The sequence below is a fragment of the Musca vetustissima genome, unplaced genomic scaffold, assembly GCF_032173495.1.
Source record: "Musca vetustissima isolate MV318-11 ecotype Yass unplaced genomic scaffold, APGP_CSIRO_Mvet_v1 utg11553, whole genome shotgun sequence".
NCBI lineage: Eukaryota > Metazoa > Arthropoda > Insecta > Diptera > Muscidae > Musca > Musca vetustissima.
The window spans coordinates 175,646-247,734 of record NW_026879400.1 but is presented as its reverse complement, the minus strand read 5'-3'; the positions used below and the strand labels follow the sequence as shown (position 1 = coordinate 247,734).

General features: G+C 33.7%; 3 protein-coding genes across 3 annotated transcripts; 2 read left to right on the top strand and 1 right to left on the bottom strand.

Annotated features, from left to right (window-relative positions):
* The first annotated feature begins 27,298 nt into the window (after positions 1-27,298).
* On the top strand, positions 27,299-42,061 carry LOC133324287 (glycogenin-1). Its single transcript, XM_061533132.1, has 3 exons — positions 27,299-27,631; positions 27,700-28,170; positions 41,799-42,061. Exons 1-3 carry the CDS (start codon positions 27,452-27,454, stop codon positions 42,009-42,011), a joined length of 864 nt encoding a protein of 287 aa, XP_061389116.1. The 5' UTR covers positions 27,299-27,451; the 3' UTR covers positions 42,012-42,061.
* Positions 42,062-45,604: 3,543 nt separating this feature from the next.
* Positions 45,605-53,391, top strand: LOC133324291 (uncharacterized). The gene is made up of 3 exons (XM_061533137.1): positions 45,605-45,664; positions 47,058-48,396; positions 53,309-53,391. Exons 1-3 carry the CDS (start codon positions 45,605-45,607, stop codon positions 53,377-53,379), a joined length of 1,470 nt encoding a protein of 489 aa, XP_061389121.1. The 3' UTR covers positions 53,380-53,391.
* A 4,931-nt stretch (positions 53,392-58,322) lies between these two features.
* LOC133324290 (UDP-glycosyltransferase UGT5-like) lies at positions 58,323-69,276 on the bottom strand. The gene is made up of 4 exons (XM_061533136.1): positions 68,907-69,276; positions 68,379-68,840; positions 59,062-59,265; positions 58,323-58,990 (listed from the first exon to the last, which is right to left on the bottom strand). The coding sequence occupies exons 1-4, from the start codon at positions 69,274-69,276 to the stop codon at positions 58,323-58,325; spliced, it is 1,704 nt and encodes a 567-aa protein (XP_061389120.1).
* Positions 69,277-72,089: the final 2,813 nt, after the last annotated feature.

The window sequence follows — 72,089 nt, the reverse complement described above, 5'->3', positions numbered from 1 at the left end:
AGAAATTTCTCATTTTTACTTTGTTGTGTTGTTACTTTATATTGCTTCTTTATATTCGGCTGGCCCTCCGATGGTTTTCTTATGTATGTTATTGACCAATTTTTGTAATTTTATTAATCATTTTTTGATGGGCTCTGCGGTAAACATTACTTTAGTTACAGCTTTCTTCAGAAATCTTTTTTGATTTATAAGATCCAATTTTGAGAATTCGAAGAGATTTTACCCAAATTACGCTCTCTATCTCTATGCCATCTTTCTTCCAACGCGTCATTATCCATCACTTTTTTCTTGTTATTCCGACGTTTCTTATGTCTTTCTTTTTCAAGACGATTTTTTTTAATTCAGTTGGATCTTTTTTCAACTCAAATCGAAAATTTTGCATTCTATTTTTGAATTCCATTGCTTAAGTAGTGATATTGATATTTTGAAATTAATTAAAAACGACCTAAATATCCAAACTTCCTAAATACCACAAAACTACACACCGACAGTGATTCTAAACCCAAGTCTCAGGATTCCAACTTCACAATTCAAATTGTACCAAATTTTGTACACAGTAGTACCAATTCCAAAACTTCCTATATACCCAATCCCACACCTCCACAGTGATACAAAATCCATGTTAAAGGATTCCAACACTACCTATTCACCCACAATTCAAATTGTACAAAATTTAGTACACAATAGTACCAATTTCCAAAACTTCCTACATACGCCAATCCTACACTTCCACAGTGATACTAAATCAAAATTTCATGCTTTCAACTCTATCGCTTCACCCACAATTTAAATTGTACCAAATTTAGTACACATTGGTACAAAATTTCTAAAACTTCCTACATATTTCAATCTTACTTTTGAAGTCGATTTATACATGTCCGTCCGTCCGTCTGTCCATGTTAAATTGTAAACAAAGTACAAGTCGCATTTATGATCCGAATTGGATGAAATTTGGCATAGGTCACTTATTTGGCCCAAATACAAACCCTATTGAAATTGGAAAAAATCGGTCCAGATTTAGATATAGCTCCCATACATATTTTCGTCCGATTTAATGTAAATGGTGTACCAATGTCCCTATATATCGTTCGATTTGCACGAAATTTGGCATAGGGTAATGAATTATGTCTAGAATTATGTGTGTTAAGTTTCCTGGAAATCGATCCAGATTTAGATATAGCTCCCATATATATTTTCGTCCGATTTTATGTAAATGGTGCACCAAAGACCCTATATATCTTTCGATTTGCACGAAATTTGACATAGCGTACTAAATTAAGGCTAGAATGACGTGTGCATAGTTTCGTGAAAATCGGTTCAGATTTAGATATAGCTCCCATATATATTTTCATCCGATTTTAAGTAATAGGTGCACCAAAATCTCTGAAAATCATTCGATTTGCACGAAAGTTGTCATAGCGTACTGAATTAAGGCTAGAATCACGTGTGCTAAGTTTCGTGAAAATTGTTTCAGATTTAGATTAGCTCACATATATATTTTCGTCCGATTTTATGTAATTGGTGCACCAAAGTCTCTATATATCTTTCGATTTGCACGAATTTTGGCATAGGGTACTGAATTAAATCTAGAATTATGTTGCTAAGCTTCGTAAAAATATCCATAGCTAGGCCGATTGAGACAACGTACTGATTTAATGTGAATTAGTCTCTGGTAAGTTTACCTGAAATCGGTTCAGATATATTCTACATACAGTGGTGGTCACAGAATTAAAACATTTACTGTGGTAAACATTTTTTGATCAGCCCTCGATTCGTTTGAAGTATTTTTGAAATTTTTTTAATTCAGAACACTTCAATATACTTCACTTAAGAGATTTAGTGTGAAAATAGAAAATTATTGCATGCAATTTTTCCATAAGTAACGGTTTTTATGAAAATACATCGACTTTGAAGTGGCCATATAATTAAAACATTGTGTGATTTTTTTACTTTACTGAATTTTTTGAAAACATTTTTAAAAAAGCTCGTTAATTTAGTTAAATTATGTAAACTAAGCACCGAAAAAATCATTTACAGATAAAAATTTTTGAAAAAATCTGTCAAATCTATCAAAATTGCCAAAAATTTGTACAGTACACTTTACATTCAGAAAATCACCCTTATTATAGAAACTAAAGGTCCGAATGCACCAGAAATTGCTAGAATTAGTAGAACACAATAAATAATTCTCAAAATAAATAAATATTTGAAATAAAAACTCAAAAAATGGGAATTAACCTAAAGGAACGATTCAAATTCGATAGCCTTTATTAAAGAAGGCCAGCATATGTTTGCAGTATGTGAGAAAATATCTATCGATATTGGCATTTATTATATCAAATCAATTGTTCGAGTAGTACAGAATATATTTTATCAAAAAATATATCAGTCACAACAGAACGAACAGAGATCAACGCCTATGTTGACGAGTAAAAGTTTCTGGAACACAGTACCATTTTTGATGTTCAACTCTTGACCCTTAAAATCTATTGAACATGACAATATTTTTCCAAAATAATATTTTTTGCATCGAACAACTTCCACTTAAACTATTTTAGTATCAATGAAGGAAAAATTTTACAGTTTGACAAATATTTGAAGTCTAGTGTTGAACATCAAAAATGCTGCTGTGTGCCAGAAAATTTTACTCGTCAACATAGGCGTTGATCTCTATTCGTTCTGTTGTGACTGATATATTTTTCGATAAAATATATTCTCTACTACTCGAACAATCGATTTGATATAATAAATGCCAATATCGATAGATATTTTCTCACATACTGCAAACATATGCTGGCCTTCTTTAATAAAGGCTATCGAATTTGAATCGTTCCTTTAGGTTAATTCCCATTTTTTGAGTTTTTATTTCAAATATTTATTTATTTTGAGAATTATTTATTGTGTTCTACTAATTCTAGCAATTTCTGGTGCATTCGGACCTTTATTTTCTATAATAAGGGTGATTTTCTGAATGTAAAGTGTACTGTACAAATTTTTTTGGCAATTTTGAAAGATTTTACAGATTTTTTCAAAAAATTTTATCTGTAAATGATTTTTTCGGTGCTTAGTTTACATAATTTAACTAAATTAACTAGCTTTATTAAAAATATTTTCAAAAAAATGCAGTAAAGTAAAAAATCACACAATGTTTTATTTATGTGGCCACTTCAAAGTCGATGTATTTTCATAAAAACCGTTATTTATGGAAAAATTGCATGCAATAATTTTCTATTTTCACACTAAATATCTTAAGTGCAGTATATCGAAGTGTTCTGAATTAAAAAAATTTCAAAAATACTTCAAACGAATCGAGGGCTGATCAAAAAATGTTTACCACAGTAAATGTTTTAATTCTGTGACCACCACTGTATGTTATGATACATATGTAGAATATACCCAAAGTGGTGAAGGGTATCATATAGTCGGCCCAGTCCGACTTTACTACTTCTTTACATTTTTTTTGTCAAACACCACATATTTTCTATGTGTCCACTATGGGTTAAATGTTTGTTCACAATCTCATACATATCTAAAAATGCCGATAACCACAAGCACAAAAAAAAAACAAAAACAATTTAAGTGCTTGTCAATTGGCAAATGTTTTGATTCTAACAGGCAAAAACAACAACAACAAAACCACATTTGCTCTTATCAATTTCATTTACTTTTACTTTTTTGCACTCATTTTTGGGGTGCTCTCTCTCGTTGGTCTCTCTGCGTGAATGCAAATTCATTGTCGGCAAATCAGACACTCTCACTGAACTGCACCCCCACATATAATACAAAAACAACAAAAGTAAAACAAAAGAGCACCACTCGGTTGTTACAGTGATGGCTAAATAAAATGAAACTTTCTCGAAGAAAACATGGAAAATATGTAGGTGTTTGAAGGAGGAAAGAAAGATGAATAATAAAGAAATATGAAAAATGGGAAAATGAAGGAATTGAGGGGGCTAATAATGTGTATGAAAAATAAAAATATAGATACAATGCGCGAAATTCTTAACGTTGGCGTTGAATTGTGTCTGGCTGGCTGACTGGTAACATAAGCAATGGATATGAACGCACAAACTCACTCACGCCATGGTGGGGGTCCATTTGTTCGTTTCGTACATACACACAAACACCCATAAGACAGACCGGCGCATTGATGTTAGTAGTAGTGGTGTTTCTCGTTGACTTGTGTTGATAATGACGTTGGCTTCACACAGCAGCAGCAACAACAACAACAGCAGCAGAACGAACATCATCGTCATTATCATCATCGGCAAACAGATGCAGGCTTTCCATATGACTGAAAGACGTTGCGGCTATTCAGTTACTCGCCGCTGCTCGTAAACGAAACAACAGCATTTCTTGCTCTCCAACTCGACAATAACGGGTCAACGTGAACAAAAAGAAAAAAGCAAAGAGAAACAAGAACGATTTTGTAACCGCCAAGCATAAAAAAACTCATTCAGTGCAAATAAAAAGAAAAGAATCCTTTGAGGATCTTTAAGTGTTTATTTAAACAAGCAAACAAATACAAAAAATTATGAGCAGTAAGTTTTGAGGGATTTTAAAATAAAAAAAAATCCCAAATTAAGAAAAATAAACCGCTAAATTAAAAAAAAATATATTAAAAAAAGAAATGAAAATAGAAACGCAAGCAAAAAGCATGGCCAAACAAGGGAGAAAATATTAATTTTTCCTATTGCAAAAGAAACCAAAAAATAAATCTGTATATAAAAAAATTTATTAAAAATAATCTTAATTATTTTCTTACCAAATAAATTATTTTTAATAAAAAAAACACATTGTTCAAAAAGTGCAATTTCTTTTACAAGTGCTTATTTGTTTTATCTATCATCTATCGCCCAAAAAAGAAAAAAAATATCAAAAAGAATAAACTTGAAAGTAAAAAATATAAAACGAAAAACCTTTGACTTTGAAACTAACGCTGACGATGATGTGATGCCTATTGCATGCATCTTCTAAGTTTTTTTCGACATTTTATTTTATTTTGCATTTCTATTCTTTTGATTTAATAATAAAAAAATAATTAAAAACGAAACAAAAATTATTATTTATTTCATGCATTTTTGAATTCATAATACCAAAATTTCATCGACCTTAAGTGACCTTCATTTAGCTTAGAATTATTTTTCTTTATGGCAGTAGGGTTGCCAAATATTATTTTATTTACGTTTTACTGGGAATGTGTGGAAATCTCCAAATTATGATTTTATTGGATTTTGGGATTAATTGAAAATAAAATTTTGAGATACCAATGAGGAAAAAGAAGTCATTAATAAGATTAAATAAATTATTAAAAAAATATGTATAATTGAATTAAAATTGACCGTTTTGAGAAATTAATAGTATAATTATATTGTACTGCATTTCGTTATTCCAGTGGGTTTAAATTATCAATTCCATTGAATATATGTCAAATAAATCTTCATAAAGTAGATTAAACCGGTAAAAGTTATAATGCCCATGCCGTATAACCGTTAATTTGCCATTCCAGTGCAATTAGAGGCAGAATTCGTATCCGTAAAACTCAATAATTGCCGACGCCTTAGTCAAAGAAATTAGCGCTATTCTAATGATTACGGAGGCTATATAAAATTCGACCCAGTCAAACTTAATAATCGCTCGCTAAACTCAAACTTGAGTCCGGCTGGGATTTGAACCCTGGTTCCCATGGCATTTCAAATGTCAACTACTTATATATTCCGAAAGTTGTTCAAAACCGACGGTATACCAGGTGTTCATAAAAATATTAACATCGAATAGATTTTAAATATTTAAGTGCCTAACATAAATATATTTCCATAGATAAGTGCCGGATAAGCGATAAGGCTTGTGTGATAATATACCCTAAAATTGCTATGACAGTCTAGCACTTAAGTGATCTAATTTTCTCAATAAAATCAGAAGCTGTTTAACATCTAAGCTATTCTACTTGTAAAACATTTTTCAGACTTGTGGTATGCTTGAGATGTTATGGTTTCTAATATTTTTCACCAAAATACTCCATACGAGCTATATAGGATTTAAATCTGGGGACTGAGGAGGTGTATGAATCACTTTTGGACAATTAATTATAAAGCATCCATTCTCGAACGATCTAAGCTATTCAAATTGTAAAGCATTTTTTCGAATGGGTACGCTTGAGATGTTATGGCTTCTATTTTTTTTTTCTCCAAAATACTGCTCTATAGGATTAAAATTCGAGGATTGAGGTGTTTGAATCACTTTTGAACAATTGTAAAGCATCCATTCTCGAACAATCTGGGATTTGTGTTTGGGGTCATCTTGATAAAATTGAAATGTTGTCTCCAATCCCAATTTTTCATCACTTTATTTCAAATTATCTTTTAGAATGTTGAAATAATAAATCTTATTAATAATTCCTTCAATAAAAACGAGATTTTCTACTCCGCCAGCGCTCATGCAGCCCCATAACATTACTGCGCCTCCTCTGTGTTTTATGGTCGGAATTGTGTGCTTAGGGGCCACGGCTTTATTCGCCCTGAACCATACTTTACTTGGTCTATCCGACCCAAAACTTGTTAAATTTGCGTTTATTAGTAAAAATGACCGATTTCCAAAATCCTTTCTTTCTTGTTCCTAAACGAACTCCGATCGAATTTTCCGGTGTTAGGGGTATATGAATGGCTTTTTCTGTGCAAAGACCCTGCTTACGAAAATCATTTTCCGAATTGTTGCTAAGCTAAATTTCTTTTGCCAGATAATTCTCTGCGATTTCAGCATGTTTATTGGCAACTTGTCGGAGCAAACACTTTTCGTCCCATATATTGAATATTTTGTTCTCGTTGGTTTTCAGCTTGTTTGCAACAACGATTCTCGGTTTTGTGCCTCAATATATTTTTTGTTTTTGACAACAGATCGAGTATAGGAATACGTAGTCGAGAGCAAAAGTCGATTTTTAGACTTTTCGAGTTTTGCCTGTGACTAAAAATCGACCTTTCGATTTTGTCAAACCTACTCAAAATCGAGTTCGACTTTTACCGACTACTGCAAAATCGACTAAAAGTTTTATTTTTTATATGAATTGTTTCCAACAGACCAAATAATGTTCTGAAATATGTAACTGGCAATAAACCAAGTATTAATGAAGAAAATCGAATGTCGATCTGGAAAATTCGACTTTGTGATTTCCTCAAAGATCAAAAATCGACGAAAAAGGTACATTAATCGATTACTTGAAAATCGATTTTCTTATCCCTGATAGAGTAAGTTAATAACTAATTGTCTCTCGGCAATACTGGATAATTTCCACTGTGAGATTGCAATTGCTATTGTTTAACAATAATTATTTTTTATATTGAATTTATATAAATATTGCGTAAAAAAAATAAAAAAATAAAATGTTAAAAAAATAAATGATATTCATTTATTAACACGCACTTATGCCATTTTTATAACGAAAAAAACCAAGTGGATACTTTTGTCTGTGACTCACTGTATGTATACTAAATTGGGTCTGCGATGAATATTTCGAGGTGTTGCAAACGGAATGACAAATGTAATATACACTCCACCTTATGGTGCAGTCTATAAAACCGCATAAACTCAAAATAATTGCCCTTGAGACCGGCTGGGATTTGAATCCTCGTTGTTCCTATGGTATCTAAAAAGTCGTCTGCCACCTTAGCATTAAGAATTTTAAATAAATTATAGGCTTTTAGCATTATTATTTAATTATATAATATATGATTAAAGTTTCATTATTATTTAATTATACACAATATATGATTAATGTTTCATTATTAATCATTACATTTAATATATATTTACGATAATTTTCCCAGAACATTTCATTTAAAACACATTGCATATTTTACAACCATTGGCAACCCTGTTTACAACTAAAATGACGACAATGCTCTTGTTTTGTTTTTAAAGCACACTAGCAAAAACAACTTGACATTTAATTTGCATTCCATTAGCCATCTCTATTTTCTTTCTATTTCTATTTACTCTCCAAATGAAGTTTGTCTCCAAAAAAAAAAAAAAAAAAAAGAGAAACAAAAATAGTTGTCGTCAACTTTGTTTATCGGCGTCAATAAACAAACATTTTGCCAAACGGAAATCAATTCTTGTTTGCTTTTCCTCATTTGTGAATTTGTTTTAGTTAGATTTTCGTATTTATTTTTGGCAAACAGTGAGTGAGAGAGATAAGCCGACAATTTAAGAACAAAATGCATTCATGTGCTGAGATATGATGCTGTTGTTGTTGTTTGTGTTTCCCTAAGTATTTTCGGCAGTGCCGTTATCTCGCCAATGTTGTTGGAGGGTCTTTTTATGTTGACAATTACTTTAAATGTCACTTGTGATGATACACTCACTACAGCATTTATTGACAACATGACATTTGATAAACTAAATGTCATGTTAGCAACAACAATGTCTCCTACATGGTAATTTAGCGGCAATTTAAGGAAGTGATGATTAACTCTCTGTCTTGTCAATTGGTGGTTTTCTTTCCCTCTCTCTCTTTTTATGTGTATATTAAGGGTGCGCGCATTTACTTTTTTTCGAGAGAACTCTCTACTATATGGTTTTTTGTATTACCATAACAACTGTAACAAAAACACTTGGCGGAGAGGTTTTTATTCATTCTAACCCCCATTACGAGTGTTGTATTACAAACTTGACCTAGAAATGCGTGTAAATGCATCTTATCATGGATTTCAATCTTTTTTTTGTTTGTGAGAGATTTACTAGCAACAAAATTCCGCCACATTGTGGAGTATTTTGCTACCGGCATTTTATTTTTATTTAAGAAAAACAGTGGTTTAAATAAACAATGTGCCCTTATGATGGACCACTTCCTTTTCTTCCTCTAATTATATGGCATTAGAAAGCGAATGCTGGCTTAAGGTCACTTTAGACAATTGGATTTAATTAATTTAGGGCGGACTGAATAGAAACATGAAATTTACCAGAGGCAATATAAAGGGGGCTTTGATTAAACCCATAAACCTATAAAGCAAATTTTCAATAATATTGCAATTGCAAGAATAGTAATTTAGAGCATGCATCTTATTATTAAGGCCAATCAAAGGCCTTAATAATAAGATTTGGATTTTTGTTAAATATATTTTTATATATTATTGTTATATATATATATATTTTAAATTTTATTCGTTTGTATGGCAAAATTAGTCAACTGAATTTTTTTTCTTGCCGAAAAAAAAAACATTTGGTTAATTCGTGGAAAACCACCCACATGCATTTTTTTGTTCTTTCGAATATTTGGAATCCAAAATGAAAAGTGACAAATTCACCTTAAACCATTTTACATGCATGAATCAGAGCATTAGATCAGATTTATTTGACAACATTTTCAAATATGGATGCTGAAGTCATAAAGATTTAAATGCATTTATTTTTTTGGAATTTGGAGAATTAATTCGTCAATTAGACTCATCGACTTTTTTAGGGGTCAATAATATTTTAATGAATCATCTTTAAAAATTAAAAAAAACAAATATTTTTTATTTAAATTAAATTTAATAGATTGTCAGAAGAGAAATGAAGATCTCTTTACAGACCCTCAGACTCGAGAGGAAATTCAATTATCAAGAGTTTTGGAGGCCTTCCGGACTTTACACAATTTTAAGAGGGATTTTTCGGAAACAAAAAAGATCTAAAATGAGTCTCTGTAGGTAGAGAAACATAATCGGGCGGACTGTAGATAAAAAAATGTCTTTCAATTGAAAATGTACCTTGAAAAAAGGGGTTTTAAACCCCAATACCTTTTCAGGATTTAAAAATCATAATAATCAATGCCTCTAATAGTCCTCGAAAAATATTTTAAAAAATCCACACCTCCATAGATGTCAAGAAAAATATTTAAAACAATCCACGCCTCTATAGACGTCAAGAAAAAATATTTAAAAAAATCCACGTCTGTTTAGACTTAAAAAAAAATCTATTTTTTGGAAATCCACTCCTCTAAAATAGACTTAAAAATATTAAATCAAATCTACTTGCCTTATTGGCCTCTCCCAACATTTGTCTTAAGCCTCCAAGTCTCTAAAAGATGTGAACATTGAAGATGGCGAATCATTAATATCATTTGACGTAGTGTCGTTGTTCCTCCAACGTTCCCATACTCAAAATACCTAAAATTGATCGGAACTTTTTATGTGGGTTATGCCATTGAATATTGCGGCCAGGAGAAAGGAAAATATATAAATCTACATATACTCAATTTGGACAATTGGGCTAGATCCTTGAACACATCGAAAATGTCGCTTGACTTTTGTATGGGGCTATTTAGAAATATGGACTTATATGTTCTATGAAGACTTAGCACACAAGACGATCGCCGAAATATTGAATATATTGAAAGATTATACAAGAATGCAAAAAGATTTATTTATAGAAATACTGACTCTTTGTATAAAAGACTCCGGATATTTCATATTTCAAGACAAGGTGTACGAACAACGGAAGGGACTTCCAGTGGGTTCATCAGCGTCACCGATTATAGCTGACGTAATAATGGAGGCTTCTATAGAACAGATGACTATGAAACCAAGGATATTAACTAAATACGTGGACGTTATTTTTTGTATAGTAAAAAAAAACGGAAGTCGAAAATACACTATGGGTATGGATTTCATTCGACAAAAACATACAATATACACATGAAATAGAGAAAAAATAACAAGCTGTCATATCTAGATGCAATGATAATCAGACAAGACAAGGAACTTAAATTAGATTGGTACCAGAAACCAACAGCATTTGGAAGACTTATAAACAGTTTATTCTAATCATCCACGAAGAGTGAAGATAAATACGGCAAAAAATTTTATACATAGAGTTTTCAATATAAGTGGTCAACAATTCCACCAAAACAATGAAATAAAAAAGTACGACGTCTATTAAAAAAGAATGATTTTCCACGAAAAATAATCGACGTCTATTAAAGCATGCAAAAGAGAATAAAAACTTTAGAATCGGAGAAGTGAATGAAAAAGCGTACAACTTTTGTAACTTACATCCCAGGATTTTCGGAGAGGTTTCGCAGATCTAATGTGTACAATAAGGACAAATTCCAGATAGCTTTAAAGACCATCAACACTGTCAATAATATGTTCAGTAAACAAAGACAAAGGCAAAAAAAGAGGATAAGTGCAATGTAGTTTATAGGATAGCATGTAATGGTGACGTATCCGATGTATGCCAAAAGGTATACGTTGGCACGACAAAATTAAGAAGTAGACTTTCCGGACATAAATCCGATCAAAAATCTGACAAACAGCGCTAGTAGCACATTGCACGTTGACTGGTCACAAACGAAATTTCAAAAATATCGCCATTGTAGCACAAGAAAATAATTACAGGAGACGTTTCACATTAGAAATATTACACATCATAAATGAACCGACGAAAAAAAGAATTGACAATAAAACTGACACAGACCACTGTGCACATATCTATAGGAATTTAGTACATAAGCACAGACGTAAGAAAACTTCGTTTGACTGTGACATTAAATTAATGTAGACGCTTTTCCTCTGCAATAATATCAATGTAAGATTCGTAGCTTAAAACAATTTTTCGTTTATCAATTTCTAACTAATTGTATTCATTGTAACAGATCCCTGAAGATGATTGTCGATGACAATCGAAATATTGGAAAAATAGAAAAACATATTTTTATAAAAATCCAAATCTTTCATTTTTCAAAGATCTTTTGTTGAAAATGCCTCCACTAATGTCTTAGTGTTGCAATAGTGGTCATCACATTATCACCGTTCCAATTTCCATAAAAAATGATTTAGAATAAGAATTTGTTAACATGTGTAACTCATCACCCACTGTTAATTATTGTTTTTTTGGGCCCATAAAAAATCTTTACAAGTGTAATAATAATTTTATAGCTTCATATCCGCACACACATACCCACATATTTTTACATATAATTATGTGCTGTATATATGTAGGTATCTACATATATAAACACATATTTATGTGCATAAAATGATATAAAAATGAAATTCCTTTGAACAACAAAAAACGATCTCCATTAGTCATCTGAGAAATAAATAAATACGATGCGCTCCTCCACCGCTAGGCCTGCACACAATCGTTTCAAGTTTTCAGGGTATTCTTCATATTCTTTTCCACACTGCAAACTAAAAGCACCAAAAACAGCAACAACACCAAAGAATTAAAAAAAAAAAATAAAGTCAAGGAGGCGTTAACGACACCAACAATCTTTGCCTCTTACCAAGAATGATTTTCCGGTTCTAAATATAGATTTCGAAAAAAATGTTGCTTCCACATGTTGTTGCTTGCTGGTAGCGGGATGGTTCGATGGCTGGCTAGCTGACTCGTATCACCAAGTCAAGTCCAACCAACTTGAAGTGCATTCTTTTCTTTGCAAATGTGTTGTGATATGCATGTCGGATGAGCAGAGCGACGATGCGACAGAAAAACGACAAAGGGAGCCCATGTAACAAAGGTTTTGGGAAACGCATTTTTTTTTGTATTGCCCACATGTGTGTTGAAGTGGCATCGTCATCGTTTTTTTCGGTTCAATGTTGCATGATTTCACCAAAGGAGGATGCGATCGACGACTTGTGATTGTGGACAGGAAATACAGGTTTATTTTTGTAAAAAGAATTTTTCGAAAGGGCATATTCATTAGTTTTAAAATGAAAAAAGATTTACAAGTTATATTGAATATTCGGTTCTCAAACTACAGACATTGCAGGAAATAATTCCAAGTGAAATTATGTTTAAGCTACTGGAGATTGTGGCCTTTTTTTAAAATACCCTCTTCTAATAGGCCTCTGATTTTTCAATCAAAACCTTTAATAAATCCCTGAAAATAGAAAATCTCCTGCTATAGATCCCTGAAAAAATATTCCATCATAAGAATGAATGTGACGTCAGAAGAATCCTGAAGATGAATATAAACGATGAACTATAAACGATCTCATAAAACATGTTAAATCCAACAAAATTCAAAATGTTGAACCTAAGCCAGACAAAACATACCGAAGATCGACATATGTACCTGTTTTTTCCGAACGTTTTTCCAAATCAAATTTATACAACAGAGACCAATACCAACTAGCTTTAAAGAGCACTAATACAAATAAAAATTCCTTTAGTCGGACAAAATAGCAGATTCCAATACACGACATATCCAATGTTGTGTATAAAATTAAGTGCAATGGAACCACGAAAAGTAAACTAAAAACTAGACTGAGTGGACACAAATCGGACCAAAAATCATTTTCAAAACCCCTGGAGCAAAATTAGTGTAAATTTTTTTGTATCTTTTAACGTTTTTATTAATATATTTATAAAAATGTTTGTTTTCTGTTTCTTTTTAAAGTCAACTCTCTAATGATGATCCTAGAATATGATCGAAATATTGGAGAAATAAAAATCAGTAAAATTAAAAACATTTGTTTTAATTTTCCTTTGATCTCAAGCCGAACTATTTAAATAAAAAAATTAATTAAAAATCTTAACGTTAATAGCCCTCTGAAAAATATTAAAAAAAAATTAAATTCCTAACCTTTATTTTTTGTTTGATTTTAATTATCCCTTCAATTCTCCATGGGTTCACTCCACGCAAATAATCCCTCCAAAATTTTCTCCATACCATTTAAATCTCCTTTGACCTTCAACATTATTCCCTACCACTCCAACTCAATGACCTTTCTTTGTTAGCTATCTGAAAAGTATAACCAAACAAAAAATGTCCCTGGACCGCCATATTCAAATTCTAAACAAATTCACTTATAAATATATAAAAAACAAATTACTTTTCAAATGCGTTCCAAATGTTGCTGTCATTAAATCTAGCTGTCTGAATTTTTATTCTTTTTGGTGTCATTGCCAAAATCTGTTTTTCATAAATCTCAGTTCCAAATCTATATATCCATTCTTCGTATACAATAAATATATAGGCAGTATTATTTTTGACACAATACATATGTAGCCATTGGATGGTCTGGCCGACTGACTTTATGCAACAATATGGAGGCGTTCGGCTGCTTGAACATTTATTTTATAATTGATAATGTTTATTTTGGCATACCAAAAGAACAAAAAAAATCTTAAATACAATGGATTTTAAACAGAATCATTATAGCCGCATTGTTTATTTTAACAACTCAAAATTTGTTGGCTAATTCGAAAATAGCCAGCAAAAAAATTCAAATTTGCTGTTATTTGTTAGACATAAATTTTTCCATGGCATAAAATGCTTTGACATGTGTGACGATTTATCAAACGGTAAAATGACACAGGGTGACACAGAGTCATTTGTTTTTTGTTCTAATATGACGTCGATAAAACGGGGTGCCTAATGCATTCTCCAATTAGAATTGTGGATGACAACAGTAGCGGAGAGTACGAGAGAGTTAATTGATGGTAAAACAATTTTCATATTAGAATTTAACCATGAACTTGAATTGGTTTTGAAGAACATAGCTGTGATTGATTTAAACAGGGTTGCCAATTCGAAGAAATAAAACATGAGAGTGTATAAATTATTTGATATTCACAGTAAACATTTTAATGCTGTCTGATATGAAAATATTGGGGCAAATTTTTAAATTAACAGATATAAATTCTTTAAAATTAATGGATGTTAAAACGGCATGCACATTAGAACTTTTTACCGGGTTAACCTATTTTATGAGGTTTTATTTGAAATTTTCTATTCAAAGGAATTGACAATTTAAATCCACTGGGTTAACGAACTTCAGTACAATTTAGACGTACTAAAAGAATAATAATAATAGAATAAATCCAACCCTCTATTAGGCCTTAAGAATTCCATGCCTCATGTAGTCAAGGAAAAAATAATCCAAGCAAAACCAAGTCATTGGAAAGAAATATTTTTAAAAATTGGGAAAATGTTTTATTTTTACCGGGTTAAACTCAACTGTGGATTTATTTGGCATGTATATAATGGAATTGACAATTGAAATCCACTGGGTTAACGAAATCCGGTACAATGTAAACGTACTATTAGGAAAAATATTCATTAAAAAACCACGCCTTTAGTAGATCTCGGAAATAAGGAATCCACGGCTCTAGTAGACCTCGCAAAAAATATTTTTATGAAATCCACACCGTAATTAAGAATTCCACGCCTTATTTCAGAAAAAATATCATAAAAAATCTACATACCTAGTACAATTAGGAAAAAACACTGAAAAATATTCTTAAAAAAGCAGGATATTTTCTTACGCTGCACATTGTTCTCCAGATGTAAAAGTTGGGTGTTACAACTCGTATTTATAGGTTGATAAAAGTAAATTAATGAAAAATTGGAAAAATATGACTGTATGTGTGACTGTGTGAGAGTACCTTGTATAATTATGCCATGCAGGAGACTTTTGAAAAATATTCTTAAAAATCTATATATCTTTCCATAAAAAATATGCCCCTAATAGACCTCAGATATGTTTAAGAATTTTATGTATCTGGTATTCCTCCGAAAATGAAAATTCCTTCTTGGAAAATTATTCTTCAGCATTTTAAGTCTCTTGTAGACCTTGAAAAAAATATTCTTCGAAAATATAGTAAATTCCTTAAAAAAATTTAAGGAATCTACGTCTCTAGTAGACCTCAAAAAAATATTCTTAAGCAATCAAGGCATCTGGTAGACCTCGGAGAAAAATCTTAAGGGATCTACGTCTCTAGAAGACCTCGGAAAACAATCGTCTGAAATCCAGGCATCTAGTAGGCCTCGGAAAAATTCCTACACATCTACATTTCTAGTAGACCTCGGAAAAATATTCTTAAGAAATCTATGTCTGTAAGGGACTAAGGGATCTAGTAAGAAATCCATGACTCTAATAGACTTTATAAAAAAAAATGCCATGCCTTTAGTAGATCTCAGAAAAAAATATCAACAAATGTACGTCTATAGTAGATCTTTAAAAATATGTTTAAGAAATCTGGGCCTTGAATAGGTCTAAAAAAATTTTTTCTTCCTAGTAAATCTGGAAAATTTTTCGAACTAAGGCACCGTCAAAAAAGTTTTAAAAAAATCCAGGAATAATATTCTAAAGTAATCCACGCCTCTGGCAGTCCTTAAAAAGATTCCTAAGAAATCTATGTCTCTAATAGATCCTGGAAGAAAATTCTTAAGAAATCCGTGATTCTAATTGTTCTTAGATAAAATATTCTTAGAAAAATCCATGCCTCTAGGCAAATATTCCTGGGAATTCACACTTTTTGTAGACAATGGGAAACACATTCTGAAGAAATCCATGCATTATAAATTAAAAAAATAAAAACGATGGTTCTGCTAGATTTTGGAAAAAATTGTAGACCCTGGTAAACACATCATAAGGAAATCCTGGCCATGGAAATTAGAAAAAGAGGATATAGGTAGATTTTAGAAAACATATTTTTAAAATATCCACACTTCTTATTCCTATAAAAAGAAAATGTTTGGTATATCTTGGAAAAAACTGTTCCTTAGAAGTCCAAACCACTAGCTGACTATAAATTATAAAAAATTGGGAAAACAGATTTTGCTTTTTTGATCTTTAATTACCTTAATTTTCTTGTAATACCATTTCTCTATACATATATATTTTTATATCACAGTAGTGCGATGTGGCGCCCAATATGAACATATGAATAATAAATATAATAAGAAAATAATTATTTTCTGCAATTTCTTGTGTTGAAATATTAAAATTTGTTTAAGTAATTTTAAAATTGAAACAAAAAATAATAAAGCACAATAATTAATTTACTACACGATATGTAGAAACATATATTTCATTGATCATTAGTTTTAGTGTGTAAACGTTTTCAAGATTTATGTCAATTCACGACAAGTGAAAACACGTTCTTCTGCAATGAACCTAAAAAGAAAAAAAACATTGAGAAAGAAAAAACACATTTACAAAAACAAATCAATTTCAAAATTGATTATTTTTAGTTTAACAAAAATAAATTTAAAAGCAAAAAAAAAAAAAAACAACAACAAAAGTACTAATGAAAAATTGCCGACAAAAATCATGGTGTCACCCGCTGTGATTAAGTGTTAATATCGTTTAAATACGTATTTGTTTTTTTATATATATATATATATATATATAATTTTCCCCCACATAAAACTCACTGGGTGGACATCTGTTGTTTTGCGTATTAGAAAGAATTTTAGATGCCACTCGTTGAAAAGAGCATTTATTATATGCATCATTAAAAAAGAACAAAAAATAAAACAAAATAGAAATAATTTTCAAAAAAAAAGCCATTGTGAAATTTTCAAGATTCCACCGCATGATCTTTGACGACTATACATTTTTTTATTTTGTTTTTGTGTTTTTCATTTGAGTGATTTTTTTTGTTGTTTATGCATTCATTCTGGTAAGTTCGAAAAAAAATCTCATCATTCACAATGTTTTAGTAAATGAATAATTTTTTGTTTTAGGTTAAATAAGCACATAAAATTAAAAGAAAAAAACAACAACAAAATACATTCGTCACACAAAAGACCCAACCGAATTATTGTCATGACATCTGAAATGCTAAGACGCCCACCCACACATAAAATTATAGAGCAAATTAAAAAAAAACATTTCACATACGAGAATGAAATTTTTAAATACTAAGCCCTGTGAATCTCCAAACGAAAAAAAATATCCCAAATGGCAGCCCTTTTCATGTGCACACTATTATCGACCACTACCGTACTGTTGCCCTAACGCCGTCAAACCAAGCCACCAACCATCAACTAAACACACACAACTGCATTATCAATTATGTGCCAATAACTGTTTTTAGTTAGAGTACTAAAAAACCGATAACTTTGCCAAGTCATCGTCGGGGGTGGCCAAACAAGAATAATAACAGTAATGCCGGCTCTCATGGATATGCTGCTGCAGCTCCTCGCCCACACACACACGCACTCAAACATCCTACCAAACGTCAACTCCCTTTTTGCCTCCTTTGAACACACATGCACACACACACAGGTAGCTATTCATTTCCTTTTGTGTTATCGATTTATTTAAATAATTGACGCCCCGCTCAAAATTTATCAAAATTTCATTTTTAAATTTTTGTTGTGTTTTTTTTGGCTATTTCTGTTCGCTTTTTTTAATTAAATTATTTATTAAAAACAAAATTAATTTAAAATTGAATTTAATCCTCACCATTTTTTGTGTTTGCTGTTTGTTAGTATTGTGATTTTTTTTTGGATAAAAACCGCTAATGAAACATCACTGAATACTGATTGTTGTGTTCTACTCCCTCCCAACTCTCTTCTAATACTACTCAACTAATCAACCATATATCAACCAACCAACCGACATATTAATAATAATAATTTAAAATAAAACAACAATTGTAAATAATATTATTGGTATTGTAAATTTTAACTTTAATAAAATATTTGACATTGTATTTACCAAAGAATTTAATTTGTATTTGATTTACTTTATTATTAATCTACAATAATGCTGCTTCTTAAAATATATATCGAGAACTTATGTAAATTAATTATAAGTTATAAACAATATTTTAAACACTATTGTGAAAATTATTAACAAATAACTAAAAATTATATTAACCAACATAAAGTGCAAAACCATTACTAGACATAATAAATATTGGAACGATGGGAATTAAATTTCGATGAATTTGAATTTTCTCACATTGATATTTTGAACTTCGCTGATGAGGTTCACGAAGGAACTAGTTCATTTCACTGTAATGAACTATGGGACTTGTTCAAAGTCAACGCAGACATGACTTTAACCCTTTATGGCCCAATGTTGCCCACAGGCAACAAAATTTTTTCGAGCTTATATTTAATACGAGGCATGTAAATGTAAATTTTTTGGATTACATATGTTAAGAGCTGATTATGGAAGACACACATCAAAAGAAAAATTTTAAAAATTAAAATTTTTAAAGAAGTTGTACGCTTTTCAATACATAGATGAGTGAAAAAATATGTACAGTACCAAATTCTGTTTACAGTCCAAAATATTTAAATCGCTTCGTATTCGCAATGTACGAATTGTACCCTCTAAATTGTTGTTGAGTCTTGTAAAAAATAACCTGGAGAATAATTAAAAGTGATTTTTTCGTCGATATTACATTTGCATTTGTTGATATTGGACTTTTATTTTTCGGAAAGAAGGTACTGTATCATTCGAATGCAAGGAGGTAGCGACGTCAAATTTGGTTCATATCTTATTTAGAATAGTTACATTAAATCTGAACACAGAAAATTGTTCTATTGTCACTGGTAAAAATTCGGGCCACAAGGGGTTAAACACCTCTGAACGATAGGGCTGTTGAATGCGGTTTTATAGTCGACGAATAACTGAAATATGTCGATGTATTTTTCGTGAGCCGTTTCCAGAATTTGGTGCAGAGTGAAAATCTGGTCAATGGTGGATTTGCCAGGCCTGAAGCCAAGGAGACTTATTCTTCCATAGTTGCCACATATAGTCTTGTCTTGTCCATTACTAGACATAATAAATATTGGAACGATGGGAATTAAATTTCGATGAATTTGAATGTTGTAAAACTCATTTCTCACGTTGATACTTTTGAACTTCGCTGATGAGGTTCATGAAGGAACTAGTTCATTTCACTGTAATGAACTATGGGATTTGTTCAAAGTCAGCACACTTATATGAAAACTACATATAAAATAAGGGTACGTCTAGACTCGATAGGAGGAGTACTAAATCCAAGCTGTTTACACTAGTAAAAAAATGGCATAAAGTTGATAGTCAGCTGTTATTTGTTTGCGTATACATTTTACTGATTTCACAATTTCAAGATTTCATAATTCTAATAGGAAATTCTTCTCCAGGAGAAGCGATACATTTTTTTTGGGCGCAAAAGCAGGGTTGTAATTGAAAATATTTTGATTTAGCATAGGATTTCGAACAAATCCACCCAATATGGATTTGAATTCCTTTGTAAGTAAAATCGATATAAATTTAGTTCGATCTAGTAATTAAATCGAGATAATCGACACTAACACCATAAAAGCTATAATCTAAAAGATCCTTACATAGCTGGCTTGTTACAGAACATTTGTTCCGAGCCAAAAAACATTTTCAGGCGCATCGGTCTTGTGCGCTCTTCCAATTTGAAAGAAAGTGTTTCGAGCTGTTGTCAGCTGCTGTTGTGTTTCGAGCTGTTTATTGAATTCAAAATTATAATAGGAAATTCTTCTCCAGGTGAAGCGATAATTTTTTTTTTTGGCGCAAAAGCCGGGTAGTATTTGAAAATATCTTGATTTCGCATAGGATTTCGAAAAATCGAGATATTGAGTGAATTTGATTTAATTTTTTAAGTTAAATCGATATACATTTAGTTCGATCTAGTAATTAAATCGATATAATCGACACTAACTCGATAAAAGCTATAATCCTTGGCATGTTACAGAACATTTGTTCCGAGCCAAAAAAAAAAAAAAAAAAAAACATTTTCAGGCGCATCGGTCATGTGCGCAGCTCTTCCTATTTGAAAGAACATGTTTCGAGATTTTGTCTTCCACTTGATCTTTCCATCGAGTTCGTGGCCTTCCTTATATATGCCTTTTGAGCTGGGACATCCTCATTCATTGTCACAGCATGACCTAGCCCATGTAGTCGCAGCAGCACGATAGTCTGACTACCAATGGCTCATTCGACGGCGATATTCCCCTTCGACGCAGATCGGCTCATAGTGCAGAGAATTTGTTCTCTCAAACACTCCAAGATTTGCCTGATCGGCTTGTGCAAGTACCCATGCTTCAGATCCATAAAACAGGACGGGTAGCAGCAACGTCTTGATGCCATTAATTTTATTTATGGCGCGACCAAGGTATATAAAGTCGTTGACTTCCTCCAAGCTGTAGTTCTCAAGTTCCACAGTTGGTCCAAATCTGGAAGTCTTACGCACTGACACCATCAGCTTCCCGTTCTCGCCATTTACTGCCAAACCCACTTTGGCAGACTCCAATGACAAGTCGTGAAAAGAGTTTTAAATTTATTCAGTGTGAATTTTTGAAGGGGTAAAACTTACATTTAAATACAGAGATACTGAAATCCAACATTTGTTTAATACATATTTTTTTCTATACGGAATAAGTCCTTCGCTCAAGAATTTTTTCTATATACAAATTTTTCATATAAAGAATTTTTTAATCGAAACATAACTTGTGTTCCAGACTTTTGTCTACACGAAAAAAGTCTTTTCCTGGGGCTCCAGAATTTTTTCTATACGTCTTTGGCTTGGGCTTAAGAATTTTTTTTCTATACGACAAAGTTCACTCGCCATGGCTCCATAATTTTTTTATACGAAAAATGTCTATCACTAATGCTCCATAATTTTTTCTATACGAACAAACTCCTGTCGATGTCATAGGCGTAGGTGTGTAACATGTGTTGTTTTGTGTACATAGTGCCATTTCTGTTCACCTTTGCATCTCGTATGACCTTTTCCAGCAGGATGTTAAGAGATCACACGACAAACTGTCACCATGTCTGAATCCCCGTTCGATATTTAAGGGCTCCGAGAGGTTCTTGACGACTTTAACTGCTAACATTATGCCAGTTAATATTATCCTGCATAGACGTAATAATTTTGCGGGAATGCCGAACGCAGACATGACTTTAAACACCTCTGAACGATAGGGCTGTTAAATGCGGTTTTATAGTCGACGAATAACTGAAATATGTCGATGTATTTTTCGTAAACCGTTTCCCGAATTTGGTGCAGAGTGAAAATCTGGTCAATGGTGGATGTGCCAGGCCTGAAGCCAAGGAGATTTATTCTTCTATAGTTGACACATATAGTCTTGTCTCCTTTTTTGTGCACGGGACACAGAATGTTGAGGTTCCAAACATTGGGCATGCATTCTTCCAGACAAATTGCTGACCAGCATCTGACCACCGGTTTTGAATAGTTCGGCTGGTAATCCATCGGCACCTGCTGCTTTAATGTTCTTCTGCCTACTCTGACATCTCATCTTGGCTAGGTGGTATACAATCATCTCTTATGGATTCTGGGGTATCTTCTTCACCGCCATTATTCGATACCAGAAGTTTTGCAAAATGCTCCTTTCAGATCCTCAACACGCTATCTGTATCTGTTACAAGGTTTTCATCTTCATCTCTACGGGAGGATGAGCCTGCACCAAAGCCTTCAGTTTCATGTTTTACTCGTGGTAAAATTTTCGGACTTCATTCTGATTCCAATACATCTCGATTGCTCACGTTTTCTTGTTCTTTCTTCCTCTCTGGTATTTGAATTGGTAAATATAATAACTCCAATATCTTCCGATGTTTTTCCATAAATAGATATTCTGGAAATTTAAAATATTTGGAATCTTTTTTCATTTGTTTTAGTTTGAAAATATAAATGCACCTTCCATAATAAAACGGCATATACATTAGAACTTTTTACCGGGTTAACCTACTTTAGGAGGATTTATTTGACATATATGCGAAGGAATTGACAATTTAAACCCACTGGGTTAACGAAATCCGGTTAAATGTAAACGTACTATAAGTAATGCTATTCTAAAATTGACCAGTCTATATGTATTTATATTTTTATTTATATTCACAACGGCCGAATAAATATCGCTACGCGTTTCGAACCAATATAAATATTGCATAACACCATATATAATACAAATGCATATATGTACATATATATATATATATATATATATTTTTTTTTTTTTTGAAAACAGCATGTGTGAAAATAGAGAAAAACAATTAATTTTGTGCGAATTCTCCAGGGAGAAATATTTTCACACTGACTTAAAAGTGAAAAACATTTGTATATGCAAAATATAAAATAAACAATTAAAATTCTGTTTTGAAATCTCATAATACATATATGGAGATTTTAAATCGTTTTTATTAATGAAATTCTGAAATATATCCGAACGGTTTAAATATACCTTAAGATGATTTCAACACAATCAGCTGATGTTGTTGACGTCCGGCAACACTGCAAAAGTTAGATGATGTTCTAAAATGCAACTATGAAACATATGTTGCTCAAAAATACGATATCGTTGAGTACTTAAATGGCTGATGCAAACAACAAATAAGTATCTGCAACAGATTCAATGTTCCGCAACATTGCATTTCCGAAAAGGCGCATATTTGTTCACAATTAAATCCATCAATGAACTAAATGTGAAAGGTATTAATTTCACTTGTATATTTATGACAAATACGAATTAAGTTTTTCAATATTCCTCTGTCTTTAAACACGCTAGCAAGTTTATATGCGGATTGTATTTATATCGTAGCTAATGCGATGTTACATCTGTGAATTAAATTGAAATGTTATCAAGGTTCGACATTTGTCTTCACTCCTTTGCGAAGCAAATTTTTTGCAGCGATCAATTCAATTTGTAACCCGATTAACTTATTTTATTTCTAACGAATTTTATATTTTTTTCTTTCGAAGAGGAGAATTTTTCCTTTCAAACAGGATATATATTTGGTAAATCGGCTGAGAATTGGCGGAGTTACAGTGGTTGAAATAATATAAGTCCGTTAGAAATAAAAGAACTTATTCGCGTTTCAAATTGAAAATCTATGAGACCACGTTTTTCTCTACATTTACCGTCATAAAACTAATTTTCAAAGTGACATAGAAATACCAAAGGTATTTTCGTGGACCAGGGACTAAACAGAATTGGTACATTAGAGCCCCTTAATAATTTTCGTGTTGCACAGTTTAATTAACCCTTTCAGTGTCAACAAAAAAATTTTGTCGAGATAAAAATCTAACATTTTTTTATTTAAAATCTTATAAAGACATAGAGTTTAGAAAAAATAGCACTTTTCATTTTAACCCTCGGACAGTTTCGTCTGTCTTTCAGCAAAAACATCAATAGCAGCGGTACATGGGATAACCGAAAAATCGCAAAAAAAGAGAGTACTTTTAAATGTCAAATGTATTCGACAAAAACACTGAAAGGGTTAATCCACACAAATACAATTGCTTCCATGGTATACACATCTTTTTAGAATTGTCGATGTTTGCTTTTTACAACTTTTCCATTTTTTGACTTTGTCAACTCAGTTGCAAATCGATTTTCGGCTTCTATCGTCTAACATAAACTCTATAAAAAATCGATATTTGTCTTTTATCATTTCGAACGACTAAAACGTAACTCAAAAATACGAGAATTTGATCAGATCAGAGTTCTTGTGATAATGAAGCAACCATTTATAAGAAAAAATACAATTCCATTTCGATCTGTGATTTTTAAATGATTAAAAATCGAATTCCGCTTTCACACTTTTCAGTAAAAACAGTCAAAATTCGACTTACGTATCCCTATACTTCGTATACACCATGATGCAATAATAAGGTGATGTATCACAACAAAAACCTTTGTTTTTGTCTCGATTATCTGTCAAATGTTTTCATATAATATTTCAAATGGTTGGCAACACTGCACATCGAATTCAAGTAGAAATTACCCACTTTGACAGATAATCAAGACATCAGCTGCGCTAAATGGACTGCCTATTCATTGTGCCATGGTATACACCATGGCATGGCACAATGAATAGGTAGTCCATTGAGCGCAGCTGATGTCTTGATTAACTGTCAAAGTGGGTAATTTCTATTTCAATTCGATGTGCAGTGTTGCCAACCATTTGAAATATTATATGGAAAAAATTGACAGATAATCGAGACAAAAACAAAGGTTTTTGTTGTGATATATCACCTTATTATTGCATCAGGCACCATGGAGGTCATCATAAGGGATACATAGTCCAGTGCAAAAGCCGATTTTTGCCTCTTATAATAAATTCGATTTTTAGAATATTCGACTTTTGTCAAACTTGTTCAAAATCGTTTTTATTCGACTTTTACAGACTAACAAAAAATCGACTAAAAATTTAATTTTTTATATGAATTGTTGTCAACAGATAAAATAAAGTTGTGCAATGTATAATTTTAAGGCAATTTGGGCTTTTTAGTAATAAACCAAGCATTCATGAAGAAAATCTAATAGTACGTTTACATTTAACCGGATTTCGTTAACCCAGTGGGTTTCAATTGCCAATTCCTTTGCATATATGTCAAATAAATCCTCATAAAGTAGGTTAACCCGGTGAAAAAGTTCTAGTGTACATGCCGTTTAATGTCGATTATGAAAAGTCGACTTTGTTACTTCCTCAAAGATCAAAAGTCGACTTCGACATTTAGATTTTTCAATGCAAAAAGTAGATTAATCGATTAGTCGAAAGTCGAATTACTTATGCCTAGTATTCATGATGCAATAACAGGGTGATGTATCAAAACAAAAACATTTGTTTTCGTACCGACCATCTGTCAATTTTTTTTCTAGTAATATTTCACATGGTTGGCAACATTTCACATCGAATTCAAGTAGAAACTACGCACTTTGTCAGTTAATGGAGACATCAGCTGCGCTAAATGGACTACCTATTTATTATGCCATGGTCCCGACCATGATGCAATAATAAAGTGATGTATCAAAACAAAAACCTTTGTTTTTATCTCGACCTTCTGTCATATTTTCCCTTATAATATTTCACATGGTTGGCAACATTTCACATCGAATTCAAGTAGAAACTGCGCACTTTGACAGTTAATCGAATCGAGTCAGCTAAATTAATCGATTAATCGAAAGTCGATTTACTTATGCCTAGTATTCATAATGCAATAATAAGGTATCAAAACAAAAACTAATTTATATAACATCAGTACGTTGTGTCAATCGGCCTGGCTATGGATCTTTTAACGAAGCTTAGCAACATCATTCTAGACTATACCAAAATTCGTGCAAATCGAAAGATATATAGGGTCTTTGGTGCACCAATTACCTTAAATCGGATGAAAATACATATGGGAGCTATATCTAAATCTGAACCGATCTCCACGAAACATTGCACACATCATTCTCGATCTTATTCATAACTCTGTGCCAAATTTCGTGCACATCAAAAGATTTCCAGGGACTTTAGTGGACTATTTACCTAAAATCGGGCGAAGCTATATATTGGAGCTATATCCAAATCTGAACCGATTTCCACGAAACTTTGCACACATCATTCTATACTTAATTTAGTACGCTGTGTCAAATTTCGTGCAAATCGAAAGATATATAGGGACTTTGGTACACAATTAACCTTAAATCGAACGAAGATATATATGGGAGCTATATCTAAATCTGAACCGATTTTCACGAAATTTGGCAAACATCATTCTAGACCTTATTCATTACGCTGTGCCAAATTGCGTGAAAGTCAAAATATTCCAAGGACTTTAGTGGACTATTTACCTAAAATCGGGCGAAGCTGTATATGGGAGCTATATCTAAATCTGAACCGATTTTCACGAAACTTTGCACATATCATTCTAAACTTAATTTAGTACGTTGTGCCAAATTTCGTGCAAATCGAAAGATATATAGGGACTTGGGTGCACCATTTACCTTAAATCGGACGAAGATATATATGGGAACTATATCTAAATCTGAACCGATTTTGGCGAAACTTTGCACACATCATTCTTCACCTTATTCATTACGCTGTTTCAAATTTCGTGCAAATCGGAAGATATATAGGGACTTTGGTACACCATTTACGTTAAATCGGTCGAACATATATATGGGAGCTATATCTAAATCTGAACCGATTTTTTCCCAATTTCAATAGGGTTCGTCCTTGGGCCAAACAAATGAGCTGTGCCCAATTTCATCTAATTCGGATCATAAATGCGACCTGTACTTTGTTTACAATTTAACATGGACAGACAGAGGGACGGACGGACGAAAGGACATGCATAAATCGACTTAAAAAGTGATTCTATGCATATTCTCAAAAGGAACCATGGGTCTATCTCGATTATTTTGCCTGTTACAAACATATGCACAAGACATAATACCCTGTACCACAGTGTGGTGAAGGGTATAAAAAATATAATAAATAAATAACAATAACAACCCCAAAATCCAATGCTTATTTAATTACAACAAAGCTAAATAAACAAAACTAATTTTGCAGGCACAGCTACAATACCTTGACATGCTTAATAAATTTTGTTAATAAGTTTATGAAAAATTAAACAACAAAAGCAACAACATTGTAAATATGTCAAATTTCCTGCTAAGGCTGCCAAAGAAATAATGAAGGCGAAAAAATAAACAAAAAAACGATATAATGCAACTGCATGCTGAAAGCTGCTAATGGCCTAAATAATTTTGAAATATATAAATACGATATTTATAAACAAATAATTAAATATTTATGTGTAATTTTTTTGTTTTATTTTTTTTCTAGAATTTGCTTGGGTAACATTGACCACAAATGATACCTATTCATTGGGTGCCTTAGTGTTGGCCCATTCTCTAAGAAGGGCCGGTACAGTCCATCAATTGGCCGTCCTGGTGACACCGGGAGTTTCAGAGTCAATGCGCGAGAAGCTCAAAGACGTGTACAATGTCGTACAAGAAGTCAATATTATGGATTCACAGGACGCGGCCAATTTGGCTCTGTTGTCACGGCCCGAATTGGGCATAACCTTTACGAAATTACACTGTTGGCGTTTGGTGCAGTTTGAGAAGTGTGTGTTCTTGGATTCGGATACTTTGGTGAGAGAGAAATTTAATTTAAATTTTTTTATATAAAAAATAATATGTAATTTTCCTGCTTTTTTCAGGTCTTACAAAATTGTGATGAACTCTTCGATCGCGAAGAATTCTCTGCCGCCCCCGATGTCAGTTGGCCGGATTGTTTCAATTCGGGTGTTTTTGTGTTCAAACCCAGCCAAGCGACCTACGATAAAATCGTTGAGTTCGCTCTGAAAAATGGCAGTTTCGATGGCGGTGATCAGGGTTTGTTGAATCAGTACTTTGCCGATTGGGCCACCAGTGATATTAAGAAACGTCTGCCGTTCTTGTACAATGTGACCGCCTATGCTTCGTACTGCTATTTGCCCGCCTTCAAACAGTTCAGAGATAAAATTAAGATTTTGCATTTTGCCGGTAAAATGAAACCCTGGTTGATGCAATACAATTCCCAATCGAAGGTCGCCAGCGTACCAACATATTACAGTCATGCCAATGATTTGATTCAACTCTGGTGGAATATATTCTTCGATCATGTTCATGCTCAATTGAATACAAATATGGTAAGTGTTGGAAATATTTTTTCTTCTTCTTCTTTTTTTAATTGATTATTTGTTAATTTCCAATTTATTGTCCACACTTTTTTCGATATTTTGTTTATTTTTGGGTTTCAGTATTCTTTTTCCTTCGTTGTGGATTTTCTTCTCCTTTTCGTTCTCTTCTTATGTTTTTTTTTATTAATTTTGTTGGTTATGTTTCCTTGTTGGTTATTTTTGGACCCTTTTTGGTTTGAGGTTTTTGTTGTTGTTTATATAGAAGGGCTGTTAGCTGTTTCCGATCTGTATTATTTGTTAAAATTATTTCGTGAATATATTTATGTGGAAACATGTGAATAAAAAAGTGGCAACATTTCTACCAAATTTGCCAAGAAAAAAAAGGTGAAATTAAAAACCGACCAAAATAAATTTGAAATCAATACAAAGTACCCAAATTTTTACCAAACAAAAAATTTTTTCTGCTCCATATTTTGGACTATTTTGTTAAAAATAATTTAAAACATAATTCCCAATTTTCGATCAAAAATCGACCAATATTCAAACTAAAATTTGTTGGAGAATTTTTTCTGTGTTATTGTCAGGTTATTTAAGATATATTATTTTGGGAGTATGTCTCCTATTGTAAATGTTCTAGATTTTTATTATTTACTAGAATAGTGAAACATTGTACCAAAATAGAAAGCGACCAATTTTCAGAAAATAATTGAAAATCTATTTAAATGGACCAAATTTTGACCAAAAACATATTAAACAAATTCCTCCAAATTTGGGTTTGATAAAAAACCGACCAATTCTCATATTAAAATTGGTGCAAATTTTTTTCTAAAAAGCGACCAATTTTTCTTTATTTTTTTTAATTTTCAATAATTAATAATACATATTATTAATTTTGGATATTGGTATGAATAAATCCAATTGCGCTTGAAAAACATTTTCTTAGGTCGATTTTTTTTTTAAATTAACCCAAAAAACCCAAAAAAAAATCCGACCAAATTTCAAATATTTTTTTTTATCGGAAAATAATAACATTCTTACCCAAAAATATTTTTGCTTTAACAATATAAATTATCTTGGGTCAAAATTGAAGAAATGGCAAAATTTCAAAGTACAGTAAAATTGGTCGGATTTTTTTTTTTAAATTTTGTTTTGAAACTTTTTTTTAACTTATGAAGGCATTTTGTTAGTCTCCTTAAAAAATAAATAAAATCCGACCAAATTTCAAAAAATATTTTTTTCTCTGAAAATACCCAATTTTTGTCCAAATTATTTATACCCTTCGCTACACCTGTGTTACTTGGTTTTGTGCGTATGTTTGTAACAGGCAAAAGGAAACTAGATAGACTCATGGTTCCTTTTGAGAATATGCATATAGAACCACTTTTTGAGTCGATTTGTGCATGTCCGTCCGTCCGTCCGTCTGTCTGTCCATGTTAAATTGTAAACAAAGTACAGGTCGCATTTATGATCCGAATTGGATGAAATTTGGCATAGGTCACTTATTTGGCCCAAGGACCAGATTTAGATATAGCTCCCATATATATTTTCGTCCGATTTAATGTAAATGGTGTACCAATGTCCCTATATATCGTTCGATTTGCACGAAATTTGGCACAGCGTATTAAAATAAGCCTAGAATGATGTGTGCTAAGTTTCGTTGAAATCGGCCCCGATTTAGATATAGCATCCATACATACTTTCGTCCGATTTAATTTAAATGATCCACTAAACTCTCAATGTTTGTCCGATTAAGATGATATTTGGAACACCATACCGTATTATGTCTATAATGATGTATACGAAGTTTCGTTGCCAGATATAGATTTAGATATAGCCCCCATATATATTTTCGTCCGATTTTAAAGAAACGGATCACCGAAGCTTCTATATTTCTTTCGATTAACACGAAATTGTACATAGCTTATTTAATTGAGACTAGAATGATGTATACGAAGTTTCTTTGAAACCGGTTCAGATTTAGATATAGCTCCCATATATATTTTCGTCCGACTTTAAGGAAATGGTGCCCCAAAGCCCCTATATTTCTTTCGAATTACACGAAATTGTTCATAGCATATTAAATCGGGTCTAGAATGATTTGTGTAAAGTTTCGTTAAAATCGGTCCAGATTCAGATATAGCTCTATTTCTTTCGATTGACACGAAATTGTGCCTAGCGCATCCAATTGAGTGTATAATGATATGTGCTATGTTTCGTTGAAATCGGTTCAGATTTTGATATAGCTCCTATATATATTTTCGTCCGATTTTAAGGAAATGGTCCCCCAAGCCCCTATATTTCTTTCGAATTACACGAAATTGTGTATAGCATATTAAATCGGGTCTAGAATGATTTGTGTAAAGTTTCGTTAAAATCGGTCCAAATTCAGATATAGCTCCCATATATATTTTCATGCGATTTTAAGAATATGGAGCACTAAAGACTCTCTATTTCTTTCGATTGACACGAAATTGTGCCTAGCGCGTCCAATTGAGTGTATAATGATATGTGCTAAGTTTCGTTGAAATCGGTTCAAATTTAGATAGAGCCCCATATATATATATATATATATATATTGCCCGATTTTAAGGAAATGGAGTCCCTATAATAATCCTGTAAACAATCGCAAATCGTTTTTTTTCTAGAAAAAAATCTCTAAGTCGCTGAGAAACTTCTTTTCTATGGAAAAAAATCCTCAGGTTGCTGAGAACATTTATTTCTATAAAAAAATTCCTGAGGTCGCTGAGGACACTATTTTTCTATAGAAAAAAAAATCCTCAGGTCGCTGAAGACACTTTTTTCTATAGAAAAAATAATCCTCAGTCGCCTATGGATTTTTCTCCTATAGAAAAAAGAGTCCTCAGCTGCCTGAGGAATTTTTTCCTAAGGATCCTGAGGGCACTTTTTGCTATAGAAAAAAACTCAGGTCTCTGAGGACACTTTTTTCTATAGAAAAAAATTCCTCAGGTCTCTATGGACACTTTTTTCTATAGAAAAAAATTCCTCAATTCTCTGATGGCACTTTTTTCTATAGAAAAAAATTCCTCAGGTCTCTGAGGACACTTTTTTTCTATAGAAAAAAATTCCTCAATTCTCTGAGGGCACTTTTTTCTATAGAAAAAAAATTCCTCAATTCTCTGAGGGCACTTTTTTCTATAGAAAAAATTCCTCAATTCTCTGAGGGCACTTTTTTGTATAGAAAAAAAATCCGCCGATCTCTCAGGACACTTTTTCTATGGAAAAAAATCCTCAGGTGTCAGAGGACACTTTTTTCTATAGAAAAAAATTCCTCAGGTCTCTGAGGACACTTTTTTGTATAGAAAAAAAATCCGCAGATCTCTCAGGACGCTATGGATAAAATTCCTCAGGTGTCAGAGGACACTTTCTTCTATAAAAAAATGCTCTGGTCTCTGACGACATTTTTTGCTATAGGAAAATTCCTCAGGTCTCTTAGGACACTTTTCAAATATAGCTACCAGATATATGTTCATCCGATTTATAAAAATGGTGCACTAAACTCTCAATATTTGTCCGATTAAGACAACATTTGGAATACCATACCGTATTAAGTCTATAATGATGGGTACGAAGTTTCGTTGAAATCTGTACAGATTTACCATATATATTTTCATCCGATGTTAAGGAAACTGATCACTAAAACCCGTATATTTCTTTCGATCGACCCGAAATTGTGCATAGCTTATCAAATTGTGTCTATAAGGATGTGAGTAAAGTTTCGTTGAAATCGGTTCAGATTTTGATGTAGCTCCCATATATATTTTCCCTTTTCATTTTAAATATTTTTTTCCAATTCGAAAATTTTTTATTTTTTTCTCAAAGTTTTTTTTTTATCAAATTTTCATTTATTTAAATCCCCAAAAATGTGTATATTTTCTGAAAATATCTATTTTTCTTATCCATGACAAGCTTACACTTCTTATAGAAGTCAATGAAGAGGAAAATACAGCCAATGAAAATGAAAATAATAAAAATAAGGAAGAGGTAAGACATCAGACGAATATGATGGTGGTCAATTTAGTTTTTGGGGCACAATTGAAAAGAATGCACCTCCTATAGTGTTACAGCACCAATTAAATGTGGCAAAAATATTTTTGTGAGGCCAAAAAAATACGCATCCTTCACTGTGTCTCCATTCTGTCAAAAATTTTATGTTTATGAGCTTTTCCAAGAATTTTCATTTTTTTCTGAACGAATTATTTTTATTTAATTAGTAGTAACATTAATTATTTACCTCTACTTATTTAGTTCAGATTAGTTTTTTTTTTCTTTTGCTTTGTAGTGCAGTATTTTTATTTCTGTTTGTTCCTTCATTCACAGCAACAAAAATAGAGAAAAACAGAATAGAGCAAACACTGTATCTGTTTATCATTTAGTTGGCCGGTTTTCTGTTTAATTTTTTTTTGTTTGATTTTCATTTAGTGGCCACACCCAAATCATTGACGCATCAATGAAGCTATTTGGAACGATGATCTTCTTTTTTTTTGTTGAAATTTGCCAAATGATTTTCTTTGCAATTTTTTTTATTTGCTGATTTTGAAAATTGGCTTTTGGCCAATGTTTAAAAAGAAAAAAAACTTTTTTTGATCTATATAGCATCGTTTTTTTCAAAAGAACAATATTTAAATACTGTTTGTATCATCCACCTTTTGATCATTCTTATAAGAAGATATGTTTGTTGTTGCCTTGCGACTGTGGTCGAACTATTTTTATGGAATTATTTTTATTAGTTTTTTTCCTGGGAATTTTATGAAAATTATATTTAAAAAAAATAATATTTATACTGGAGTATTGTATTTCATAAAGAGGAGAGGAATATGAAATTATGGGTCGCTGCAAAAAATAAAATTTTATAAAATTAAAAAAAAAATTTTAGATATTTACAAAAAAATTATTGTAAATATCTACAATTATTTTTGAAGTTTTTGGGCACTGAGTAGAAAATTTTCCTACCATCAAGTATCAATATTGGCCCTAGTTTCCGGATGGCCCCATATAATGGTACTCGCCTTGTTGACCACGAAGTCAGGCGCCAACGAAACGAACTTCTCATTGGGGTCGTATCGCTGGTAACGTAAGAACTTTGAATTGTCACAAGAGACATTTGGGTTTGAAAGGTTTTTTTGTAAAGAAGCTATTAATAGCTTCTGGGGAGAATATCCCAACAAAAAACTAAGGGAACTGATGAGGATCAGTGGCGAGATCCGAAACTATAGTCTTCCCTGCCTTACCCCTCGACGGACAATGCCATACATTCCCCACTAATAAATAGTTTTTTTTTTTTATAAAAAAACAACAAACTGGGATTAAGCCTGACTATTTTGCAAAAACAAAGTACTCGCACAATATTAAGTTTTTTGATGCTTTTGGGCATAATTTTCAAACTATATGGCTGTAATTTGGAATTTTTGGTTCTCAATGGGGAGTACATTTTTGTGCTAAAAATAATTATTCAAACACTTACCATAAGTTATTATTATTAACCCACATTTTGTGGTAATCTTCATATAACGAAATTGCTCGATATTTTCTATATTTGAAAAAATCGACAAACTTCCTAGAGCCAACAGGCAAAGACAGAGTACTTTATTTTTACGCATATGTTTGTAAAAGGTATAAGGAAACGATAAAGGCCCGTGGTTCCTTTTGAGAATATGCATAGAATCACTTTCTGAGTCGATTTATGCACGTCCGTCCATCCGTCCATTATACAAGTCTGTCCATGTTAAATTGTGAACAAAGTACAATTCGCATTTATGATCCGAACTGGATGAAATTTGGCACAGCTCATTTGTTTGGCCCAAGGACGAACCCTATTGAAATTGGGAAAAATCGGTTCAGATTTAGATATAGCTCCCATATATAGTTTCGTCCGATTTAAGGTAAATAGTGCACCAAAGACCCTATATATATGTCGATTTGCACGAAATTTGGTATAACGTACTGAATTGAGCCTAAGGTTATGTCTGCCAAGTTTCGAGAAAATCGGTTCAGATTTAGATATAGTTCCCATATATAGCTTCGTCCGATTTCATGTAAATGGTGCACCAAAGCCCCTATATTTCATTCGATTTACACCAAACTTTGCTCAGCATATTAAATTGAGGCTATAATGGTGTGTGCTAAGTTTTGTTGAAATCGGTTCAGAATTAGATATAGCTCTCATATACATTTTCGTCCGATTTTATGTAAATGGCGCACCAAAGGTAGTAAATTTTCTTCGATTTAAACGAAATTGTGCACAGCGTATTAAATTGAGCCTATAATGATGTGTGCTAAGTTTCTTTGAAATCGGTTCAGTTTAAAATATAGCTTCCATATATATATTTTCATCCGATTTATTGTATATGGTGAACCAAAGTCCCTATATTTCATTCGATTTACACCAAACTTTGCCCAGCTTATTAAATTGAGGCTAAAATGGTGTGTGCTAAGTTTCATTGAAATCGGTTCAGATTTAGATATAGCTCTCATATATATTTTCGTCCGATTTCAGGTAAATGATGCACGAAACTCCCAATATTTGTCCGATGGGACAAATTTTTGTATTGCGAAATCTATTGAGTCAAAAATGAAGTGTGTCAAGTTTTGTTGAAATCGGTTCAGATTTAGGTATAGCTACCATATATATTTTCAGCCGATTTTAAGTAAATGATGCACCAAAGCCCCTATATTTCTTTCGATTTACCCGAAATTGTGCACAGTGTATTGAATTCAGTCGAGAATAATGTTTGTTAATTTTCGTTGAAATCGGTTCAAATTCATATATAGCTCCCATATATAGTTTCGGCCGATTTTAAGTAAATGGTACACCAAAGAGCCCTTGTTTGTTCGATTTACCTGAAATTTGGCATAGCGTAGTAAATCAAGGTTAGAATGATGCATGTTAAGTTTCATTGAAATCGGTTCAGATTTAGATATAGCTCTCATATATAATTTCGTTCGATTTTATGTAAATGGCGCACCAAAGTTTTCGATTTACACGAAGTTGTGCACAACTTATTAAAATTAGACTATACTGATGTGTGTTAAGTTTCGTGAAAATCGGTTAAGGTTTAGATATAGCCCACATTATATGACATTTTTCGGAGGGATTATGCGGTATATATTTTTGAAATTATGCAACTAGTAGCCAACGTACCGAAATAAGTCTTTGTAAAATTTGCTTTAAATCGGTTAAGAATTAAATATAATTTCCATATATTTCAGGTATTTATAAAGTTTCCTTATGTATTTTATTACGATTTAATTTTCCTTTAAATCGATCCTGATAAGCATACAGGGTTGCCCATATTCGACGGACCCATGTTGTTTTTTTTTATCAAAGAAAAAAATAAAAATTTGGCGGTTGGCAATGTTAATCATTTAATTTGTTCCAAGTAGATTTGTTTACATCAATTTTTGAATATGATATCTCTCAAATGGCCGCCCTGGCGTTGATGACGTATTGTGCCCTTTTTGCTGCATTTTCCATCGTTTTTGCCAACATTTCGGCGGAATAGCGGCTATTTCTTCACGAATGTTGTCCTTGAGCTCTTCTACGGTCCTTGGCTTGTTAACGTAAACATTTGACTTAAAATATCACCACAAGAAGTCAGGCGGCATCAAATCGGGCGAACGCGGTGGCCAGTCCAAATCACCACTTTTCGACATCAAACGGTCCGGAAACAAATTTTTAGAAAATCGATTGTTATGCGACTTGTGTGCGGTGGAGCGCCGTCTTGTTGAAACCAGAACTGCCTCATACGCTTTCGACGAATAATTGGCATCACAAAATTGGTCATCATGTCGCGATAACGCTGCTGATTGATGGTAACAGCATGGCCATTTTCATTTTGGAAGAAAAACGGCCCAATGACCGTTTTCGCACTAACGCCGCACCAAACTGTGACTTTTTCGTCATGAAGAGGCACTTCTTGAATCTCTTGAGGATTTTCAGTAGCGTAAAAACGGCAATGTTGCTTATTTACGGTCCCATTCAATGTGAAATGGGCTTCATCGGACATGATAATTTTGTTCCAAAATTGCTCGTCATCTTCGGCCATTTCGATGACAATTTGGGCCCATTCCAATCGACGAGGCTTGTCCGCAGGCAACATTCTTTGCGTCAATTGAATTTTGTACGGGAACAAATGCAAATCAATGCGAATAATCCGTTGTAAAGTGGACCGAGCCATGCCCAACTGCTGAGAACGGCGTTTTTGGGATGTTCTTGGGGACCTCGCAACACTGGCTCGTACGGCAGCGATTAGGAAGAGCCTTACCAGTCGAAAATGTTTCGTATAAACGCTTAATGGTGTTCTTAGAAGGCGCACTTCTAACATTTTTTAATGTTTTAAAAGCACGTTGAGTTTTCACAACTGACTTCTTCTGTTGAATGTAAATTTCAACTATTTCGCTCACGTGGCGTGTATTGGTTCATGGTAAAAATATGCTTGGACTGACGCTTCAAATGCGGTATGTCATTAAGCGATGTGACATCTCTGTCAAAAGTTATGGCGTTGCCAGATGGGTCCGTCGAATATGGGCAAACCTGTATAGCTCTTACACGCAATTTTGTTCGATTTCATACCCTAAACACTCTAAATCCGCTCAATTGACATGACATGTTGCATAGATGTCAGATTGATATGTGCATGGATTGAATAAAATAAGTATAAGTATTTATATGGATCACATATTTAATTTCATTCGATTTTGTGTTAAGTGTCCTCCAATTATCCTGCGTCTATTGTATCGACAGGTTATTGTACGTATAGTGCCAAAATTATTAGAGAAGGCCGTTTATTACGTTTCTTTTTTAGTTTCAATTTTCTATCCTCATCCTCAAAGCCGGTGTGTTCTCCGTCCTCTACCATTCCTCTTAAATTCTCCAACTCCACGGTAGAACATAATTAAACGATTTTTTTAATAAAATTTATAACTTTGCCACTTCTCTGCAATTGTTTGGAATATATTTTTATATTTTTTTTTCGAAAATTGCGTTAAATTGCTTCAGTTCCAATTCCCCATTTCCTGAGGTTATTTTTGGAATGCTTTATTTCACAATTATCAAATTTGTTCCATGTCTCTGCACAAAATAAACGTGTTAAAATGTTATCGATAAATAACATTTGTTTCACTCATCATATGATTAATTATGTCCTTTCTTTCTCTTTTGTTATCACTCTCCACTCAAACTCTCATCAACAATTATCACCTTGTTTTCATTTCTTTTTAATTTTTATTTTGCTAATTTCGATCATATTCTTCAATCAAACATGTCAAAACAAAACAAACAAAAAAACTAGAGATATTCATGTCCCTCTCTAACCAATTGGAAAAGTAACTATGACAATGTAAGACTGCAACAACAGCAACAACAAATGCAATATCATCAGGAACAACAACAACATGAATATAATAATCATTACAATGAATATAAAGAACACATCGATACATTTTACCAAACGAAGGCTGAAATAAAATTTCATGATCCTTGGGAAGATTACTATAGGAAGCAGGAGCGAGAGGCCGAAATGCAAAGGCAACGAGAAGAGGCTCAGCGCATTATAACACCCGAGCCAGAAAATCATTACAATGCAAACAACAACAATACACATTATCATCACCAAGAAACATATGGTGAGAATAATTCTCAGTGCTATTATGAAGAGTCACAGAGTACAAGAGATAATAATCACGAGGAAGAGAGATATGAGTGGCACAATGAATATGAAAATCACAGAGAGCCAGAGAGTAGTAATGACTATCACATTGAAATAGTTCCTAATCAAGAGCATAGTAACAACAATAATAATTCACATTATGAGTACAGAGAACAAGAACATGTAGAAGAAGAGCATGTCTTTTATGAAGAGAACAAAGACTGTTATGAAGAACAGCATCATCGTAATCACGATGATGATTATCAAGAGAGAGTAGTAAATTATTCCCATGAAGAGAACAAAGAATATCCAAATAATGAAGAGTGCCAGTGTAACACAGAGGCTGAACTAAATAATTCCATATTGCATTCAAATGACAATAACGATAACGACATTATGAAAACCAAAAATATCGATAATACTGCCAATGAAAATATCACACCTCAATCGCCAACAAGTGATAATGCAGCCGGCACAACAGATGATCTGTCAAAAAATCAAGAGGTAACCCCAGTGTGTACCCACATCTCCTCCATACAAGTATTGAAAAACTAAAGTTGATGGCACTTCGTTAGTGATGTTCATACAATACAGTCATATATTCCATAAGCATTTTAGTGTTGTATAAATGCAAAAAATGACGTTGAAACCATTTCGATAACATGCGATAAATTTAATTTAAGGGCAAGGATATTTTGATTTGTTTTCATAGGCGAATATATGGTTGATGGTTGGTTGATGGTTGTTTAAAATTTTCATCAACTGCTGAATATTCGAATATAAATTAAAGAAAAAAAATAAATGTAAATTTCGATAACTCTCGATAAATTGAATAGTTTGGATTTGTTGACAATAAGATTCAGTGAATTAGCGGACTTGTTTCGATTTCGTAAAATTGTGTAATTATTGAAACAAATCGAAGCGCAAAGCGCAAAAATTCGGAATTGTGATATTTTAGGAGATTTTAAATTTCGAAACTATAAAAATTTGAAACATTTTTTGGATTTATCGAAGTTTATAAAAGTCGATAAATTGTGTATTGTTGATAATCGATACAATTAATAACAAAATCACTTCAAAATTAACAAAATATTAACAATTACCAAAAATAATATAAAATTCTTTCTTACAAAATAAAAAATTTCGAATTTCGATAACTCTCGATAAATGAACAAAAATTAATGTATGTGGTATAAATTATGATCAACTCTTTAGGAAAATAGCGACAACTATTCAAAACACTTAAAAATTGCAAACATTTTTAGAATTTATCGACCGCATTCACGAATTCGATAATTTGAATATTGTGTGAAAATTGAAGAGATAATCGAAATAATTGTGGAAATTTATTATGTTCAGATATTATTTGAGGAAAAGGACAAATAGCACTTGACATTTCATGAAAAAGATTAAATTTTCGTACAAATTCAAATTTTCAGAATTTCGATAACAATCGATAAATTGACAAACCTTGAATGATATATTATGTTTAGGCACATTTTTTTTGGGAAATGTCGGCAAACTGTAAAAATTTGAAAAAAATTAGGTTTATCGTAATTTAAAAAAATCGATAACTTCAGTATTGTTGTATAATCGATAAAAATTTACAGCAAAATACTATTATCATAATTAATATGGAGAGAAAAGACAAATAACGCTTGATATTTCAATAAATATTTTAAATTTGTTACAAATTAAAAATGTGCAAATTTCGATATCTCTCGATAAATTGGCAAAATTTCGATAAATTATATTTTTTTATGTTTTAGTCTTCTGTGAAGATTTTGTAGTGATTTCGGTTGAAACCATTAGGCAAAATATAGAAAATCTGAAAAAAGTATGAATTATTTTGAGAGTTATCGAAATTTAGATTTTCGATAAATTATATATATTTTTTAATTTTAGGTCTTCTATGAGGAATTTGTAATGATTCTGGTTAATATCATTATTCAAATATTGAAAATCTGAAAAAGTATGATATATTTTCAGATTTATCGAAGTTTAGATTTTCGATAAATTAAATATATTTCAAAAATTTGATCTTTAAAAGTACCGGACACTTTTTTCAAGAAATGCAAAAATAAACTTATTTTAAGCTAAATCTTAATATGAAAATAATCGACATACAGTCTATTTTTTACTTGAGAGTTATCGAAATTAGTTATTCGATAAATTAATTAATAACTATATATTATTTGTAAAAAATCATCATGTTTGCAAAATTTTACAAAATATGTGAAATTTGCCGATTTTTTAAAGTTATCGAAATTGATAATTCCGATAAATTTTATTAACGATAAATTATATGCTATTTTTTTTCTTTTTTAATAAAACAAATATCGCAGTAATATTTTGAAATTTGAAAAAAAAAATTTTGCCGATTTTTTACAGTTATCGAAAGTGGTAATTCCGATAAATTTTGTTATCGATAAATTATTTGTTACTTTTTCCTCTTTTAGTAAAACAAATAGAGCCATATTATGTTTAAAATTTTAAAAGAAATTTTTGCCGATTTGTGCGAGTTATCAAAAATTGTAATATCGATAAATTATTTGTTGATTTTTTTCTCTCTCTTAGTAAAATAAATATATTTGAAATTTGGAAAGAAATTCGCCTATTTTGAGAGTTATCGAAATGTATCCGATACATTTTGTTATCGATAAATTATTTGTTACTTTTTTCCTCTTTTAGTAAATCAAATAGGGTCATATTATATTTAAAATTTTAAAAGAATTTTTTGCCGATTTTTGAGAGTTATCGAAAATTGTAATATCGATAAATTTTGTTATCGATAAATTATTTGTTGATTTTTCTCTCTCTCTCTCTTAGTAAAACAAATATAACCGTAATATATTTGAAATTTGAAAAGAAATTCGCCTATTTTGAGAGTTATCGAAAATTGGAATTTCAATAAATGTTAATTCCGATAAATTTTGTTATCGATAAATTATTTGTTACTTTTTCCTCTTTTAGTAAAACAAATAGAGCCATATTATGTTTAAAATTTTAAAAGAAATTTTTGCCGATTTGTGCGAGTTATTTAATTTATTTAATTTTTTTTCTCTTGGTATAACAAATATAGCCGCAAAGAAATTTGTATTTTTTGTACTTTAAAAAAGTCATCGATTGTTATCGAAATCATTTTTAACGTTAATTTTGCATTTAAAAGTACCTCTCAACATTTCGTATCTTGTGCGTAGTTGTCGAATCGTTGTCATCGTCGATATATATCTTATGGATTAGCATCATGGTGGTGTTGTTGTTGTCGTCTCTATATACATACACATATTTGTATATATGTGTGTGTGTGAGTTTATCGATTTTGTAAAGCTGCATTGTTATTTAGTCGTCCCTGTGGTTGTGGTTCTCTCCATTTATAAATTTTACACTGCATCCATATATTGTTGTTGTCATTGTTCTACATCGTCCACATTGTTGTTGTTTTTGGGAGTTTATCGTCACTTATCGATTATCATTTGATTGCACAGTGTGTTGTATGCCATGTGTTTTGTCCACTTCATCATGAACATATCATCTCTTGTGTTATTTTTTTGTTCACTCTCTCTCTCACTCACTTTCTCTCTTCATCATAGTTATGTTAGCATTTACACATACACACCTACATACAATTTAGCCATTAGATTGTTCATCCTATTTAGAGTTAATTAAACTAGATTTACCATCCACCTACCTACAAATATTCTATAGTAATCTTCCTTTAAAGGTAACATGAAAAAAAAAATATTTTGTAATTTTGATTTCGATTTAATTTTGAAAAAACAAAAATACTGGTGTTTAACCCCCCTCTAATTATTTTTTCGATATTTTTGATTATACATACATATATTAGACTAGACTAATTTGGGCTTTTGGGGATATTTATGTGTTAAATGTTGTACAAATTTTGTGAGGTTATGTGAATTGTAATGAAAATTAATCGATTTCCATTTTTGTCTCTCTTTCTTTTTACAGGCTGGTTTGGCTGGTGCTTTGTCACAACTGCGTTTGGGTGAACCCCGTACCCCCGAGCAAGAAGCTTACGAGCATTTGATGCGTCGTCAATGCTGGGAATCTGGACAAATCGATTATTTGGGTCGTGATTCCTTCGATAATATTTGGAAGAGAATTACACAGACCCTGGAGAATAAGCCAGCGGATGATGATGACAAAACGGGTAGCTCTTAAAACTAAAATAAAAACAAACAAAAAAACGCACATATACAGCACACACCCACACAAATACCTCCATTCATACACATACATACTCACCTATTGCACCTATGAATGAATCACTCAATGCACGTCTCAAAAAAGATAAAAAAAATCATTACACTCACATCCATACATTGTTACAATGTAGTTAAACTAGTGAGTTTATGATTTTGCACTTTATCGATAAATATCGATAACCATTTACAATGTCACAAGTTCATTGTGAAAACAAACAACAACAAAAAATGCATCCCTCCAGCATTTGTATGAAAATTCCCCCCTTCACAAAACTCGAATTTTTCAATTAGAAATTTAAGACCATCATTTAATTTATTTTTTATACAAAAAACACAATTATCGTTTATCGATTACAAAAAAATATATTTATTTTTATTGAAATCATAAACACAATAAAATCGTTTCAAATAAATCACAAATAAAAAGCATTTCAGCATTTCTTTTGAACTTGTATTTTGTGGCATAAAATCGTTTCGTACATTAACAAAAAAATCGACATCGTTATCGAAAATATGAAGTATTGTGCGAGTGTGTGTGTCTGTTATCGTTTCATCATCGTGTCTTAATCGTGTGTCATTTCAAATTTAATTATTATTTTTATTATTATTATTATTTTAATTTATAGTGTGAACGTTTTCTTTACCAAAAGTTGTTTAATACAAATTTAAATCAACACAAAAAAACAAAGAATGAATAAAAATTTTTATTACCTACCTATTTTCAATGTAGTTTAATTTTGTTTTATTTATTTTTTAATGTTTAAAAATTATTTTTTTTTTGATTTATCATTATCATTAATTTTAGTGTTTATCATTAATTTTAGTGTTTAGTGGTCGTATAAGCATTGCCTGCATGTAAGTTTCACATTTAGTTGTGTTCATTTTCTATTACAAATGTCCACAGAGTTATATATGCATTTATAAAAAAAAATATCGATAATTTTCGATAAACATAATTATCGAAATATGCGTGAACTTAATGAAAAAAAAATACAATTTTTATAACATAATTTAGTACTAAATATATATTTCGATAATTTCAGATAAATAAGAATTCGAAAAAAATATTAACAGCTGTTATCGAAATTATATTTTATTTTTTATAGTTTTATATGGAAACCAAACATTTTTTTTTGAAAACTGAGTTATCGGGGTTTTTTAATATTATCAAAATTATTATAATTTTGTATAAAAACTCTATAAAAATAATTCAATTAATCGACAACAAGGTGAAGTGTATATAAAATTTGTCATTCCGTGTGAAAATATCTCGAATTCATCGCCGAACCTCATAAAATCATATATACCTATACTTCTGATCAGAATAATATCCTAATTCGATTTAGGCATGTTCGACTGTCGGTCTATTGAAACTACGCATTACTTAAGAGAGAGCTTTGAAATTTTACACAAATGTAGTTATTACATTTATATAACATTTAACTCCAACCTCCAATATTCGGTATTTTTGGGGATCTTGGGCACGTTTTCCAACCGAACTAGGTGTTATTTGGTATTTTGGAGTCTCATTGGGCACCAAAACTTCCTACCAAAAATTATCAATATCGGTTCAGGTTTTGGTATAGACCTTTAACCGAACATTTAACCGAACCCCAAATGTTCCGTAATTTGAGGATTATAGCCACGTTTTTTAGACGAATTTATGGTGATTTTATATTTTGGAATCTCATCGGGTGCCAAACCTTCCAACCAAAATTTATTAATAACGGTCCACGTTTTGGTGAAGTCCCCATATAATCAAACCTCCAATATTCGGTACTTTGGGGTTCTTGGGCCTGTTTTCTAACCGAATTGGCTGTAATTTGGTATTTTGGGTTCTAATTAGGTGACAAATCTTCATACCAAATATGATCAATATCGGTTCAAGTTTTCCAATAGCCCCCGAATAACTGAACCTCCAATTTTCGGCATTTTGGTAATCTTGGCACGTTTTCCAACCGAATTGGCTGTAATTTGGTAATTGGACACCAAACCTTCATACCAAATATTATCAATATCAGTTCAAGTTTTGTTATATCCTTCTTTTAACCCAACCCCGAATTTTCGATTTTTTGGGGTTCTTGGGTACGTTTTCCAACCGAATTGGCTCTAATTTGATATTTAGGGTTCGCGTTGGTTGCCAAAACCTCCTACCAAAAATTATAAATATCGTTTCCTGTTTTGTTATTTTGGCCACGTTTTCTAACCGAATTGACTGTAATTTGATATTTTGAAATCTCATTGGGTGCCAAAATCTCCTACCAAAAATTATCGAACGAATTCGCTGTAATTTTATATGTTGGATTCTCATTGAGTGCCAAACCTTAATACCAAAAATTATTAATAACGGCCATGTTATGTTATAGCCCACATTTGCCGGACCCAAAATTGTTGGTATTTTGGGGATCTTGGGCACGCTTTTTAACCAAATTGTCTATAATTTGGTTTTTTTAGTTCTCATTGGGCACCAAACCTTAATACCAAATATTATCAATTTTTGTTCATGTTTGGTATAGCCTCCATTCAACCGAACCCCGGATTTTCTATATTTTGAGGATCTTGGGCAAGCTTCCCAACCGAATTGGTCGTAATAAGATTTTTTTGAATTCTCAGTGGGTACCAAAACTTCATACAAAAAACAATTAATATTGTATCAGTTTTGAAGGTAGACCCCATATAACGGAACCTCCGAATTGCGGGATTTTTTTCAACCGAATTGGCTGTAATTTTATGTTTTGGGTTCTGATTGGTCGCCAAATAGCATAGCAAAAATTATTAATATCGGTCCATTTTTTAGTATAGCCCCCATTTAAAGGTTCCCCCAATTTTTGGTATTTCGGTTTTCCAACCGAATTGGCTGTAATTCGATATTTTGTGTTCTTATTGCGTGCCAAATCTTCATACTAAAAATGATCAATATTGTTCCACTTTTTGATATGAGACCCCATGGTGCGGTACCCTAAATTTACGGTATTTTGAGAACAAATTTTTCCGTCGAGGTGGGTCTTTTTTTGATTTTTTCGCAAATATTCCTACCAAAAGATTTCAATATTGGTCTACTTCAAGAGTATCTCTCCTAAGGTACCTCCAATTTTCGGGAATTTTAAGAATTCAGACACTTTTTTCAACCTCATATTTTTTTACTAAAAATTCTAAATACCGTTCCATGTGTGGGTGTAGTCACCATATATAAACCGAAGTGACTGTAGTTTGAACCTTTAGGTAAACACCATTCGTCCCTGATCATTTTAAATTCATGTCAGTTTTCTAAATAACCTTTCCTATAAAGGTCTCTCACCATTTTCGGAATGTTTAAGGTCCTAACTACGAAGTATTCAACCCGAGTGTTTTATTTTGCACAATATAAACACTAGGACCCAAAAAAAAACTCTGGTGCCAAGAAAAATGTCCTTCGCAAGGCCTCGATTGAATCGATCAATACCACCGATAGCCGTAAAATGTTACAAAAGACCCAAAAGAACACCTCCACCATTGAGGAGTCACGTCGTGTCAGCAAAAACTACAAACTCCATTCAAATCGAACAGTCTATGAGTCGTTCACCTCGTTTCAATGTCAACGACAACAACGATGACCAAAAGAACAAGAAGGTCGTGACGAAGGCTCCTTTAAACTAGTTCGTTCGGAGCGATCAGACACCGATGGTCAAAAGAAGAAGATGGCCTTGAAGAAGGCTCCATTAAATTAGTTCCTTCCGGAGCGATCCAACTTAAGTGAGCACACTTACAAATGCAGGACGATCGTGGCTATATCGTTTTAGAATTTCCTCTTGATCAAGGAGTTACAAACGGAATGACAACGATAATAGCATACCAAAATAAGGCTGAGCGTATAAACTATTGTTGAAAAAAAATCCGATAACATTTCGGTCTAATAATCACATTTTTGCTACAGGGAGTGGGCCAATAAGTCCGGCATTTTAAAACATATTTATTTTCACGAAAAAGGAATTCAAGTTTATGATAATTGGTCATTATGGACAGATTACTGCAGAATGGCCGTGTAGTTCTTATTCAAACTCTCTGAGATCCTCAATTTGAATTTTTATTTTTCTTCAAGAATTGCACTTTTTGACATTGTGTTTTAATTTTTGTACATATATTTGTATTATATTATTAATTTTTCATACACTTAACATTTTAGTTTGTAGTAAAAAAATTAAAATTTTCATTTGTTACAGCACCTAATGCCAAAAATACCACCCCTCCTCACACCCACCCCCAACAAAACACTCTAAACACAACATACATTAATTTTTTTCTAATTCTATTTTCCCATTCACTTTATCAAATGCTTTAACTAATCAAAATAAAAAAATGTTTCTCTCTACTTCCCATTTTTCTTAAAAAAACATGGCTTTGCTAACCGATTTAACCACCCCCGACCCTCCAACTTTGAACATTTCGTTGCGTTCAATTGCTAACAGTTGAGAGTTCGGCTGCCTCTGACACCACCACTAATCACCATCATAACAATTTGCAAAATGGCTTTTCCAACAGCGAAAATATACAACGAATTGCGGCGGCCGCTGTATCGGCCGGACCGAAAAAATCACCGGCGCCGCAAAGATCCTCGAAAATATCAACGAAGGCAGCGAAGGCATCACAGCGATTTAAATAACAATTACTGAGAGTGCTGAGGCTCTATGGATGCTTCATGCCGGCGATCTTCATCAAGTATGGACATCAAAAGATAGAAATTTTACCGCAGGCTGTGGATGTCTGATCGCCAAAAAAGCTAACAAATATTATGGCGCCCAAATGAAATTCTAGTACAAAAATTTAGTGTTTTTTACATAGTTAATTTTTCTAATTATTATAAAATTAATTTTTTGTAACGCATGTAAATATGTTATGTTATTTATTTACAACAACAACAACAATTCTAAAAATTACAATGATAAGGCTTCTCTGCTGCACACATGCTATAAACTAGCTCCCGCTGCAATCTCTAACACTCCCGAAAACACAACACCACTTGTAGTACAAACAAAAACTCACCACAATACACTTTTCTTTATTTCCCCCACAAAAAAATAAATTCACCACACTATATCCCACCCCGAACACAATACACACCACCTACACAGAAATGTTGACCTCTGCTGATATTGAACACGGCAAAGTTGAATATGACGAAAAGACCGGCGTCAAGGTTGAATATTTCAAAATCGATGGTGGCTATCAGGTCAAGACCACCACACCCCAACCTGGTGGTGGCTGGAAATCCTCCACTCAAACTTTCTACGATCCCAAACCCGTGACCGAAGAAGAAATGAAGAAACAACAGGAGGCCAAGAAATCGGTGATGAAGCGCATGAACAAAGAAATTCGCATCGATGAGAGAACCACCATGTTGACTCGTGCCATCGAAGGTGGCTATGAGGAGGTCTACACCACCGTCAACGAGGACGGCAGCAAGAGCATCAAGACCAAGACCATCTTTGATGCCGTTCCCGAGGGCACTCCCTTCCCCGATGCCGCCCAATACAAACCCCAAGATGTCCAAAAACCCGGTGCCAAGAAAAATGTTCTCCGCAAGGCCTCCATTGAATCGACCGATTCCACCGATAGCCGTAAAATGGTACAAAAGACCCAAAAGAACACCTCCACCATTGAGGAGTCTCGTCGTGTCACCCAAAACTACGAGATGACGGAAAACAATCGTACCGTCCGCAAGAACTCCATCCAAACCGAACAGTCCATCAAGTCGATCACCTCGTCCAATGTCAACGACAACACCGATGGCCAAAAGAAGAAGAAGGTCGTCAAGAAGGTCAACAAGACCCAAGCTCCACCACCACCAGCTGACTTTGTTCAAAACGATACCACTTCCGTGTCCACCAAACACGTACCCGGTGGTGTTGAGTACACCTACACCACCCAATTGGAATCGGGCAAGACCATCACCACCTCTAAGACCGTTTACGAAGAGGAAGAAAGTGAATTGACCGAAGAGGAAATCAAGGCCTACAAGAAGACCTTGAAGGAAGCCGAGAAACATAAAAATGTCACCACCACCAAGAAACTGAAATCGGAATCTGGCACCAAGAAGGTTGTACCCGGTGAAAATCCCGGTGATGTAACCACAGTTGAGACAATTAAAATCCAAGGTGGTACCGAATATCATTACACCACTGTCACTGCTGATGGTATTGTCAAGAAGGCTGTTAAGACTGTCTACGACCCTGTTCCATGCTCCAATCCCGATGATTCCGAAGAAGAGGAAATCATCGAGGAATATGAGGAGGAAATCATTGAACCCGGAGAGAAGAACATCAAGACTATTGAGACCATCAGGAGTTTGCCACAAAAGTTTGAAGGTAAGTGGAAGGAGTGTATAAAGGGTTCAATTTGGGAATGGGAGGATGGAGAAACATTTTTGGAAACATAGTCCAAAGTTATAAAGGACAAATGGATTTTAGATGAGAAAAACTACATCAGAAATTCTATCAGTATGAAAGCTTAACATGGTGTTATATCTATAGCAGAAACTCAGATCACTCAGGCTTTCTTTCTATCAATAGGATAATTTCAGAAGGACTTCTGTGTATAGACAAGTTTCAGTAGGTTTTTATTCCATATATATGTAGTAGAACTTCACGAGGCCCCAGCTCCAAGAACTGAAAATGTTCTGATGTTGGTTTTAGGGTTAATTTTTCATTTATCTGAAGTATACTTTTAGGCTCCATTATTGTTGTATACTAGTAGACCTCTACAACTACGAATATTTTTCACACTAAAATAGAAAAAAAAACTCGTAAATGGAGTTATTTTCAGCCAATAAACCGGTTTACGGCGCCTGGAATTTTATAATGGTAGTATTAGTTATGACAACCATAATGCCATAAGGCTATATCTATCTGCTGATCGACTGCTATGCTAGGTTTGGTTGGGGCCAGAAAGGCTAAATTTTCCTATATAGAAACAAATCAGTACAGAGACTAAGGAATTCGTTTATATTAAGGGGACCCCCCCATTCTCGGGGTCAAAAATTTTGTTGATATAATTCGAATCTACACTAATTAAAGAATGTCCCTACAAAATTTCAAATTAAAATCTCAAGAACTCTTGAAGATATAGCCGATTTATTGTGTCAGCATCAAGTGACGGCTGAAGGGCTTCTCAAACTTTAAACGCGTTTTTCTCTAAACATTTTTTTGCGAATGGCGGGCACGATAACTCAAAAACTAATAACCCAATCGATTTCAAATTTTTACACGTTTCTCTGTGAGTGTATAGCTCTCGTATGAACTAGGATAAAGCCAATCGGTGAATATCATCCTTATTTTTAACTTGGTTTTTGGACAAAAATCGGCAATTTTCGAAAAATATTTTTTCAAAGGTTCGCCATTTTGTTAATTTTAGAGCGAAGTCAATAATCCTAGTTCATACGAGAGCCAGACATGAACTCTTTCTAACACCGTTGGAATTTTCGGATTCCGATGTTCCAGTGAGGAGTTATCATGCCCGCCATCAAAAATAAGGACTTTTCTTTAATTACAAAAAACAACAACAAAACAATAACAAAAATTTTTTGTAAATTATTTTTCTTCTATTTTAATTCTTCAATTATATATGTGTGAAGTTACAAACCTTAACAAGCATTGGTATTGATTTACCAGCCCATTGAAAATCTTGAAAAATTAAAATCGAGAAGGGGGGGGGGTTCCCTTAAAAGATAAGTCGGCAATACCTCAGCTATATTTCCCATAAAAATAATAAGTCCTCAGATGTTTAGAAATTTATACCCGTTCCTGAAGGTGGTTCGGTATTTTTCGTTTCGCCCCGCAAAAGGAACAAGATCATTCATTTAGTTCCTATTAGTTCAATTGTTGCATGTCAGTTTATTCCGTCAATCATCAAGAAGAACTAGATGACCGATTGGTAGAAAGTAGGTGAACGAAAAATCGCAATATAAACTAAGTCATATATTTAGTCCGTAGTACCTTTTAGTTGAGTAATTCATATGTACAGTGTCAATTAAAGATATGAGAATATGAAAGATAGCATCTAGGTGAACGAGAGCAAAGTGGAACGACTGATGCAAAGGAAGCATATGAATGAAAGAACAGAACCTAATACCAATCGTTCCTTTTGTTGAATATTTACTTTGAACTATTTCGTTCCGTAGCGACCCAAATCTAACCCATACGTAATTTTGGAGAATATACATATAATAACTTTTTTGTAGAGTTGTGTCGTTCCGGTACGAATTAGCACAAAGGAACTATTCCGAAAAATGGACTACCTGTACTAAAATCGTTTCTTTTGCTACCAATCGATCATCGTTCATCATTGGCCCAATCTTGAAACGTATATATATGAATTATTCAACTAAAAGTAACTATGGCCTAAATATATGACTTAGTTCATTTGCGAAGCGATCCAAAAAAAGATCGAACGGCATCGGAGACGAAATTGACCAACTCTATCTTTCTGAGACGATTTCTGCAAAGTATGGGTAGTATTTATTATACGCTTCACCTCACTGTGGTACAGGGTATTATGACTTTGTGCATATGTTTGTAACAGGCAAAAGGAATCGAGATAGACACATGGTTCCTTTTGAGAATTTGCATAGAATCACTTTCTGAGTCGATTTATAAATTGCAAACAAAGTACAGGTCGCATTTATCCTCTGATTTGGATGAAATTTGGCACAGATCATTTATTGGGCCCCAGGACGAACCCTTTTGAAATTGGGAAAAATCGGTTCAGATTTAGATATTGCTCCCATATATAGATTTGTCCGATTTAATGTAAATGGTGCACTAAAGTACTTAAATATCTATCGAATTGGACGATATTTGGTATTATATACTGAATTCCATTCAAGTCTTCTCTGATTTAAGGTAAATGGTGTACCGAAGTCCCTTAATATCTTTCGAGTCTAGAATGTTGTGTGCTAAGATTTGCGAAAATCGATTCAGATTTAGATATAGCTCCCATATATATTTTCGTCCGATTTAATGTAAATGGTACACCAAAGTCCCTTAATATTTTTCGATTTGCACGAAATTTGGCACAGCGTAATGAATTAGGTCTAAAATGATGTGTGTTGAGTTTCATGAAAATTCTATATCTGACCAAAGGAAAAATTTAGTATCGGTTGCAGAATGACATGTTTATGGATCCAATTTCATTTTACTGGTCCTTTAAAAATGTGACGTCTGTTAGGATTCATCTATTGAATATACCCAAAGTGGTGAAAGGTATCATATAGTCGGCCCCGTCCGACTTCACTTGTTAGAATTTCCTTTTGTTGTCTTTAATTAAAAAGTCGACTTTTCGATCTTTAGATTTTGTCAGTTTGACTAATGTAAAATCGACTATAAATTTGATTTTTTTATATGAAGTGTCATCGGCATATAAAGTTGAGCTTTGTGATAATGAACCAATCATTTATGAAGAAAATCCATGAAAATCATTGAAAAGTCGACTTTCCGATTTCCTCAAGGATCAAATGTCGACTTTTAAATTTTTCAATATAAAACAGATGAAATTGGGCTTTGTGATAATGAACTAAGCATGTTTGAAGAAAATCTAAATCTTAAAGATAAAAAGTCGACTTTTAGATTTTTGAATACAAAAAGTGGATTTACTTATTCCTATGAGGATAAAAATCGAGTCCGGATCGAACTAGTTTAAAGGAACTATTCCGCAAATGAAACGATAGGTACTAGTTTCGGTTCGTTCGTTTATCTAGTTCCTTCGATATTTTTCTTTTGATTCAATCGTTCATCTAGATCTTTTCGATCGTTGACCGTGCACCAATGAACGATTCAACTAAAGTGAAATTTGGAACTAAATTAATGACCTAGTTCCTTTTGCGGAGCGAATCGAACATGATCGAACCACTTCAGGAACAAAATATTGCTCAACTCAAACTATCTGAGTCGATTTATACGTGTCTGTCCATGCCGCATTTATTATCAGAACGAGATACAATTTGGCACAGCTCATTTATTTGGACGAAATTTGAACTTTGTATGTTCGTTCGATTTTATCTAAATGCTGTTGGGGAAAATGAAATTATTTTTTCGGCAGATGGCTGTACTGATTTCTCGTAAAGTATCGATCAAACAATTTCAAATTTATGTTCGTTGGAAGGGTGACATTTCGCAGTAAAAAAATATTTTTCTGTTTCTTTTTGGGTGCATTCAGTTTTGGGTTACCGGGTGTTAAAAATGGAAGTGAAATTCGGTACATTTTACAGTTTTTCTTTGACAAAGGCGAAAATGCAAGCCTACAGGCTAAAAGTTTTAATGCATCCGCCATACAGTCCGGACTTGGCGATTATCATATATTTCCTGAATTGCTAAATTTCCTCAATGATAAAAAATTGATATCTAGGGAGTATTGTGAAAATCGACTATTAGAGTTTTTTGCAAATAGAGAGCAGGACTTCTATGAGAGATGTATCATGAAGATACCTATAAAATGGCAACAAATCATACACCATAACGGTGCATATTTGGACAAATCGGACATTCCGAAGCATGTGAAATAAAGTCCTATAGTTCATATAAAAATAATAGTTTTCTTTCTCCCCAACCTAATATATTCAATTGCAAAGAAAGGTTACCAAATGGAGCCTATAACAGCTTGTGTAAAGTCTTGTTGAAATCAGTTCAGATTTAGATATATTCATATATGTGTTCGCCCTATTTTATCTACAAACCAATAATTATTCAAAGATGTAGTATACAATCTGGAATCGGTTCGGTTCGGATACACACAGCAAATAGTGCTTAAATGACCAATGTTTGTCCAATAGCCATGTAATTTTGAACAGTGATCTAGTTCGATTGACATAAACTTTTGCGTAGATTTTATATGTAGCAGGGAACATAGAGGGGACTATCTGATCTACACGATATTTAAAGCATACAACCAAAATTATTGGAAAAGTCATTTGTTAAGCTAGATTTAAATCGGTAGGTTACAATACAAATTTTGTGTATAGCCATCGTACAAAGGGTATTTGATCCCGTCTAAATTTAGCATTATCTTTCATCTTTACATAATTGTGGAGGGTTAATAGTAATATGTATTGTAGCGCCTAAAAGTATGCTTAATTTTTGTGGGTAACTGTGTTGAGAAGATTTAACCCTCAATTCACTTGCTGTATGCCATAACAGGAGTGATATAAAAATTGCTTTATGCAATATAATTTTTGTATAATTTTTTTTCAAATTAATTTTTAATTTATTTCGTTTTTTGTTTTTACAGAGGAAGTCACCATCACCCATGAGAAGAAGGAAAAAAAGACCAAGAAAACCATGACCATGGTCAGCCAATAAACAACCAGCCCAAGGATACTGCTGTAGATGTCAGCCAACAATTGTTACCGTTTAAACCCTATCACAATTATTTTCTAATACTATTCAGTCATGTTAAAGAAACGTTAACGAATATTTTACAGAATTTATTTTCAAAATTTAAATTTTAAAATTTCTATTGTAAATGTTTTGTAATTTTGTTCATTTTTGATTGTTTTGTTTGTTAATTTTTTGTGTTGAATTTTCTATATATTTTATTATATTGAATAAATAAATAAAAATTTGATAAAAAATAAAAAAACAAATACATTTTTGTTATCAAAAAATTCGAAAATGGTTTATGACTTTTTCGACAGACCCCTTCCTATTGACCACCATCCGATACCAATTAAATTTCATAATTCCTTCTATTTTTGACCATCATTATGATGTTATGATGTTTCTGTGAAAATCAGCATCACCACTCGACCATGTTTATCCTGAAGCTTCAAAATGATTGCTGCCATAGATGTGGGTTGCTACCATACACACATACTGACACACAAGTGGCTTAAAGCCAGCGCTGGTGTTTTAATTGATCCAGTTTGCCCAAAACACATCCATGTCCGGCATAACAATTCGATGCATTTTTCAGCTGCAATGCTGTGCGGTTTTTGGAATTCATTTGGGGCCACAGAAATTACAATTTAAATCACTTCATTCATTCCATGGGGAAAATAATCCGTACATTTATTATTATCTCCATAGATGTGCACAATGTTAGCCAGTCATGTGTAAATGTTGTATGAGATGATATGTGTGTGTGTATATGAGTGTTTGCAATGCAAGTCAATAAATTGCGTATTTTTTGAAGTGAGTTTGTTTTGAATTGTGAAATTCAAAACATTTGTTGTCCGTTAAGTCCAATATTTTCTATTGATCGGAATATAAAGTAAGAATGAATGAGAAATAATTTTGGGATTTAAATTTCAAAAATATTTTAAATCTAAAAATGATCAAACTTTTAGGTCAATTTTTTTCCTCTAAAAAAATTTCTAAGTGCATGAATATTTTTCTACGGAAAAACACCCTTTAAGGAAATACAAATTTGTTCAATAGAAAAAATTCCGACCGAATTCAGACCGAAGTGACTGTGGAATTTATTTTTTGCAATAATACCATCGAGGAACGTTGAAAAGTCGGAAGCGAACCTTTTCCACCTTGGGCCCATAAAGAGATGCTCTTACGTACAATATGCTGTCGATAGAATAGACGTAGTATCCTTGGAGGACTATTGACATGGAATCGGGCGAAATTAAATATGAGATCTAGAAGGATATATGGACCAATCTAAATCAACCCATACACATGTCATTTTGAATGCTATGAAAAATTCCATGTTAATCTTGTTGACTTGGGGTCTTTGGTGTACTATTTGTATGAAATGGAGAAAAAACAATTATGTATTAGAGCTATATAAAATCTGGACGGGTTTCGGTCGGTTTGAAAATAAATATGGAAGCCATAACTAAATCCTAAACGAAATAACCAATATGAAAAAAAACAGTCAGGAAAGTTCGACTTTACGGGGCCGACTATATGATACCCTTCAACACTTTCGGTATATTCAACAGATGAATCCTAACAGACGTCGCATTTTTAAATGACCAGTAAAATGAAATTGGATCAATAAACATGTCATTCTGCAAACGATACTATTTTTTCATTTGGTCAGATATAGAAGCTATATCTAAATCTGAAGCGATTTTCAGGAAACTTAACACACATCATTCTAGACCTAATTCATTATCCTTTGCCAAATTTCGTGCAAGTAGAACGATATATAGGGGCTTTGGTGTCCCATTTACATTTAATCGGACGAAAATATATATGGGAGCTATACCTAAATCTGAACCGATTATCAGGAAACTAAACACACATCATTCTACATCTAATTCATTACGCTGTGCCAAATTTCGTGCAAGTAGAAAGATATATAGGGGCTTTGGTGCCCCATTTACATTAAATCGGATGAAAATATATATGGGAGTTATATCTAAATCTGAACCGATTTCCAGGAAACTAAACACACATCATTCTAGAGCTAATTCATTACGCTGCACCAAATTTCGTGCAAATCGAAGGATATATAGGGACTTTGGTGCACCAAATACATTAAATCGGACGAAAATATATATGGGAGCTATATCTAAATCTGAACCGATTTTCAGGAAACTTAACACACATGATTCTAGACCTAATTCATTACGCTATGCCAAATTTCGTGCAAATCGAAGGATATATAGGGACTTTGGTGCACCATTTACATTAAATCGGACGAAAATATATATGGGAGCTATATCTAAACCGATATTCACGAAATTGTGCACATTTCAGTCTGGACCTAATTCAGTACTCTGTGCCAAATTTCGTCCAAATCGAAAGATCTATAGGGACTTTGGTGCACTATTTACATAAAATCGGACGAAAATATATATGGGAGCTATCTAAATTTGGACCGATTTTTACGAATCTTAGCATACATCATTCTAGGCTTAATTCAGTACGCTGTACCAAATTTCGTGCAAATCGAGAGATATTTTGGGACTTTAGAGCACCATTACCTTAAATCGGACGAACATATATATGGGAGCTATATCTAAATCTGAACCGATTTTCTTTAATTTCAATAGGGTGCGTCCTTGGGCCAAATAAGTGACTTGTGCCAAATTTCATCCAAATCGGATCATAAATGCGACCTGTACTTTGTTTACAATTTAACATGCACAGACAGACAGACGGACGGACGGACATGCATAAATCGACTTAGAAAGTGATTCTATGCATATTCTCAAAAGGAACCATGTGTCTATCTCGTTTCCTTTTGCTTGTTACAAACATATGCACAAATACATAATACCCTGTACCACAGTGTGGTGAAGGGTATAAAAAGGGGGTTATATGCGGACTACCCCAAAAAGGGGTCGAATATTAATAATATTTGGTAGGGAAATTTGTTAAAATATATGACTACAAAATACCAAATTGCAGCAAATTCGGTTGAAAACGCGCTCAAGAACCCCAAACTACCGAAAATTGAGGATACCCTTATATGGGGGGCTATCCGAAAAAATTCACCTATATTAATAATTTTTTGTGGAGAGATTTAGAACCAATTAAGAACCCAATGTACCAAATTTCAGCGTATTCGGTTGAAAAACGCACTTAAGAATCCCAAAATACCGAAAATTGGGGGGTACCCTTATATGGACGAAAAAATTCACCTATATTAATAATTTTTTGTGGAGAGATTTGGTACCTATTAAGAACTCGAAATACTAAATTACAGTCAATTCGGTGGAAAAATACGATCTAAACCCCCAAAATACTGAAAATTAGGAGGTACCGTTATATGGGGGCTGCCAGAAAAAGTGGACCTATATATATTTTTTTTTGTGGGGACATTTAGTACCCAATGAGAAGCCAATGTACCAAATTTCAGCGTATTCGGTTGAAAAACGCGCCCAAGAACCCCAAATTATCGAAAATTGGGGGGTACTGTTATATGGTAGCTATGCCTAAACGTGGACCGATATATCCCATCTTCGAACTTGACCTCCCTGCAGACAAAAGACAACCCTATGCAAACACCTTCAGCACCCTATCTGAATTCCTTCAGAAGATAGCGTGATTACAACAGACGGAAGGACGGACATGGCTAGATCGTCTTAGAATTTTACCCTGATCAAGAATATATATACTTTATAGGGTCGGAAATGAATATTTCGATGAGTTACAAACGGAATGACAAAATTAATATACCCTCCATACTATGGTGGAGGGTATAAAAAAAATTATATAGGTTTGTTAAATACGCCAAAAATAAAATTTAGAGAATGAAAGAACCGGGTTTCTAAATTATTGAACCGAATATTCAGATATAAAAACCGTTAATAGTCCTGTTCAAGAAATGTAACACGTTTCTTTATTAGCTTTTTAATGATATGCACATAAGGCATGGGAACCGGTTTTATTATCCGAATATCCGGTTCAAACATTTATAAAACCGGTTCTTTTTTCTCGAATTTTATTTTTTTGACATATTTGGCAAAACATGTATGTTTTTAGAAAATAATTCGGACGAATCCGACAGTTCTACATAATAAGGAATGTATACTGAATTTATTAAAATGGCGGTTTTGTTGACGAGGAACGGGTAAACTTGAGAATAGACCATTAACCCGTTAAAATATCGATTTCTCGTCTTTGAGGATCCCATCTAAAATCTTAGGAGCAATATTTTGTAGAACATTCCGAGTATGAAAAATTACATCTGGTGCTCTTTGGTGTCCGGTTCAATAAATTAAGGACGAAAAGCACGCAGAAGGAATCCGGATAGAAGGATGAAATGCTCTACAAAAAAAAAATCCTCTTTCGATTTTGTTGCAAAAATGTTGTCTCAAAAAATACATACAATAGCTACAAATCAAGATATGATGTTATCTCTTCATGATAATGTCGCCAGGAAAAGAATAGAAAAGACCAGGCCATATGTCCGAGCTTGGATGTTTGGCGATTTTTTTTTATTTTGGGGTGTTAATATATTCACTAAGGTCTTTCATCCCTAATAGGAATTTTCCACCGCCAAAAAACTTGTCCCACTGTGTAATATGTACATTTTATCTGGTAAATATATCGAGGAGTGACATATTTAATATATACTCCGCCTTAGGGTTCTAAGTTAAAATCGATTTTTTCTGTAGAAATCCTAAATCCTTTAAAAATTAAAAAAACAACTATTTACATCGAATTTTTATTAACATAAAAATATAATAACTAGTACAATTTCACCAAAAAAGGAACCTGTACAGCCTCTGAATCCTCTACGGACCTGTGGAATGTTAAAAACTTATTTGTCTACAAAATCTTAAAGAGCTACAAACGATTTATTTGAGGTATATCCACCGGTAAACAAAAAAATATATTTAATTCCGTTTCAGCTTCTTCACGGACTTCGACGATCGGCAACACACCTTTCGCACAATAAACACCAATAATCCAATGATAAGAAGTGGTACTCCCACAGCAAATGCAATTACATCCAATAGATAAAATTCATACCATTTTAAATCCAAACCGGCAGATCTCAAATGCGTGGCACCCTTATGCCTTATAACATATTCAATCCAATAGACGGCGGTCTCACGTGCCGCCATTGGACGATCCCGGAATATTGTTGAATACCGTTGGATGTTATTACGATATTGAGGATTATTGATTAGCTTTTCCAAAGATTCTTTGAGAAGTTCCTTGGTTATAGTTGGGAAATGCAATTTTATGGCATAACCACTTTGTTCCGCTTTGCGTATGTTTAAGTGTTGATCACAATAGATGGGTATACCCAACATCGGTACACCATGATAGACACCCTCCTGTGTTCCGAAGAGACCTCCATGTGTTATGAAAACTTTAACATTGGGATGCGCCAATATATCCGATTGTGGTAACCATTTGCGTATCAGTATATTTTTCGGCATATCCGGAATGCTATCATTTTCGAATTTCCAGATGACACGCTGTTTCATCGATGCGAAAACGTCAAGGAAAATGCGCATCTTTTCATAGGGCATATCTTTCGATTGGACATTACTACCTATGAAATGGAAGAAAAAAATGGTTTCTTGAATAAAAATTTGCCCTGAGGATATTGTAGTGCTTACTCACCTAAACTGAAAAATATGGCCCCATCAACGGCTCCATCTAAAAATGTTTGCAAATCGTCGGGTAATTTTTTGTTTGGATGTATATGAAGACCACCCACAGCAATCATACCCGGCACTAAGGGTCTAGTTGTACTCAGCGGTGTATAACTGTTGACCATAGCCACTGAGATGTTTTGTTCCAACTTCGAAACTGGAGGGATATCAACTGAAATGTAAAAAGATAAGAAATGAATAAATTTATTTGTAACTAGAAGAAGAAACATTTTAAGGGGGGAAGGGAAGATCGGCCAGACCTAATTTTTTATACCCTCCACCATGAGACTGCCATTCAATATACCTAAAATCGATGGAGAATTTTATGTGCGGGATATACCACGGTAAGTTGACATTTTGTATTCCTGCGCATTATTTTCTAAAAAAATATATGTATATAGGTATGGCAAATACGCAAAAAAAAAATAGAGAAAGAAAGAACCGGTTTTGTAAATTTTGGAACCGGATATTCGGATAATAGAACCGGTTTCAATACCTTATGTGTATATCATTAGAAATGTAGGAAATTAATAAATTTATTTATAACTATAAGACGAAACATTTTAAGGGGGAATGAGAGATCGGCCAGACCTAATTTTTTATACCCTCCACCATGAGACTGCCATTCACAATATCTAAAATCGATGGAGAATTTTATGTGCGGGATATACCACGGTAAGTTGACATTTTGTATTCCTGCGCATTATTTTCTAAAAAAATATATATGTATATAGGTATGGCAAATACGCCAAAAATAAAATTTAGAGAAAGAAAAAACCGGTTTTGTAAATTTTGGAACCGGATATTCGGATAATAGAACCGGTTTCAATACCTTATGTGCATATCATTAGAAATCTAGTAAACCTACGTGCAAAATTTATTGATCCGTTATATTATCGGTTTTATTATGTGAATACCCGGTTCAAAAGTTTAGAAACCCGGTACATTCCTTAAATTTTATTATTGCCGTATTTGTCAAATCTCCATATTTTTTGTAGAAAATAATACGGACGAATCCGACCGGTTTTCGAAAATTGTTAAACCGAATATCCAGTTAAAAACCCGGGTTTATATATATGTTATATGCATATTATTAGAAATCTAGTAAACCAAATGGGCTAAATTTAGTGTAACGTACTATTATCGGTTTTATTATTTGAATATTCGGTTCAACAATTTTCGAAACCCGGTTATTTGTTCTTCGATATTATGAAAAAATGTGTCAGATTCGTCTGCATTATATTCTAAAAAAAATATATGTATATAGGTATGGCAAATACGCCAAAAATAAAATTTAGAGAACGAAAGAACCGGTTTTGTAAATTTTGGAACCGGATATTCGGATAATAAAACCGGTTTCAATACCTTACGTGCATATCATTAGAAATCTAGTAAACCAAACGTGCAAAATTTATTGATCCGTTTTATTATCGGTTTTATTATCTGAATACCCGGTTCAAAAATTTAGAAAACCGGTTCATTCCTTAAATTTTATTATATGCCGCATTTGTCAAATCTCCATATTTTTTTAGAATATTCGGTTCAACAATTTTCGAAACCCGGTTATTTTTTCTTCGATATTAAGAAAAAATGTGTCAGATTCGTCCGCATTATTTTCTAAATATATATATATATATATATATATATATAGAGGTATGACAAATACGGCAGAAATAAAACGAAAGAACCGGTTTGCTACATTTTTGAACCTGATATTCGGATAATAAAACCGGACTATTAACGATTTTATTATCTGATTATTCGGTTCAAAAATTTAGAAAACCGGTTCTTTCTTTCTCTTTTCTGGCGTATTTGTCATATCTGAAAAATATATAGGTATAACAAATACGACAAAAATAAAATTTTTTAGATAGATAGAACCGGTTTTCTAATTTTTTGAACCGGATATTCGAATAATAAAACTAATATGAGTCCGGTTTAATAAATTTAACACGTTTGTTTACTAGTGTAAACAAAACCGGTTTATTATCCGAATATCCGGTTCAAAAATTTAGAAAACCGGTTCTTTTTTCCTCGAAACTAATTTTTTTCGGAGTATTTGGCTAAATTATATATGGGCTTAGAAAATGTAATTCGTACGAATTCGATGGTCCTACATAATAACGAATGTATAGAAATCGGGGTTTGGTTACAGAAAACGGGTAAAATTAAAAGGTTAAAATATCGATTTCTCGTTTTTGAGGACCCCACCTAAAATCTTGTGAGGAATATTTTGTAGAACATTTCGAGGATGTAAAATCACATTTTGGGATAATTAGAGTCCGGTTCCATTAATTAAGGACGAAAAGGACACACAAGGAAGAGAGTTAGAAGGTCGAAATTTTCTATAAAAGAACCGAATCTACATACAAAGGTTGGTCCAGAACTGTGGTGTTTACAAATTATAATGTACAGATGGACGGACACACATAGATCAACTCTGGGTCTAGGACCATTACTTTGCAGTGTTACAAGCTCTTAAGGCCACACAAAGCTATAATATCCTTACAAAATATTCATGTAGGGTATAATAAGACTTTTATCATAATAATCGATGAACACCTCCAAAAAATATAAAATGCGTCGTTAGATCTTTCTGTGAACACTTTCCTTAAACTGAGGTCCTAACAAAAATAAAAACCAGTGAGCGGAGCAGTATAGTCGGACGTGGCCGACCATACGATACCATACACAACTACCACGGAACTCTAACTTTCTGCGGATGTTTATTCCGAGCCTGGGCAATATTTCGTTATATTTGCTCAATCTAGCCCAATTAGAGATCAACAGCTCCTCTTCATTACACTCACATATTTTCCGAATCATTCAGTACAGCCATTATAATTAATTGTCCAGATTCCCTTCGGCCTGTTATTGACATCGAATCGACAAAACACAATAAATTAAGTATTCGGTCCACTTCATCCCAATATTATAATCTGATCATCACCGAAAATTATAGGCGTTGTCTTTGACCATAACTGGAACCTCATGCAACATTTAAAAGCGGTCAGTGTTATATTTCCGCCCTCTAGTGTGGTAATGGGTTACTAAATAATATCGGAATACGTAGATAACTCTGAATATTTAATTGCAACTCCCACATCCGAGTTCATACGACAGTATAATTGGTATCAATTTAAAGGTCAACCACTCCTCTTGGATATACTATCAACTTCTCTTTAACATATTCGGGAGTTAACATATTCGCCATAGAATACAAATTTAGTAATTTTTCACACAAAAGTAAGAGTTCATAACAGGCATGCTTATTTTTTGACCCGATCCCCTTCTCCATGTAAAAATTTGCGATGTTTGGACCATAATTGCGGCCTCTGGAGCGACCAGAAAAACCGACAAAAATTTAGTATTTGGTCCATTTCATCCCCTAAATATTAACCGATCTTTACCAAAAACAATAGGGGTCTGCATTGGCCAGAACCCATCCTACATGCAAAATTACGAGAAGATTGGTCCAAAACTGTGGCCTCTATCGTGTTTACAAATTATAATGGACAGACGGACGGACACACATGTCTAGATCGACTCAGCTAGTCGCGATATGACGATCGGTATACTTAATGGTGGGTCTAGAACCAATATTTCGCGGCGTAACAAACCCTTGGGGCTGCACAAAGCTATAATACCCTGACAATATAGTTGTGTGTGGTATAAAAATCGGACTTTTGACTCAAAATAATTTCAATTTAAATTAGTTTTTTATGTTGTCCGTCTCTGTTTAGTCTACCGACTACAAAAAAATGAGATAGAGGAAGTCACAGAAGTCTACTAAAGATAACAAATATATATATATATATATATATAAATGGGTAAAGCTTTGTGGTAAGTGATCTTGACACAATTATTTGTTTTTGAGATAGGTCCAAGCATGTTTTTGATAAGATTCCAATGTTGCCATGTGTTGAAATTTTGAGATTAGATTATTTGCCAGACAACTACTCGTTGTATTGTGTTGGATATCTATTATGAAAAATCACCACAATATAATCTATTTATGTTTTCTTTTTATACCCTACTCAACTGTGTTGTCAGGGTATTATAGCTTTGTGTGGTCTCAATAGTTTGTAACGTCACGAACTAGACCTAATTTTTACTATACCGATCATATAACGAGTAGCTGAGTGGATCCTGACATGTGTATCCGCCTATCCCTCCGTCTGTCCATTATAATTTTTAAACACGATACAGGCCACAGTTATGGACCAATCGTTACGAATTTCTGAATGTAACACGAATTCTGACCAAATAAGGCAAATATTGGCAATTATCAAATGGATCAAAAACTTTATGCCGCCGAGGAGCTGAAATATTGTCCAAGCTCAGAATATAGATATGCATAAACTTAGAGGTCAGTGGTAGTTGTTTAGGGTATCATATAGTCGACCTACTCACTGATTCTCGTTGGTTCCCTAACCATTTGAAAATCGTTAAATAAATGCTCGTGTCGTTTGGTGCAATAAAATTTCGGAAAAAAACTGAAAAAAGAGACAATATAAGATCGCCCAAGGTAATGAATGCATGATTCTATGTGTATGAGACTTCGAAGACGAACCAAATTAAAAAATTTTCGTGGAAGAAGAACTTCGAAGAACTGCACGTCGAAGAACACTTATACCACAATTTGTTCGCCTTAAGACTTCGGAGAAATTCAAGTACAAACAAGCAATGTAAGATCTCTCACATCGTCGCACTGCAGTGGCACCGAATTGGACTATTCGACCCTCTTTTTTATGAGAAAAATTTGCCAAACACTGAGAACCACAGATATATAATTACCGACAATTCGGTTGGAAATAGTGCCTACAACCTCAAAATATCGAAAATTGGGTTCTTGTTATATAGGGTCGTACGTTATGTGGAAGCTAATCTAAAACCAGTAAAGAAAGTAGTAAAGTCGGACTGGGCCGACTATAAGACCACCACTTTGGGTATATACTACATATGTATCCTAACAGACGTCGCCTTTTTGAAGGAACATTGACATGAAATTGAACGAACTGAAATATGTGATCTTTATCTATAAGTAAACCGACTAACATCAATCCCAAAACATGCCATTCTGCAAACTTTGCTAAATTTTTTAAATCGATTTAAAGCAAAATTGCAACACGCTATTTGGTGGTTTAAAATTTAATCTCAATCAAACATTCATTAATTACATGGTTTACAATTACCATGAATAGGTTGAAATTATATATGGAAGCTATGCTACATCTATATCTGAACCGATTTCAAGGAAACTTGCCAGAGATTAATTTATATTAGCTTCAGTACGTTGTGTCAATCGGCCAAAACCGGACGGAAATATACATAGGAGGTGTATGTAAATCTGAACCGATTTTCACGAATTCAGTACCCTATACGAAAAATTCGTGCAAAGATATACAAGGACTTTGGTGCGAAAATATATATGGTAGCTATATCTAAATCTGAACAGATTTTCATGAAACTTATCACACCTTATTCTAGACTTTATTTAGTACGCTATGCCAAAATTCGTGCAAATCAAAAGATTAGCAGGGGCTTTGGTGCACCATTTACCTAAAATCGGGCGAAACTATATGTGGGAGCTATATCTAAGCTAAACCGATTTTCACGAAACTTAGCACACATCATTCAAGATTTAGTTCTGTAGGCTATACCAAATTTCGTGCAAATCGAAACATATATAGGGTCTTTGGTGCACCATTAACCTAAAATCAGGCGAAACTATATATGGGAGCTATATCTAAATCTTAACCGATTTTAACGAAACTTGGCACACATCATTCTAGAATTTATTCAGTAGGCCATACCAAATTTCGTGCAAATCGAAGGATATATAGGGACTTTGGTGCACCATTTACATGAAATCGGAGGAAACTATATATGGGAGATATATCTAAATCTGAACCGATTTTCACGAAACTTAGCACACATCATTCTATATTTAAATTAGTAGGCTATACCAAAAATCGTGAAAATCGAATGATTTTCAGAGACGTTGGTGCACGATTAACCTGAAATCGGGCGAAACTATATGTGGAAGCTATATCTAAATCTGAACCGATTTTCAGGAAACATAGCACACACCATTCTAGACTTAGTTTAGAAAGCTATACCAAATTTCGTGCAAATCGAATGATATTCAGGGACTTTGGTGCACCATTTACCTAAAATCAGGCGAAACTATATATGGGAGCTATATCTAAATCTGAACCGATTTTCAGGAAACTTGGCACACATCATTCTAGACTTAATGCAGTAGGCCATACCAAATTTCGTGCAAATCGAAACATATATAGGGACTTTGATGCACCATTTACCTTAAATCGGACGAAAATATATATGGGAGCTATATCAAAATCTGAACTGATTTTTCCCAATTTCAATAGGGTTCGTCCTTGGGCCAACTAAATGAGCTGTACCAAATTTCATCCAAATCGGATTATAAATGCGACCTGTACTTTGTTTACAATTTAACATCAACAGACGGTCGCACGGACGGACATGCATATATCGACTCAGAAAGTGATTCTATGCATATTCTCAAAAGAAACCATGGGTCTATCTCGATTCCTTTTGCCTGTTGCATACATATGCACAAAGACATAATACCCTGTACCACAGTGTGGTGAAGGGTATAAATATGGGCCAATAAGGTGGTAAAAAATTCGTATTGGGGTGGAATGACATTGGTGATATGTGAAACCCCCAAAGAGGAAAAAATCACTATAGGCCAAAGTTTGGAGATATGACGTGATAATGTTTTGCTAGCGACCCTTTTAGACTCGATGAGATATCTTCATGTGTATTGTATGTGTTTTTATACCCTACACAACTATGTTGTCAGGGTATTATAGCTTTGTGCAGCCCCAAAAGTTTGTAACGCCGCGAAATATTGGTCCTAGACCCACCTTTAAGTATACCGATCGTCATATCTCGACTAGCTGAGTCGATCTAGACATGTGTGTCCGTCCGTCCGTCTGTCCATTATAATTTGTAAACACGATACAGGCCACAGTTATTGACCAATCTTCACGAAATTTTGCATGTAGGATGGGTTCTGGCCAATGAAGACCCCTATTGTTTTTGGGAAAGATCGGTTAATATTTAGGGGATGAAATGGACCAAATACTAAATTTTTGTCGGTTTTTCTGGTCGCTCCAGAGGCCGCAATAATGGCTCAAACATCTTGAAATTTTGCATGGAGAAGGGGATCAGGCCAAAGAATAAGCATGCATGTTTTGATAAAGATCGGTCAATATTTAGCGGGTCAAATGGACCCTGACTTTTGTGTGAAAAATTACAAAATTTGTATTCTATAGCGTATATGTTTGTCCCTGATGGACATAGACCCGAGAAGTTGATTTTATATCCAAGAGGAGTGGTTGACCTTTAAATTAATACCAATTATATAGTTGTATGTGCTCGGATGTGGGAGTTACACCCAAATATTTACAGGTATCTCCGTATACGTATATTATTGAGTAACCCATTACCATACTGGAGGGCGGAAATATAGCGCTGATCGCTTTGAAATGTACCATGAGGTTTCAGTTATGGTCAAGGACAACGCCTATAATTTTCGATGATGATCAGATAATAATTTTGAAATGAAGTGGACCGAAAACTTAATTTTTTGTGTTATTTTCGAGTCGATCTATAGACCACAAATGAAAGTCGAAGGAATCTGGAATCTGGACAATAGCTGTACTGAATACTCGAAATATTCGGAAAATATGTCACTTGTGAGGTGCTGTTTACTTCTAATCGGGCAAGAGGGGGAAAATATCACGAAATATTGCCCAGGCTCGGAATAAACATCCGCAAAAAGTTTGAGTTCCGTGGTAGTTGTGTAGGGTATCGTATGGTCGGCCCCGTCCGACTATACTGCTCCGCTCACTGGTTTGAGATTACATTTCGAAATGGATTTGTTTGTATAATATTTCGTCCTTGTAACTAAACTCCTTGTGTGTCCTTTTTGTCCCTAATTTATTGAATGGGACACAAATTATCACAACATGTGATTTGCAATATTCTATAAAAATGTAATTTAAACCAGTTAGCAGAACAAAATAGTCGGACGAGCCCGACTATATGATACCCTACACAACTACCACGAAAATCTAACTTTCTGTGGTTCTATATTCTGAGTTTGGGCAATATTTTGCGATATTTGCAACCTCTTGACCGATTACAGGTCAACAGCTCCACTTTCTTTCCTTGGCATATTTTCCAAATCTTGTTTTCCCGAGATGAATAATTACGACATAAGATAAAAATTTGTTCACTTTCGGGGGTTTTGTGATTTGAACCTCAGAATATTGACCGAACATCATCTGAACAGCCGTTCTATGTATTTGGTCAGATCCCCTTCACCGTGTAAAATATGAGATGTTCTTCTTATAATAATGATAAAATATAAAGTTTTCGCTTCATTGCGACCTTTGAATATCATCTCAACATCGCCCAAAATTATAGGCGTCGTCCTTGTCGATAACCGGAACTTCATGTACAATTTCAAAGCGATCGGCGCGACATTTTCGCCCTCTAGTGAGGTAATAGTAATACTAAACAATATCAGAATATGTAGAACACCCACATTTGTGTACACACAACAATAAAATTAATATAAATTTTAAGGTCAACCATCCCTCTTGGATGTACTATCACGGGTCTATGTCCTTCAGGGGTAAATATATACGCCCCAGAATAAATTTTTTGCCATTTTTCACACAAAAGTCTGGGTCTATTTGACCCGCTAAATATTGATCGCTCTTCATGAAAAGAGTCATGCTTGTTCTATGGCCAGATTCCCTTCCTGGTGTACACTTTCGTGGTTTGCGGGTCATAATTGTGGCCGCTAGAGTGACCAGAAAAACAGACAAACATAAATAATGACCGATAGAGGTCTTCTTAGGCCAGAACCCATCCTACATTCAAAATGTCGTGACGATTGGTCCATAACTGTGGCCTGCGTGGGCAGACGGACGGACGGACACACAAACAACAGCTAGCTATGTTGGAAAATTCGTGTAGGGCAATTAACACACTCGAACCCATATTGAAAATGTTTTTACCCTCAATAGAAAAATCCGATGGGAAATCCAAACACCTAAGTGAAGTGGGACCAATATGGGGTATTTAAAATATTGACTTATACTTTAATGGGCCTTCGCACAAATATTTCGACGTTTTACAAACGGAATGACACCCTTAATATACAATCCACCTTCTGGAGGAGATAATTATAAATACTTATCTTCTTATCTCCAAACTTACCATTCAAATGTCCAAAATATTTCTCCACCAGCTTATCCATTTTTGGAAAATAGTCATATTCACGAATGATATCCTCTGTGAGGGAATAAAACGAATTCATGAGACGTTCGAAGAATGTCATGCGATCGTTGTAGGGTGAAAATGTGTGCGGTACAAATGACCATGGCATAATGACACCCATCATTTGGCTCATACGTGATTCAAAACCTAGAGTACTACTCGTGACAATGGGCACATCATAGACACGCGACAATGCCAAAAAGGGTTCCTGATAGAATTGTTCACACAGCAACAAATCGAATTTACCCCTTGGCTGGGGATCGTTGATTAATTCCAAAACTTTGGGTTGCTTCAGGGCATGTTCTGTTGTTGAAAATGCAATAATGTCCATCATTTTGTAATACTGCAGATTACTCATGTCCGTCAGGGCAAAAATGTTCTCGGTTTTAAAGAAGTCCATAACTATGAAAGAAATAAACATTTATTAAAAACTTTTCTAAGGTTTTGAATTGTAAATCCTCCACTTACCATCACTCCAAAAATCATAGACCGGTTCTATGAGAATCTCTGTATAATTTTTACCCAACTTCATGTGTTCCAATGTAAATGCAGCAATCATTGTCACTTCGTGTCCTCGGTCCACAAGTTCCTTAATCAAAGCTGAATGCATGCCATAATGACTTTTGCCAGGAAAGACATACGCAGCCAATATTCGGGCACCCTCAACTCCGTTTGTCCGGCCACCGCAACCTGATAGCAGCAGCATCACGAACACCAGCGAACATGCTGTTAGACAGGTGAAATGTCTCGGAAGCTGTGTGGATGAATTGAAATGGACATGATTTGAGTTAATTAGATTTACTGATGCCATACACAGCAGTTCATACAAGGTAACCATCTAACCAAGCACCTCTTGTGAGAATCATTGGTTTGATTGGCTACTTGACAATTTCTATTGTGAGAATATGTGTCAGCTGTTGGCCTTCATCGAATCTTGTGTGAATTTTCTTTTCAATTTCCTATTTGGTGCCGGGAATGATATTCGTCATAAGGGTTGGAAAACAGGCAGATAGCTCTTTTATGCTTTTCTTTTTCAGACAGAAATAACTCCCAAAGAGAGCACGCGTGCGGGTGTTTGCCTGATGCTGGTTTGGAAGGTGGCATACATATATATATATATATATATATATATATATGTGTGCAATGCTTCTGGAACAGACAAATGTCAGATTGCAGTGTTACCACTCATTACGTTCGTACTAAAATTTCTCACACACACTCACACATTTGTGGATAATTTATATGTATTATTTTTCTTCATATCTGTCATTACAATAAGTTTCTGTTGCATTTAATTGCAATGGCAATTTAGACAAAAATGTACGGATGTAATTTGACAAGTCATATTATTAGTCAATCTAAAATTTTGTTGAATGACATTGGTAAATTTTTGTGACATTCGAAAAACTAGGTTAGGTTAGGTTTGGGGATGTGCAGTCACTTATGTGGCTGCAGTACTCTGAGACCGGTTAGACCCGTTGTGATCATTCACAAGAAGAGATATATTGAAGAGAAGAGACAAAGACAGATCTGTAGGGGAGAGAAGATTAGGGAATTAAAGGAGAGTTGAGAATCTTACATAATTAAATGAAGGAGGAATGAAGGTCGACGGCTCTAAGAGTCAGACAGAAGATGTGTTACATGTCAAGGTTGTATGTTCCTAACCACTTTTTGTTTCTAATCATGCTGTAGATTTGAGCAGGTTCGGTTGTTGAGAAGAAGCTGAGACTTGGTAGAAAATGAGCACCCACTAGTCTGTGCCGACTGTAAGCCAGGGTTGGGCAATGACACAGGAGATGCTCAATTGTCTCCGTTTCCTCGTCGTCAACACAGAATCTGCAGTAATCAATTGCATCAAGATCCAATTTACTAGTAAAAGCCCTGATGTTGCAGTGACCAGTAATGATTCCCGTCATCACTCTAATTTCAGTAGACAGAGTCGGCCAAATGGATCTTGATACGTTGCACTTAGGTTCGTTGTGCCAAAGTTCACAGGCTCTTTCGTCAAAGAATGCCTCAAAATTCCGATATTCCAACAAAACCGATAACTATAGGAAGTTCTTCCAGAGCTGCTCTACACTTTTTATTACCAAAGATGTCACCATGTCCTGGTACCCAACAAAACCGATAACTATAGGTAAGTTCTTTCAGTGCTGCTCTACACTTTTTATTACCCAAGATGTCACCATGTCCTGGTACCCAACACAACCGATAACTATAGGTAAGTTCTGCCAGAGCTGCCCTACATTAGAGGAGGGCTGGTTCGTCCGCTCATTCATTACCCAAGATGTCACAATGTCCTGGTACCCAACACAACCGATAGCTATAGGTAAGTTCTTCCAGAGCTGATCTACACTTGAGAATGGCTTCGGATTTGATGTAACAAGATTTGATGGCTTAAAGAGCCGCTTGACTATCCACAATGATAGTCACCGGTTCAACGACCTCTGCATTCAGACTTTTTATCAATTCCGCTGCCTTCCAGATCGGGAAGATTTCAGCTTGGAAAACACTACAGTTGCAATCCAGCTTGTAGTTTAACTCAAGGCCTAACCTTTCACAGTAGACGCCTGCCCCAGTACCTTCTTCCATCTTGGATCCATCTGTATAGAAGGCCAGACCGCCCAGCGGAGGGTTACTTCGTTTCCAGTCGTCTCTACTAGGAATAACGACATCTACATCGTCAAATCTCAGGATTGGTGATATATAGTCGCTTAGTTTAGCGCGTTGGTCCAATGCCATACCTGGTTCATTCAGAATACTACCATGCCCAAAGGAACAGTTCCGCCAGAGTTATTGTTCATGCAGCCTTAGGGCGCTACGCGCGGCCTGACACTTAATGGCCCAGAAGTACAGCATTGCGTTCAGAGCTGCTTGTGGCGTACTCCATCTGGCTCCGGTAACTAAAATCGCGGCGGCTCTTTGTACCTTGTCTAATTTACTGGATGTCGACTTGAGGCTCAGACAGTTCCACCAATGACAAGATAGGCCTCACCACAGTGTTATACAGCCAGCCCAATGGAGTTCTTGCATGCATAGAGTGCAATCATCCCTCTCTTCGCCCGTTCCTCAACGTTCCTTTCTCATCGTAGTTGACAGTCCGGGATTGTGGCGAGGTACTTTGCTTCGGGAGATAGATGAAGTTGCACTCCATCCAGTGTTGGTGGAGCAAAAACGCCGAGCTTACGCTTCCTAGTGAACATTACCAGTTCCGTCTTCGTTGGATTTACACCAAGACCATTTGCCCTGGCTCAGGGCGACAGCGTCAGTAAGGCTCTTTGCATAAGCTCCGAGATTGTAGACGGAAATTTTCCGGAAATCAATATCAACACGTCGTCCGCATAAGCTACAACTTTGATACCTTTCCCGTCCAATTCCCTCAGTATAATATTAATTACCAATAGTCATAGTAACGTCGAAAGCACCCCTCCATGAGGTGTGCCTCTAGTTACCATTTTCCTGATTTTTGTATCCCCCGCACTTGAATTTACAATTCTGCTGTTAAGCATTTTATCTATCCAATATGTAAGGGTATCAGGAATGCCAACTACTTTAAGTGAGTGATTTAAAATTTGAATTTTCCATGTTCCTCTCAATGTAGCCTACCACTTCGTGCAGGGCAGATTCCACAAAAAATATTAGGGGGCACCA

Coding starts and splice junctions, on each gene's coding strand:
- LOC133324287 (XM_061533132.1), top strand. CDS start 27,452: ATGCGCGAGAAGCTCAAAGACGTGTACAATGTCGTACAAGAAGTCAAT. Junction 27,632..27,699: donor TCTTGGATTCGGATACTTTG/GTGAGAGAGAAA, acceptor TGCTTTTTTCAG/GTCTTACAAAATTGTGATGA. Junction 28,171..41,798: donor CTCAATTGAATACAAATATG/GTAAGTGTTGGA, acceptor TTCTTTTTACAG/GCTGGTTTGGCTGGTGCTTT.
- LOC133324291 (XM_061533137.1), top strand. CDS start 45,605: ATGAGTCGTTCACCTCGTTTCAATGTCAACGACAACAACGATGACCAA. Junction 45,665..47,057: donor ATGACCAAAAGAACAAGAAG/GTCGTGACGAAG, acceptor CACCACTTGTAG/TACAAACAAAAACTCACCAC. Junction 48,397..53,308: donor TTTGCCACAAAAGTTTGAAG/GTAAGTGGAAGG, acceptor TTGTTTTTACAG/AGGAAGTCACCATCACCCAT.
- LOC133324290 (XM_061533136.1), bottom strand. CDS start 69,276: ATGGTTACCTTGTATGAACTGCTGTGTATGGCATCAGTAAATCTAATT. Junction 59,266..68,378: donor ATATTTTGGACATTTGAATG/GTAAGTTTGGAG, acceptor TTTACATTTCAG/TTGATATCCCTCCAGTTTCG. Junction 58,991..59,061: donor GGCCATATTTTTCAGTTTAG/GTGAGTAAGCAC, acceptor TCCATTTCATAG/GTAGTAATGTCCAATCGAAA.